This window comes from Capra hircus, chromosome 8 (genome assembly GCF_001704415.2).
Source record: "Capra hircus breed San Clemente chromosome 8, ASM170441v1, whole genome shotgun sequence".
NCBI lineage: Eukaryota > Metazoa > Chordata > Mammalia > Artiodactyla > Bovidae > Capra > Capra hircus.
In genome coordinates, this window is record NC_030815.1 from 67,206,144 (window position 1) to 67,278,232 (window position 72,089).

The window sequence follows — 72,089 nt, forward strand, 5'->3', positions numbered from 1 at the left end:
TTTATTTACAGGGCAGCAATGGAGAAACAGACATAGAGAATAGACTTATGGACATGGGGAGAGGGGACTAGAGGTGAGATATATGGAAAGAGTAACATGGAAACTTACATTCAGTTCAGTTCAGTTCAGTCACTCAGTTGTGTCCGACTCTTTGAGACCCCGTGAATCACAGCACGCCAGGCCTCCCTGTCCATTACCAACTCCTGGAATTCACTCAGACTCATGTCCATCGAGTCAATGATGCCATCCAGTCATCTCATCCTCTGTCGTCCCCTTCTCCTCCTGCCTCCAATCCCTCCCAGCATCAGAGTCTTTTCCAATGAGTCAACTCTTCGCATGAGGTGGCCAAAGTACTGGAGTTTCAGCTTTAGCATCATTCCTTCCAAAGAACACCCAGGACTGATCTTCTTTAGAATGGACTGGTTGGATCTCCTTGCAGTCCAAGGAACTCGCAAGAGTCTTCTCCAACACCACAGTTCAAAAGCATCAATTCTCTGGTGCTCAGCCTTCTTCATAGTCCAACTCTCACAGCCATACATGACCACAGGAAAAACCATAGCCTTAACTAGACGGACTTTTGTTGGCAAAATAATGTCTCTGCTTTTCAGTATGCCCTCTAGGTTGGTCATAACTTTCCTTCCAAAGAGTAAGCATCTTTTAATTTCATGGCTGCAATCACCATCTGCAGTGATTTTGGAGCCCCCCAAAATAAAGTCTGACACTGTTTCCACTGTTTCCCCACCTATTTGCCATGAAGTGATGGGACCAGATACCATGATCTTTGTTCTCTGAATGTTGAGCTTTAAGCCAACTTTTTCACTCTCCTCTTTCACTTTCATCAAGAGGCTTTTTAGTTCCTCTTCACTTTCTGCCATAAGGGTGGTGTCATCTGCATATATGAGGTTATTGATATTTCTCCTGGCAATCTTGATTCCAGCTTATGCTTCTTCCAGCCCAGCGTTTCTCATGATGTACTCTGCATATAAGTTAAATAAGCAGAGTGACAATATACAGTCTTGATGTACTCCTTTTGAAGCTTATATTACCATATGTAAAATAGATAGCCAACGGGAATTTGCTGTATGGCTCAGGAAACTCAGACAGGGGCTCTGTATCAACCTAGAGGGGTGGAATGGGGAGGGAAGTGGGGAAGAGGTTCAAAAGGGAGGAGATAAATGTATATCTATGGCTGATTCATGTTGAGGTTTGACAGAAAATAACAAAATTCTGTAAAGCAATTATCCTTCAATAAAAAACAAAACAATCACATTGCTTGTCATGAGCTGAAGGCCAAGAAAGTACCCATGGCCTGGAGACTGCCCCTTCATTAATATCCCAGATGGTCTCATTTTACCTGGAGAGCAGGGTCTAACACATCTTTTGTGCTGGTTTAGTTGTTTCATGGGAAAGAAACAGGGAATGATAAGATATGACACAAACCACCTCAAAAACAAAGCACCAAAGTCAACAGCTTACTCAGAGGATAAGCAATTGAGAAAAGGTTCAGCCAGATGAAGTGACTTGCCTGAGGTTCTCCAGTCCACTGGAAGAGGCAGGATTTAATCCCAGGGGGTCAGTGCTCTTTCCATCCTCCTCTCTGTCTTGGGCTCCAATCCCAGGCCTTCTAGAACTCAGTTCCATCCTACTCAGACATTCTCATTTTCTAAAACTCTCCAAGTCTCCTTTGAAATCTTTTTGCCTTTTCTTGGTCTTCTTTTCTTTTCTGGAATGCCTGTTTCAGCTCTTCTCACCTGTCTGCATCCTTCAAAACCCAAGTCAATTTTTTCTTTGGTATGAACCCCCTCTCAGGGAACGACTGTCCTTATTGACCTGTGGCCTCAGTCAGGAGGACCAACTGACCAACAACACCTCCCTGTCCCTGGATGATGTCAGGTATTTTAGGTCTGCCCACCTCTTTGTGTCCCTCAGTCCTACAGGCCTTCACACAAGTTTGGGAACCTGGTAGACTGAATTTCAAGATGATGGGACCCCAGGACATCGGAGTTGAGATTGGCTAAAATCTCAACACTTAAGGTCTTTGATTTGCATGCCAGGAAGGAATTGGTTGAGAGAAGCCTAAGGGTTTCAGGGAAGACTGGAGAACTGCACAGTTTCAAATTCCTAGTGAAATTCAACCAGTAATTATGTAAAAATTTACTGTTACTGCTATTAAATTTGCTGCTGTGGTGCTGTGAAGACCACCCTGAGATTTGCTCCATCCTGGTTTACACAGGGTCCATTCCTAGGACTCTCATAGAACAAGGAAGTCTTGGGACCAGAAGGTCAGGAACCACATTAGCCACTGTGATCATCCTTGGGGAATCAAGGAATTACAGGTCTCAACGGATGCTCATAGCAGTCTCCTTTAGCATCCGCTTAGCACCATGACGTTGGAAGTACTGCCATGGTAATGGCATCCTATCCATGGGAAGTTAAGGGGCCCTGAGCTTACCTATTGAGAAAACCAAGACTAGAATTTAGATCTCCTGAGCTTGGGTTGATGCCATTGTCATAAAAGAAAGGAGCAGACTGTGGGAAAAAGTGTTTCTCAGTTTCTACCTAGTCTACCCAGGGCATCTCTCCAGCCCGAGATTAATTCTCTGCTTCTGAGCCCTGGGACAGCTTTGGTCTGGCTGACAGCCTGGTTGAAGGAAAATCCTGGAAAGGCACGGCGCCTGGGGCCAGCAACTCTCTCTTCACTCTCTCTGTGCTCCCCAGCTGGGGTCCCCAACTACACGGTCTTTAAAGCACAATAATACTCCCAAATGTGCACTTCTCTCACAACTGGTGAATTATCGGTATAATTATGTCACTGAAGTTGAGTAGAGGAAACGATTAGGCTTTTACTAGATTTTCCCAGAGAAAAAGAAAGAAAAGAAATGGGATAGATGGAATAAAGATAGTTCTTTGCCATCAGTTAAGCCTTGTTGAACGTGAGTCTTTCTGATCATCTGGCAGCAGGTACTCTCTCTCTGGACCTCTGCCCCGCAGGTCACCTGCCCCCTACTGTGTACTACATCCTTCCTTCAAACAGCCCTGGCATGCTCCACGTAGGCTGCAGCTTTCAAGTCTTCCCCTTTTCAACTCTGCTGAGGCCTGAACAGCTTCCCTAATCCTGGGAGCTCTGCGTTCTTCCCTTTCTTTGAAAGTTCTCCCTCCCTGTTCCCCCCACTCCCCAACCCCCAACAGTCTTACCTGGTTTTCCCTCACCCCGAGTCCCAGTCTGGCCTTTCTGTCATCCCACCCCCACTGTTTACCATTATGATCTTCCCCTGTGTCCTCCAGGGCTGCTGCTTACACTGCATAAACATTCTTGTCCTGGTTATCTCTTTGAATCTCTCACAATGGCTTTCCCCATTCTCCAGCAAGAGTTGAAGGAAAGAAAATATAGTTACATGAACTGTAAGGCAGGGGAATGGGAGAGAAAGGGTTTTGAAATAGAATGAAGAAGATTTGGATTTTAGTCCCAATTCCTCTAACAAAGAAGCCATTCATTTATTTATTCCCACATTCGTTTACATATTTATTTAATCATCAAACATTTAATTGTGGGTTCTATGCCAGGCATCCAGCTAGGGGCTAGAGGTTGCAGAGGTGAATAAGAGATAGTTTAGCATTGCTGTTGTTCAGTCACTAAGTCACGTCTGACTCTTTGTGACGCTGTGGACTGTAGCATGCCAGGCTTTCCTGTCCGTCACTATCTCCGGGAGTTTGCTCCAGCTCATGTCCATTGAGTCTGTGATGCCATCTAACCATCTCATCCTCTGTTGCCCCCTTTTCCTCCTGCCCTCTATCTTTCCCAGCATCAGGGTCTTTTCCAATGAGTCAACTGTTCACTTCAGGTAAATACTGGAGCTTCAGCTTCAGCATGAGTCCTTCCAATGAATATTCAGGGTTGATTTCCTTTAGGACTGACTGGTTTGATCTCCTTGCAGTCCAAGGGATTCTCAAGAGTCTTCTCCAGCTCCACAATTCAATAGAAAGTACAAAATGTCTCTGGGGAGATAGACACATGAACAAGCAAATATAAGGCAACAAGGTCATGTAGTAACTGAGACAGATGGAAGGTGAAGGAGGCATGGAGGACAGTTCCCTTTCCAGCCTCTGAGGCTAAAGGAAACTTCCCAAGGAGGGACCACTGGTTTGACTCAAACTGAGGGGAAAGAAGGAGGCAGGGCATACCAGGTTGGGAAGGCCACTAAGCAAAGGTAAGGGGCTTGAAAGTGTGTGGCAGGAAGGTGGTGGCTGGGTGAGTGGAGATCAGCACACATGTGGGTTTATTGCTGCTTTGCCTGGGTGGGAAGTGCCCAGCAATATTTAGGACAAATAGAAAACCTTAAGAGGCCATGGCAGGAAGGTTGGAATTTATCTTATACATGAAGTAGAGCCATTTAAAAATTTCAAACAGAGGAGGCGCATGTTCTATTTTGTATTTTTTTTCCAGCAGGAATTTGGGAGATGGATTTGAGGGATGCCAAGAGATGGATTTGCCGGTGGCTCAGTGGTAGAGAATCTTCCAGCAATGCAGGGGAGATGAAGATTCGACCCCTGAGTCGGGAAGATCCCCTGAAAGAGGGCATGGCAATCCACTCCAGTATTCTTGCCTGGAGAATTCCATGAACAGAGGAACCTGACAGGCTACAGCCCATAGGGTCGCAAAGAGTCAGACACGACTGAAGTGACTGAGCATGCATGCATGCATGCAAGAGAGAGATTTGGAGGCTGTAGTAGGAGTGCCCAGGGAGGGGAGAAAAGGGGGACACATTTGAGGGATGCTTAGGAAGTAAAAGCAGCAGCAGGATTTGTCAATTGGTTCCATGGAAGTGAAGAAGAGGGAGGGGACAACAGCTGAGACCGACACTCTGGGGGGACCCAGGGAGGGCCATGTTTGAGGGTGAAGGGAGGGAGGGATGGGGCAGAGTCGGTGGTCATTTAGTTTGGGAAGGTTGAGTCAGGGATTTGGGGACTTCCAGGTGACAATGTCCAGCAGGCAGTTGTGTGTAGATGAGTCTGATGGAAGAGTCATGATAGAGATTTGAATCTCTTATGCTTAGAGCAGAATGCCTAAGCTCACCCAGGGAGGATGTATCCACAGGGCTGTGGACACCAGCAGAGGGAAAGAAGCCCCACCAAGAAGCTGAAGAGTCTCTTGGTACCAGGATATGGAGCCAAGGCCTGGAAACTGTTAGTCGTTCAGTCATGTTTGACTCTTTGTGAGCCCAGGACTACCAGAAGCCTGCCAGGCTCCTCTGTTCATGGAATTTTCCAGACAAGAATACTGGAGTGGGTTGCCATGCCCTCCTTCCTCTAGGGGATCTTTGTGGCCCAGGGATGGAACATGGGCTTCCCGAATTGCAGGCAGATTTTTTACCACCTGAGTCACCAGGGAAGCCCCGAAAGGAAAGAATCAAATAATAGAAGGTAGGTTGGTGGTGACCGGGAATTCATTATGGAGAGCTCTCTTCAGGGGACAGTCGGGGGTAAAAGTTTGGTTTTGGTGAATTAGGTGTGGATACGATGTGTAGGAATATAGACTATGAAGATGGATTATTATTTTTTTTTTTATGAACTTTTGGCTGAGAAAGGGAGGAAGGAGTTTTGCCAGTAGCTCCAGTGGAATCAAAGAATCTATGACATCTCCATGAGACATTCAACCAGGGCCAGGGTGCTGGATCTAATTTAAAACTCAAATCCAAGACTTCTCTGGTGGTCCTGTGGTTAAGAATACACCTGCCTGTGCAGGGGATATGGGTTTGATCCCTGGTCTGGGAAGACTCCACATGACCCCGAGCAACTAAGCCTGTGCGCGACAACTACTGAGCCCACGCTGTACAGCCCACGCTCTGCAATAAAAGGAGCCTCTGCAATGAGAAGCCCATGCACCACAGCTGGAGAGCAGCCCATGCTCGCCACAGCTGGAGAAAGCTGACACGCAGCAAGGAAGGCCCCGTGCAGCCAAAACTAAGTACCCAAATAAATAGAATAAAAAAAAAAAACAAAACAAGAAATGGTGAGTTCAAAAAATACTCAAATACAGAGACTTGGTATGAAGAGCATTTCTGGAGCCTCGCATCTTCACTGCTGAAGAGCTGACCTAATATTATATTCAGTTTCACACCCATGTGACTCCACTGATACATTCTATTTAGAACTCAATGTTGGGAAATATTTGTTTCCTCCGAATAAGTCAACTCTCTTTCTTTCATCTGACAGCAAGATCTTGGGATGTATTATGTTTTCTTCTTTACTTTGCCTGCCAGGAAGCCCAGAGGCAAATTAAAGTCTAGTTATAGTGAAGAGTTTATTTCTGGCTCTTGGCACAAAATCTCCTCCTTTGCCTACATGGCTTTTGATTTCTCTTATACTCTATTTTATATTCACATGCATATGAGTAGTTGAATGTTTTTTAAATGTTCAATATAAGTTTATTGAGCAAATAAAACCTGAAAATGATGATTTTCTTCATAAATTGAAGTACTTAAATTGTCATAACATGTTTTCAGCACGTAGTTTTTGACCAAATGTGGAAATGTTTCTACAGTTAAACTTCAAATGCTAGTAATTATGTAAATATGGTTTTATTTTAAGCCACTGAAAATCCTTTCTGAACAGAGGGAGGGTATAAATTACAAAAAAATGGAAAGAGGTTTAACCTTTTTGGATCTCAGGCTCCCCATCTGTGAAATGGTGATAATAGTTCCTATCAGCCTGCTTCAGGAAATAAAGGATATAAAAACAATTTGAAAGAGGTAAGACAGTCTACAAAGTCATATAAATAATAATATGATTTTTTTTCTTTTGAATTCCTCATAATGCATAGCCCAAGTCCTTCACTGATTTATTGAAAATGGTGGTAGGTATTGGGAGAAGGGGGTCTTAATGACTTCTGACCTTTCTGATGCTAAGGATCTAAGGGTCCACAAGTCAGACTTATTTTTAGAGGATGATAAGATGATGACAATTTGCTTTATAGTCAGGCAAATTGTTCAGCTATGTCATTTCCCAGGTGTTTGAGGTGAATAAGAGTATGGTAGTGTATTAGTCAGAATTCTCCAGAGAAATGGAACCAACAGGATATATATATGTGCGTGTGTGTGCTTCTGTGTGTGTTGGCCGCTCAGAGTCGTGTCTGACTCTTTGCCACCCCATGGACTGTTGCCCACCAAGCTCCTCTGTCCATGGAATTCTCCAGGCAAGAATACTAGAATAGGTTGCTATTCCCTCCTCCAGGGGATCTTCCTGACTCAGGGATTGAACCCAGGTCTCCCCCATTGCAGGCGGTTTCTTTACCATCTGAGCCACCTGGAAAGCCCAAGAATACTGGAGTGGGCAGTCTATCCCTTCACCAGAGAATCTTCCTGACCCAGGAAGTGAACTGGGATCTCCTGCATTGCAGACGAATTCTTATTTGCTGTTGTTCAGTCGCCAAGTCACATCCGACACTTTGAGACCCCATGAACTGCAGCATGCCAGGCCTCCCTGTCCCTCACTATCTCCTGGAGTTTGCCCAAGTTCATGTCCGTTGAATTGGTGATGCCATCCAACCATCTCATCCTCTGTTGCCCTCTTCTGCCTTCAATCTTTCCCAGTGTTAGGATTTTTTGCAATAAGCCAGCTGTTCGCATCAGGTGGCCAAAGTATTGGAGCTTCAGCTTTAGCATCAGTCATTCCTATATATATAGATCTATAGAAAGAGATTTATTTTAAGGATTGGCTCAAGTGGTGATGGAGGCTGAGAAGTCCCACTCTCTGCCATCTGCAAGCCTGAGGCCCAGGACAGCTGGTTGTGAGTACCAGTCTGAGTCCAAATATCTGAGAACTGGGAGCGTTGATGTCTGAGGGCAGGAGAAGATAATGTCCCAGCTCAAGCACAGAATAAGTTCATCTTTCTTCCAGCTTTTTTGTTCTAATCAAACCCTCCAAGGATTGGCTGATGCTCTCCTGCACGGTAAGGGTGATTTTTGTTTTATTTTTTACTGGAATGTAGTTGCTTCACAATGTAGTGTTAGTTTCTGCGGTACAGCAAAGTGAATCAGCCACATGAATACATATATTACCTTCTTGGATTTCCTTTTCATTTAGGTCAGAGGGTGATCTTCTGTCTATTGATCCAAATGCTAATATGAAAACAGCCCCACAGACACACCCAGAAGTTATGTTTTACTAGAGATCCAGGCATCCTTTAGCCCAGTCAAGTTGGGCTTGAAAAATAAAATTAAGCTTTACAGGCAGGGAACAGGTGGTTGCTGCCTGTCATTCTTGTTACCCCCTGGTGACTGACCTGTCTCAATGGGGATTTTTTTCAGCAGGTTTTGTGAGCATCTTCGGACCCTGGAAACTACAAGGGTGGGTGATGCATGGGGGAGATACAGTGCTGAGGTTGATGAAGAGCAGCTGCCTGTCTGCTGATCTGGAAGGAGCTGTTCCTGCCTTGCTGGGAGGTCTGCAGGGTTATGGAGGGAGAAAGGATGATGGATAGAAGTGGGGCTCCCTCCCTGCCATGGCCTGCTAGCCGGACCATCATTCACAACCCCTGATAGACTGCCTCCTCCCCACAGGCACAGCTTTGGGGTGGGTTATGAATGAGCTACTGCAAAGACTGTATTTTCTAATTACATTTTTGAGCTTGGGACATGGCTGTCCATGGGAGGTGGAAGGTGCCTGATTCTGGAGAGGTAGAGAAATAAAGATAGGGGAGCATGTGGGAAACTTTTGCTATGTAGATGACTCTATGCAATCAGCTAAGAAAGATCAGGTTTTAGGAAAGGCTGTGGATGAAACTATGACTGGCCTTTGATGAGCCTTTCCATATTCACTCACATATTCATTCATCAAACACTCTGAATGACCGCAATGTGCATGACACTGTACACAAGGTGTTCTCTAGACAGAGCTTGTCACACTTGTGCACACACAGCACCTGGGGATCTGGTTAAAACTAGAAGCTGGTTCAGTGGGTCTGGGGTGAGGCCTGAGGTTCTGCTTTCCTGCTGTCAGGGCTGCCTCTGTTGCTGATCCAGAAACACATGGATGATGTATGGCTCTTACCTTGGAGGAGCTCTCAGTCCAACGAGGAAACAGGTATGTAAACAACTTGCTGCAATTAAAATAAAAGTCCAGCTTTATGATAGAAAGGCCAGAACAATGCAGGAGCAGGAGAAAAGAGCCGTTAATTTTGACTTGAAGGATCAGGGAAAGCTTCAGACATAGATGCTGTTTAAATTGTGCCTTGAGGGCACACTGAATTTTAATAAGGGAGGAAAGTAGGAGAGAGAGAGAGGGTAGAAGGGTTGTAGTGAGGATGCTTTCCAAGGCTGATGGAAGAACATTGTTGCGAACCAAATATCTGTGTCCTCCCAACATTCAATACTTCATTGGAAATGACCCTGATGCTGGGAAATATTGAAGGCAAAAGAAGGGGGCGGCCAAGGATGAGATGGTAGATAGTATCATCAACTCAATGGACATGAATTTGAGCAAACTCCCAGAGACAGTGTAGGACAGGAAGCCTGGAGTGCTGTAGTCCATGGGGCACAAAGAGTCACATGACTTAGTGACTGAACAAAAACCCAACATTCATATGGTGAAACCTAATCCTCAATATGATGGTATGTGAAAGTGGGGCCAAAGTGGGGCCCTTATGAATGGCCCTTATAAATGCCCTCTCATAAAAGAGACCTCCATAGGGCTCCCTCACCCCTTCTGCCATGTGAGGTCACAGAGAGAAGACTGCTGTCTATGAACCAGGAAGCAGGTCATCACCAGACCCTGAATCTGCCAGCACCTTGATCTTGGACTCCAGTCTCCAGAGCTGTGAGAGATCAAAGCCTGTTGTTTAAGTGCCCTGGCATGTAGTATTTTGAGACATCCATGAACAGAGGCAGGCTCAAGGTTAGATTAGTTCCCAGTGATGGTAGGCTTGCTAGACAATTTAAGTTGGATCTTTTTCTCCAATAAAAATCTTTGTTGGGATGGGAGTGATGAGATGGAACCTATATCAAATGCACTGCCTTGAGCTTTAAAGGGATGGGGTGGGCAGACCGGAGGTCATCTGGAAGGCTCTCAGTCTCTGTGGGAAGAGGAGAGATGGGACTCCTGATGGGATGGAGAGAGGGGCTCTAAAGCCACAATGATCTGTCTCTGCAGCTTTTATTGTTCATCCAGGAGGCAGTGAGCTCTATCTTTCCAATTTTTCCATGAAAGTATGTCCCATTGTTGTACGTTGAATATGGGCTTTGGGAGTTAGGGAGACTCTCTTGCACCTGGCAAAGGACCTTGTACTCAGCAGGTGCTCATTAAATATTGGCTAATGACAAGCATGTAAGGAAAGTGATGAAGACAAACTAACACACTGTGCCATTAGTGATTCCACCCAATGGCCTATGGTTTCCACCCTGCAGTTTGTTGCATCTCTGTGTTTGACTTGAACATCTCTGAGAAACAAGATTGAAAGGAAGTTATCCCACCAGACATTAAAATATCCTTTAATGGGTGATGAAGTCATTGCATGACTTTCCCAGGTGTGAATAGTGAATATGTGCTCATTCGTGTCTGACTCTTGGCAACATGAACTATAGCCTGCCAGACTCCTCTTCCATGGAATTTCCCAGGTAAGAATACTGGAGTAGGTTACCTTTCCCTTCTCCAGGGGATCTTCCCAACCCAGGGACTCATTCCAAAACTCCTACATCTTCTGCATTGGCAGGTGAATTCTTTACCTCTGGCACCACCTGGGAAACCTCAAGAGCACTTGCTTTTGGAAAGCAGAGGCCTGAAGAGATCCCTTGAGGCTTGCTTACCTCCCTGCCCCCAGTCTTAGCCTGATGATGGATGGAAGAGTTGGCAGGTGCCACAGAGACATGCTAGACTCCTGGTGAGGGAGGAGATCTGGAGCATCTTAAGGGCTTCCCAAGGCTGTGCCGCTGGTTAGGGGCACACACTTCAAACATGTTGCTTGTCCTGGAGCAGGCTGGCATTGCTGGCATTGCAGACCTCACAGACAGACTGCAGGACATCCTTCGTGTTCTGGGCTGGTAGACACTGAATATTGCGTTTACACTAGCCTTGTTCGCAGCATCTAAGCCACCTCCTAAGAGGGAGATAAATGAAGAGGACTGATGCTCAGAAATTAGGTGCAATAAACTCCAACAAGCCTCAGTCCTTGGAAGTGAACCTTATTAGTTAGCCTTGAGGAAGATCACTGAGACTCAGAGAGGTAAAGTCATAGGCCTGGGATGCAGTGAGGATGGGATGAGCTGATCTGAGCCCAGAGCAACTTCACTGAAAGCACCTCCCTGTGCTCTGCCCTGTTTTACCTGATGATAAATGCAGACAGCTAGGGGGACACATGTCTTGGGAAGAAGGTTAGAGTTAGGCTTTAACATGTGGCCTTTATGAAGGAGACAATGTTTTATAAGCACAGCAGCTCTTGCGGGAAACTGGTGAGGGTGGTGACCAGGGCGATGTTATTCTCTCTCTCTCCTAAACCCACCAGCAGCATCCTGCAAACTGTGCCAGCACCTGTCTCCCTAATTCAGAGTGCCTGCCGATCAACATCCTCCAGCCACACCATATCAAGGGAAGAAGGAGAAAATACTCAGGTCCAGATCTCAGCACTAGCATGAAGTACGGATGAAGTGAGTAATTGTGGAACAAATGGTTGGATCCAGAGAGCTAGCACTCAGAATCCCAGCAGGTGACAGGACTGAAAGAACATGGACCTGGAGTCAGAATTATTTGGGATTAAATTCTGTCTCTTCTTTGTATTTGCTGTGTGATGTTGGGTGAGCTCCTATCCTCTCTGAACTGGTTTATTCATCTGCAAACAGAAGGAAGGTAATGACTCCCACTTTACGTGTTTGTGAAAAAAGCACGAAAAGAGAAACGATGAGGAAGTTTCCTTCTTTTCTCAGCCCTGGATTCTACTCTTACTTTATTCTTGTTAATCACGTGCCTTTGGGGAAGTAACAGTTTGCACAGTTGTGAAATGAGGAGCGATGTCACCCTGCTTAACTCCTCGTCTTTTGTGACGATGTGTATGTTGCACGTGTTCTCAGTCGTGTCTGACTCTTGGGACCCCATGGACTGTAGCCCACCAGGCTCCTCTGTTCATGGAATTTTCCATGCAAGAATATGGAAGTGGGTAGCCATGCCCTTCTCCAGGGGATCTTCCTGACCCAGTGATGGAACCCATGTTTCTTGCATCCTCTCCACTGGCAGGCAGATTCTTTGCAGCTAGAACCACCTGGCCTCCCAGGTGTCAGGCTGGGTAATGACAAACCAGTGCTGTTAGTAATGACAATGGGGGCAGCAGCATGGCTGCTCTGTACTGACTACAGGCAGCACTTTCTGAGCGTGTTCTGGGATTAAACAAGGCATCATATGGTCAGAACTATACCTGGCACAGAAGGAGTGCTCAGGGCTGTTTGTACCGTCACTATTTTGGCCCCAGAGTGGAATGGTGGGGGAGATAAGCTGATGCCAAATCAGGGGTCAAAACTTAGGATCAAGAATGCCCAGGCAGGAGCCCCAACGGGGACCTGTTGTCTGAATGCTTCTTCCTTTCCTTCCGGACCAGCAAGGTTGTGTAACTTGCCAGGGTCTCAGCCCAGAGTGAAGGTCCTGACTCCTATCGCTGTGCTGGCCCCCCAAAACTATAGGGTGGTCCTTTCAGTGAAGGGGCATACTGGAATGGTTCTGGCATTCAGCCATCTCTCTTCCGGATTTCAGTTAACACCTTGGTTTCTCAGCCCTGCTCTGCCCTCCAGCCTATCGTCTTTTCTTCTCTGCAGCCTTCCCAACTGGCAAACCCAGTCATGGCACTCCACAGCTGAAAAATTGCCCAACTCTTAAATCTGAACTCCTTAGAACAGCTCAACCCTCACCCCAGCCATAATGCATGCTCTGAACATGCAATCCCTAATGCCCTGTGTTGCCTTGTGGCCCCAAGCTTTTGCCAGTGCAGGTCCCTCTGCCTCCCACACTTTCCCATGTCCATCAGTTTATCCTTTAATTCAGCAAATTATATTGAGCTCCTGTTATATGCCAGATGTGGTACAGGATGCCGATGTCAGAGCAGTTAGTGAGACACTCTGCCTTGGAATTTACAGTGAAGTGGTGAGAGACACAGCATAGAAAGAGAACAAAAAAATCAAAATATGTACATATTTTGAATTTATGTATTTGTTTGCACATGTATGTGTTTATGGGGCTTCCCAAGTGGTTCAGTAGGTAAATAACCTGCCTGCCATCGCAGGAGACTTAAGAGACGCAGTTCGATCCCTGGGTCAGAAAGATTCCCTGGAGGAGGGCATGGCAATCGACTCTAGAATTCTTTTATTTTTATTTTTTTACTGGTTTCATTCACTTTATTATTCTCTTTATAAAATTATATGGTGGCTACAGCTGGGGCCTGTGTCCTCTGCACGGAGACTCTGATGTGGTTCTTCACAAGATGACCAGTGAATTCCTGATATGGAGACTTGGTGAACACCGTCTCTTTCCTGAGGTCAGGGGTGAGATAACTGTAGGTCTTGGAAATGGCATCAAAAGTGGCCTTGGCGAAGTTGCCCAGGTAACTGTCTCCCTAGGGTAACTAGCCTTTCCGCTAGGGTAAAGTCCGACTCTCACTGTCTTCCCAGGGTAACTGTGCAGCCCCTGGCAGAAGTATAGCAGTCGTCAATGCTGGACATCATCAACAGCTTCTTGGGCACAGGGGCGGAGAGATGCTAGTGCCTCTGGGGGCAGGGATGAGGGGCACCAGCACGGAGCCACAGCAGCCATTCACCTTGCAAGGAACCATGTGGGCCTTGCCCATCTTGTTCCCCTAGCAGCCTCTTTGCACGGGGACTATGGACAGCTTGGCCAGGATGATGGCCCCATGGATGGCAGTGGCTACTGCCTTAGAGCACTTGACATCCAGACTGACATGTCTGTTGTAATCCCCAGTGGCCACAAATGCCTTGAACCTGGTCCACTGGCCAGAAAGGGTATGCTTTTGCACGGGCATAATCTTCAAAACCTCATCCTTGAGGAAAAAATCAATAATCCCAGACTCCGCGATGGGCAGAGAGAAAAGGTGGATCTCCTGCAGGGACTTGATCTTCATGTCCTTGACCAGGGGGCCCAGCTTGGTAACGGGGAGCCACTCCTCGTTTTTGGCCTTGCCTCCGCGAGCTCCGCGGCTTCTGCCCCGGCCCCGGCCCCGTCCCAGGCCGCGACCCGCAGCCCCGGACGCCACTTCCACTACCAAAGCCTCTGCGGAAGCCACCGCGGCCTCCCCTTCCAGGGCCCCTGGGCTGGGTCTTCCCAGCCCTTCCGCAGCACCGGCGTCATCCACCATTTGGTTTTTTCACGAAGAAGCAGCCACTCCAGTATTCTTGCTTGGAGAATTCCATGGACAGAGGAGTCTGGCGGGCCACAGTCCACAGTGTTGCACAAAGTCAGATACGACTGAAGTGACTTAGCACGCAGCGCACACGTATGTATTTATAGGTGGGAAATGCTACAAGGGAAAGTAAACAGCATAATATAATGATCTCTGGGGTGAAAGGCTGGTGGGTTTGGATTACTAACACATCAAACTAATGTTTATTTATCTACACACTAATCAGGGGCACCTCCTTCAGGAAGCCTTCCTGGATCAGAACATCTTTTGCTTCTGTTCCCAGAGCAGCCTGCCCTGCCTTGCCCATGCCATGTCTGGGCACTTAACACACCAAACATCTTACAGTTTTAGTGTCTGTCTCTGGAGGTTCTGGGTTCCCTGTGGGCAGTGGCTGTCCTCTCTCAGGGCAGTACCTGGCCCTGAGAGAGGACTGCTGATGGCTGTGAGTGAATACACAGGCCAGATAGTCAAGGGACTGGGCTAGGGGAGGGAGATATCAAGTAGGAGAGCTTGGTTGGCTCTTTTCAGAAGAGTGCAGTTGAAAATAAAATTGTGGAAGTCACTTGGGTATTTGTTTATAAATGACAAAGGCGGTCAGGAGCTTTTGATGAGCTCCTCATTCATCCTGCCCCCATCACCTTCCTGTCATTTTTCCAGTTATTTAGAACCAACCGGCCAGATAGCCCTTAACCAAGCAATATACATGTTAATGTGGAGAGCAGAGGCTGAGATTGAAGTAGCAGGCAAAGCACATTATTCAAAGGGAAGACGAGAAGGAAAAGAAATGAATGGACTGGAGGCTGGGGGCAGATGTTGCCTTCATTGAAAGTCACCACCAGCCTTGTCTCCCTAGGGCCTGACACCCTGCTGTGCCCTCCACCCCTCTCCTCGCCGCCCAGCCTCTCCCCTCCAACACTCTTTTCCCAACAGAACGCCCTCAGTTTATTTTTAGTCCTTTCCAGAAGGCCCTTGGCAGTCTCACTTTAATTAGAATTGTACCCGAGTACTCCAGAGCTATTGATGGAATGATTTTGTCTCATCTTGCTGGCATTGTGTAGGGGGCAGCCAAAACTGCTTTCAGAGAAGTGGAAAATTTATCATTTATTTATTTCTCTTGGCCAATTAGCATCAGTCCAAGGAGGCATGTGAGAAAGAACACTGAGGCTGGCAGGAGGAGGGTGCGTGAGCTGACACCTTTACCTATGGGCTGAGCCATTTCCTTCGCTCATGTAATGGGGTCCTCATGCCTGCCAGCCTTCCTCCTGGGTTACTGTGAGGAGCAAATGAGTCCAGGAGAAACACTGATATTGTGAAATGAGGTGCGGTGGAAGCACTGCGTGTCAATTACTGAAGCATGTGCAGAGAGGGGGAGGAAGGGGAGGAGAAGGAAGAAAAGGAGTCCGATTCCTAGGTTCTTGAGCGCTGCTGCTCCCACCCTTCTCTCTTGGGTGGTGAGGGTGACATCATACGGGCCTTTGCAGCCACCTCTTCTGGTTGGAGTTTTTAGGATGGATACAGATGATTGGAAAATTTTGTGTGTGTTTTGTGTATATGTGTGCATGTCTTTTGTTTTGTTTTGTTTTCAGACGAGTGACTCAGGAGACCCTCCAGTGTACTCTGGAGGATCAGGGACCCTTTTGGTTCCAGGCTGCAACTCTGTAAGCCATGGACACAGCATTGGAGGTACCTGACGGGTGGGCTCTGGTGGGCTTCCCAGAGTCTTCCTAGGCTCAGCCAAGGTGTCAAGGTGTGTGGTAAGGGCACCACAACCCCCCTGGCAGCATACCCAGACAGACACTTGCTCCCAGAAGTGAGCACACACAACTACTCTGATGTAACTCTGCACACACCTCCATGGGCACACACTCACCCATGCATGCTAAAAATGTACAGAGCTTTGACACAGGAACCATGTTAGTCATAGCAGGTTGGGCTATAATGCCTGTATTCTGTATGAGTCATTACAGGTTAGGTTACCCTGCCAAACCAAGGAACCCCAACTACCTCAGTGACTTAAAACAACCAGAGTCTGCATCTCTCTTTTGTGAATTTATTGTGGATCTGGGTGATTCTCCAGGGCGGCTTCCCTCCAGACGTTGGCTCGATCGTGCATATTTCCTTACCTTGCAGCACCTCTGCGTCAGCACGTGATTGCCACGGCAAGACTGGAGGTGAGAAACAGCCATTAAATGCTTTGGCACCAAAGGGACACATTATGATTTCTGAAGGCAGGAGAGCCAGGACTGATGATCATCAGCCACATTTTCTGCTTTCACTTGCCCCAGTCCTCAGGTTCCTTCTCTGTCTTTATTTCCTCCTTCCAGTGAGGAAGATAAGCCGGATGACTTCCTGCTCAGATGTTCTGTTGTAAAATGTGCCCAACAGTCTTGTATTTCCGTTTAGCTTGCTGCCTTAGTGCTCAAGTGGATTAAGTCCCTGTTTTGATATTTTCAAAGTCACCCTACTTTATGAGAAATACCTGAGTGGTGTCCCTGAGCATCTCTCTTGTAGAGCTGGTTTATGCATTTATAAAGAATGAAGTGTATCCACTTCCATTTAGTGTCTGAGGTTTTCTAATTTTAGTCCCAAATTAGTTTTCCTGGGTCGTCTGTTACTTCAACTCCAGTCTAAATTGACAACTTACTGTTCCTTAAATATAACCTTGGCCTTCATCTAACACTACTTTTCTACTTCTCTTTTCTTCTCTAGCCACATTGGTCTTAAATTGTTTTCTCTAACATGCCGAGCTTGCTCTTGCTTCAGGGCCTTTGCACTTACTGTTTACCTTGTCTTGCTTTGCACTTGTCTTGCACTTGCTCTTTACCTTGTCTCAGTCTTTTTCACTTTTATCTGGAGTATGTCCCTTCCAGTTATCCTAACATATTGTCTTCATGTACTTATCACTGTCAGAAATCATTTTGTGTTAACATTTATGTTGATTCTCTACCTATCCCAATTAAAATGTAAGGTCCCTGATGTAGTCACCTTGTCTATCTTCTTCTCTCCCGTGATATGAGAATAGTGGTCGGCACATATTGTTGTTCAGTCGCTCAGTCATGTCCGACTCTTTGAGACCTCATGAACTGCAGCACACCAGGCTTCCCTGTCCTTCACCACCTCCCAGAGTTTGCTCAGACTCATGTCCATTAAGTCGGTGATGCCATCCAACCATTTCATCCTCTGTCATCCCCTTCTCCTCCTGCCTTCAATCTTTCTGAATGTCAGGGTCTTTCCTAATAGCATATGCCTATACAGGAACAACATAAAGATGGCTTTATTTTACATCTTATTTGACAGTGCTTCTCTTAATTGAATATGTCAAATAAGCCTAATTATTTTAATATTGCTGTTTCATAAGGAGAGAGACCAAACATTTTGAGATATCTCAGGACACTCTGGAAAAATCCCAAAGTTAGTTAGAGGTCAAAAAGACTTCATTAAAAATTTTATTTGAACCCAGAAGGATGGTATGGGGAGGGAGGTGGGAGAGGGGTTTCAGGATGGGGAACACGTGTACACCCGTGGTGGATTCATGTTGATGTATGGTAAAACCAATACAGTATTGTAAACTAATTAGCCTCCAGTTAAAATAAATAAATTTATATTAAAAAATTTTATTTGAGGAAGTGTAAGCCAGGCTTCAACAATACATGAACTGTGTACTTCCTGATGTTCAAGCTGGATTTAGAAAAGGCAGAGGAACCAGAGATCAAATTGCCAACATCCGCTGGATCATGGAAAAAGCAAGAGAGTTCCAGAAAAACATCTATTTCTGCTTTATTGACTATGCCAAAGCCTTTGACTGTGTGGGTCACAATAAACTGTGGAAAATTCTGAAAAAGATGGGAATACCAGACCACCTGACCTGCCTCTTGAGAAATCTGTATGCAGGTCAGGAAGCAACAGTTAGAACTGGACATGGAACAACAGACTGGTTCCAAATAGGAAAAGGAGTATGGCAAGGCTGTATATTGTCACCCTGTTTATTTAACTTATATGCAGAGTACATCATGAGAAATGCTGGACTGAAAGAAGCACAAACTGGAATCAAGATTGCCGGGAGAAATATCAATAACCTCAGATATGCAATGACACCACCCTTATGGCAGAAAGTGGAGAAGAACTAAAGAGCCTCTTGATGAAAGTGAAAGAGGAGAGCGAACAAGTTGGCTTAAAGCTCAACATTCAGAAAATGAAGATCATGGCATCTGGTCCCATCACTTCATGGGAAATAGATGGGCAAACAGTGGAAACAGTGTCAGACTTTATTTTGGGGGGCTCCAAAATCACTGCAGATGGTGACTGCAGCCATGAAATTAAAAGACGCTTACTCCTTGGAAGAAAAGTTATGCAACCTAGATAGCATATTGAAAAGCAGAGACATTGCTTTGCCAACAAAGGTCCGTCTAGTCCAGGCTATGGTTTTTCCAGTGGTCATGTATGGATGTGAGAGTTGGACTGTGAAGAAGGCTGAGCGCTGAAGAATTGATGCTTTTGAACTGTGGTGTTGGAGAAGACTCTTGAGAGTCCCTTGGACTGCAAGGAGATCCAATCAGTCCATTCTGAAGGAGATCAGCCCTGGGATTTCTTTGGAAGGAATGATGCTCAAGCTGAAACTCCAGTCCTTTGGCCACCTCATGTGAAGAGTTGACTCATTGGAAAAGACTCTGATGCTGGGAGGGATTGGGGGCAGGAGGAGAAGGGGATGACAGAGGATGAGATGGCTGGATGGCATCACTGACTTGTTGGACGTGAGTCTGAGTGAACTCTAGGAGTTGGTGATGGACAGGGAGGCCTGGTGTGCTGCCATTCATGGGGTCTCAAAGAGTCGGACACGACTGAGCAACTGAACTGAAGTGGACCAAAAAATATCAAAAGTTATGGACATTTGAATAAAAGGATCACAGATCATTATGAAATACTGCTCAATTATCCATTGAACCAAAGAAACAATTTTAAAACAAATACAGGTTACTTCACTGTTTTTAATATTGAAAAGAAGACTGTTTTCTTAAGTTATTAAAGGACTGATTAAGACAACATTGTAACACAGGAAATTATGTTGATAAAACACAAAATCTTTGCTTTCTGGGCAGATTATTTACAAGGTAAAAAAGAAAGATTTCACAATCTGTTATCAAAAGCAGATCAAGAGCCTAATAAAACTTGGTCCTTTCATAGAGATAGCCAATTCTAATTTTACACCTGTGTACTTTTGATATTAAAACTCATTTTTAAACTTAAATTTATCACAATCTTAGCCAGCTTGATCGTGCATAAAATTTCTTCCCAAGATTACTGGAGTTGGTTGCCATTTCCTTCTTCAGGGGATCTTCCCGACCTGGGGATCAAACCCAGGTCTCCCGCATTACAGGCAGACACTTTACCCTCTGAGCCATCAGGGAAGCCCTTTTTTTCCACAAAACTGCTAAAATATTTGTCCTATTTTCCCCCTCTTCTTCTTTAGAACAATTAATCACTCTATTTTCCTTATCTGCTTTTCAAACACAGTTGTTTCCTTTCATCTTTATTATTATTACATAGCTTTAAAAATTAAAATTCTTAGCCCTTCAAATTCTTAATTAAAATTCTCAACCCTTAGAACCCTTAATTCCTAGTAAGGAATTACCTACGAGGTAAGCAATAGTGGACTGTCTTTTATACTAGAATTCTGTATATTGACAGGCTTATAAATATATTTCATAATTTCTGGAAGTACATTATTCCTCATCATAAATTTTTAAATGTGGCACCAAACATGTTTACTAATAGACCCAAATACCTAAAATTTCTCAGTGGTAAGAAGCTATGTATGAGACTATGTTCACTAATTAAAGTTTCAGTATTTTATCTGTAAATGATCTAGATATTCAATGGCTATCAGTTATTTGATTAAGCTTAGCAAAACTCTAAGATTTCAAGTTACCAAAAAGATTTGGGGAAACAAATTAAATAGACATGCCCTAGACCAGAATTATTGCTGCAAGTTCACCTAGAAATGTTTATACCACTTACATATATTTAATTCACTTGTTCTCAACAATTATATTTGCATTCCTCATGCAAATTTTGTCATACCAAGTTATTGTTCTAGTTGACAAATTTCATCTAACAGAGATAACACAAACTTGTTTGACTAGTAAACCAAGCAGAATAAAACTGCATTTCTGCATTATTTTAAATGCTGACCACCCTGAAGATATAACTATTTTAATTAAACTAGAGAAGTTAAACTAACTTTAATGCTGAACATTTTCTCAGATCATGTGATCTCGAAAAGCATTTGGGTTAATTTTTATTGTATTTCTTAGATCTTTAGGAATACTTAATTTAAACAAGTGCTTGCTGTTTTTAAGCTAATTAAATAATGTTCTTTTACAAATTAATTTTAATAATACCATACAGAGGTAGAAAAAATCTCACATTTACTATCTCTCTCTCTATCTAGACACATGTAACATACAGACAAATGCAGAGATCATATAGGATTTGTTTTAAAACTTTAGGCATGAGATGAGTATGATCGTGAAAGACTCACTGGTTTATAAAGACACAGTTGGGTCAAATCATGTTTGTTGAAGATGGAATGAATTTCAGGGTTACCTTTTCAGATGGCCAAAGCTTTTTATTAATATTTGTGGAGAAAACACATGATTGTTCATTCACTTAAATCCCCAATGATCACTTTTTTCTTTTCTTTTTTCTGTTAAGAATTGCCTCCCTGAGGTTTGCATTTCAAAGTGATGGCCTAGATAAGAGTTCCTGGCACTTGGAAAGAGTGCAGATACCACCAAAAAGGAATTTTGACTACTGGGGTCAGAATTTTTATAATATTTACAAGCTCTTTGAAATAAATAGGTGATATTTTAGGCTTGATAAAAAGGATAGGTGAGCTTTGAATTGTTTCTGGAGCTGCATTTTCTGTTATTGTAAAGATACAATTCGTAAGAAAATTTCTCAAAGAATTGGTTGCAATCTGAATGGTCAGGTCATGGGCTGAAACAATCATCCAACTACATTATCCTTAATTTGCTTCTTCAACCAAGATGGAAATAAAAACATTTTTATGTTCTAGACTTAGAGTTGTATGCATTTGGGATGTTTAGTAAACTCTTCCACAAAGTCTTCAGTAGGTTTTTCTTTTCTGGTGGGTACATTTAGCTTAGGGGACAAGGTCTGATAATAGAGTTTCATATTGGCCCTTGAATATCACCTTCCAAACTGGCCAAATTCTGACCCTAGAGCTACTTTAAAAATCCTTTAAAATATCACAACAAGTTTCAGCCAAAACAATCAGTAAGTATTCCTGGCAGTATTAGACAACCTCATGGACCAAAGAAGCATCCCCAAAGAAGGTGCAAAAGATGTTACCTTCCCAAGATTCAGAGTCATCCCCAAAGATACCCCAAAGAAAGAACTGAGGCAATTCCCCTGAGCTCTGGAAACAGTTTGATAGGGTCCCAGATGCAAATAGAGTTCAACTCATATTTATGTGCAGTCTTCAGTTCAGTTCAGTTCAGTTGCTCAATCGTGTCCGACTCTTTGCGACCCCATGAATCACAGCACACCAGGCCTCCCTATCCGTCACCAACTCCTGGAGTTCACCCAGACTCACATCCATCAAGTTGGTGATGCCATCCAGCCATCTCATCCTTGGTCGTCCCCTTCTCCTCCTGCCCCCAATCCCTCCCAGCATCAGAGTCTTTTCCAATGAGTCAACTCTTCGCATGAGGTGGCCAAAGTTCTGGAGTTTCAGCTTTAGCATCATTCCCTCCAAAGAAATCCCAGGGCTGATCTCCTTCAGAATGGACTGGTTGGATCTCCTTGCAGTCCAAGGGACTCTCAAGAGTCTTCTCCAACACCACAGTCCAAAAGCATCAATTCTTCAGCGCTCAGCTTTCTTCATAATCCAACTCTCACATCCATACATGACAGTAGAAAAACCATAGCCTTGGCTACCCACAAATGGAATGCAACCCACTTTTCTCTTTTGCTATATTTTTGAGGGTAGCTCTGGTTGTTTTTCTCCAGTTGCTAAGTCATGTCTGATTCTTTGTGACCCCATGGACTGTAGCATGCCACACTCCTCTGTCCTTTACCATCTCCTGGAGTTTGCTCAAATTCATGTCCGTTGAGTCAGTGATGCTATCTAACCATTTCTTTCTCTGTCACTCTCTTCTCCTTTTGCCTCCAATCTTTTCCAGGATCAGGGTGTTTTCCAATGAGTCAGCTCTTCACAACAATCTTTAGCATTAGTCCTGCCAATGAATATTCAGGGTTGATTTCCTTTAGGATTGACTGGTTTGATCTCCTTGCTGTCCAAGGGACTCTTAAGAGTCTTCTCCAGAACCACAATTCAAAAGCATAAATTCTTCAGTGTTTAGTCTTCTTTGTGGTCCAACTCTTGGAGAAGGAAATGGCAACTTGCTCCAGTATTCTTTCCTGGGATATCCTATGCACAGAGGAGCCTGCTGGGCTACAGTCCATGGGGTCACAAAATTGTTGGACCCAACTTAGTGAAAGAAATAACAAAACAATACCATGATGAAGTGCATCTCATTCCAGAGATGCAAGAAGTGGTCAAATCTGCAAATCAGTCAACATGATACATCACATTAACAAAACAAAGAATAAAAATTGTGTGATTATCTCAATAGATGCAGAAAAAGCTTTTGGCAAAGTCCAATATTCTTTTATGATAACTCTTAAAAAAGTGAGGTAGAGAGAACATAACTCAACATAATACAGGCTGTTAATGACAAAACCACAGCTAACATCATGCTGAATGTTGAGAAGCTGAAAGCATTTTCTCTAAGATCAAGAACAAGACTAAGATATCCACTCTTGCCACTTGTATTTAACATTGTACTAGAAGTTCAGCCAAAGCAATCAGATAAGAAAAATTAAGTCATCCAAATTTGAAAGGAAGAAGTAAAATGTCACTGCTTGCAGATGAGATGTTACTATATAAAGAAGACTCTAAAGACTCAGATACTCTAATATTCAAACTAATGCTCTAATACTAAGACTCAGATTCTAATACTCAAAAAAGTATTAGAACTAATACATGAATTCAGTAAGATTCTAAGATACAGAATTAATATATAGGAATCTATAGAGTTTCTATACAGTAGTAACAATATTTTACAAAGAGAAACTGAGAAAACAATTCTATTTACAATTGCATCAAAAAATTAAAAAACCTAGGATTAAATTTAATGAAGCAGGTGAGAAACCTTACTGCTCAAAATGTAAGATATTGATGAAAGATATTGGAGATGGAATAAATGGAAAGATATACTGTGTTCAGGGACCAGAAGAATTAACAGTGTTAAAATAAGCATACTACCCAAAGCAAATTACAGATTCAATGCAATCCCCATCAAAATATCAATATCATTTTTCAAAGAACTAGAACAAATAATTCTAAATTTTGTATGGAACTACAAGAAACCCCAGATAGCCAAAACAATCTCAAGAAAGAAGAACAAAGTTGGAAATATCAAGTTTCCTGATTCCAAGGTATACTACAAAGATTTACTAATCAACACAATACAGTACTGGCACCCCAAATATATACATATAGATCAATGGAACACAATATAGAGAAATAAACTGACACTTATATTGTCAAGTATTCTCTGATAAATGAGGCAAAAATGTACAATGAGAAAAAACATTCTCTTCAAAAAATGAGGTTGGGAAAATTAAACAACTACATGCAAAAGAATGAAACTGAACCATATTCTAATATACAAAAATAAATTAAAAATAGATTAAATGGAAGACCTAAAACCATAAAACTCTTAGAAGGAAACATAGGCTGTGTGCTCTTTAAAGTTGATCTCAGCTATATATTTTTTGCTCTGTCTCCTCAGGCAAAGGCAACAAAAACAGAAATAAGCAAGTATGACTATATGAAACTAAAAAGCTTTTGCACAAGAGAGAAAACTATCAACAAATGAACAGGCAGCCTAAGGAATGAGAGAAGATATTTGCAAATGATATGTCTAATAAGAAGTTAATATCCAAATTATATAAATAAATTATGTACTGTGTGCTGTGCTTAGTTGCTCAGTCGTGTCTGACTCTGTAACACTATGGACTGTAGCCCACCAGGCTCCTCTGTCCATGGGAATTCTTTAGGCAAGAATATTGATAGTGGGTTGCCATGCCCTTCTCCAGGGGATCTTCCCAACCCAGGTGTTGATCTAGGTTTCCCACATTGCAAGGGGATTCTCTACCAGCTGAGCCACCAGAGAAGCCCTTACAACTCAATATATTAAAAAATTCTGATTAAAAAATGGACACGTGATCTGAATGGACATTGTTCCGAAGAAGACCATACAGATTGCCAACATACATATGAAAAGATGCTCAGTATCGCTTATCATCAAGGAAATGAAAATCAAAACCACATTGAGATATCACTTGGAAAAATGGCTATTATAAAAAACAACAACAAATAACAACAAATAAATGGTGGAGAACAAGAATGTGGAGAAAATGAAAACCTCATGCACTGTTGGTGGAAATGTAAATTGGTGTAGCCACCATGGAAAACAGTATGAAATGTCCTCAAAAAATTAAAAAAAAAAAAGAACTACCAGGTGATTCAGAAATTCTGCTCCTGGATATTTAGCTGAAGAATACAAAAACACTTATTAGAAAAGATATATGCATTCCTATGTTCATTGCAGCATTATTTCCAATGACCAACATACAGAAACAATGTACACGCCCATCATTATATGAATAAATAAGGAAGCTATGTATATGTAGATATAGATATATGTATAATAGATATATGTAAAGATATTACTCAGCCTAAAAAATAATGAACTCTTGCCATTTGCAATTACATCTATAGACCTTGAAGGTTTTATGCTAAGTGAAATAAGTCAGACAGATAAAGACAGATATCATATGATTTCAATTATTCATGTAATCTAAGAAGCAAAACAAAACAGAAACAGTCTCACAGATGTAGAGAACAAACTGAGGGTTACTGTGGGTTGTACTGGGTAAAATAGGTGAAGGAGATTAAGAGGTCCAAACTGCCAGTTATATATAATATATATGCTAGAATGTAACACCAGAGAAGGCAATGGCATCCCATTCCAGTACTCTTGCCTGGAAAAATCCCATGGACGGAGGAGCCTGGTAGGCTGCAGTCCATGGGGTTGCTAAGAGTCGGACACGACTGAGTGACTTCACTTTTACTTTTCACTTCCATGCACTGGAGAAGGAAATGGCAACCCACTCCAGTGTTCTTGCCTGGAGAACCCCAGGGACGGGGGAGCCTGGTGGGCTGCCGTCTATGGGGTCGCACAGAGTCGGACACGATTAAAGCGACTTAGCAGCAGCAGAATGTGATACACTGCATAAGGAATATAGTTAATACTGTGATAATTTTGTATGGTGACAATGGTTACAGACATCGTGGTGATTATTTTGTAATCACCATGATGTCAGTAATCACCATAAAACACTCAGTCAGTAATCACCATTAAACACTCAATGTATATAAACATTGAGTCACTATGTTGTACACCTGAAACTGACATAATATTATCCATCCAAAAAAATCTAGTTTTTATAACTGCAAAGAAAGAGAAGTATCTGTAGGTATCATGCTCAAAAGACTACAATATTTTTCAGATTCATTTTGCTTCTTCATCTCACAAAAACCTGTGATAAATTCTTCACAGGTGAAGGAGCTCAGAGAAGTCCTACTTCTCGTGAGAAATCCTGTCATGCCTGGCAGTCATGTGCCCTGCTTTTGTGTCTTCTTCCACATCACAGTGATGTTCATTCTCCTCCAGCCTGTTGGTTATACACAAATCAAATAGTCTGCAGTCCCTGTTCCATTGGTAAGCACAAACCCCTGGGCCTGCTTCTCTCTTTCCCAGTCTTGAGTCTCAGAGGAAACTGTGCTGAGCACCACTGGACTCTTGTGGAGGCAGCACCTGAGGATCACAGGCCAGTGGGAAGGGGGCCTGCAGGGACTTCCCAAGGGAGGTGCTTTATGAGTCTATTCTCAAAGGAGGAGACTCAAACAGGCGAACAGGAGAAAAGATGGGTATTCTGAGCCAAGACAGTTCAAGGAACAAAACAGCGGAAAGGAGATTCTCTGGGCCCAGCCCCTCTAATTTGCTTTCTGGAGGCCATTTAAAGTCAGGAGACCCTCTGACTTGACTCTGGAGCCTGGAGAAGAAGTACAGTCTGCTGTTACTGAAAGGAGGAGCATTCCACTCCTCCCAAGGCTGACCAGGATGTTTGGGGTCTAGGGAAGAGTGAAGAGAAAACCAGCTGGGAAAGAGAAATGGGGAAAAGGAGGATAAGAAAAGACCATCAAAGGAGGGGCATTCTCAGGCTGAAGCTGGCTTGCAACCATGGACAGCTAAAGCCAGAGAGCAGGCAGTCCAAAGTCTGCACCGGCTTTAACCTGTTCTGTAATACATTATTATTCCTCTGACTTTAAAGAGCTTTAAGAGAGGTCTTGAGTTTGAGTCCATGATTTAATAGATAAGAAACCATTGGTAAGTTATGTGGTGTCTTTGAACCTCAGTGTTGTCATTCAGAAAATGCAGGTAATATTGACAGTCTCATAAAATTATGAAGATTGAATGAAAAAAGTTCCAGTTAATTTGATGCTGGGGACCATACATCTGCTTAATAAATGTATTTCCTTTAGTCTCTGCTTGTCATGGGACAGGGGACTGCTCTTCTTCCCTCAAAAGATGAAGGAACTCAGTCCCCTGATGGGGACTCAAGGTCTTTTGGCTGAGAGCAGGGTTATCATTGTATTGGGGGATTATCAACCTGTCCTGTTTCTCCAGCAGCTTATACTAGCCCCCAACTCCCACCACAAAACCCATAGTTTACAGTGAGATTCGACTGTGGCCATTCCTCCAGCAGGAGAACAATTACTCTTACCCTCATTGTGCAAGGAGGCGAGACACAGGCAGAAAGAGAGCTGAAATGCTTTCCCCAGAAACCCTGCAAGCAGGGAGAGCTGGAGCTGGAATTCCCAAGGCTTGACTCTCTCATTCCCTGCTTTCATTCTTTAAGACATGCTCCCGTTCCCCCATAGCTCAATTAAAGACAAAACAAAACAAAGAGTAATGTTGCTTGAAACAGAAAAGCACAAAGCTAGTTAGGGCAAGAGTCTGGCAATTAGCTGTTGCTGGAATGTCTTTTTTTTTCCCCCTCATATGATTCAGAAGCCTTCACAAACAATTTTTAAAATAGACTGGGAAATTAGATAACAACGGTGTTTCTCAGTAACATTGATTTAAAAAAAAAAAGAAAGACTATGGTTTTCCCCTATGTGTGGCCTGCAGCTTTCTTGGGAAGAAATGTGGGGGAAGGTAGTGTCTCTGGGCTGGAGCCTAGTTGGGTGGCCCTGCAGCAGGTGGAAGGCTGTCCCCCTTGCCTCTCATGTTTATCCTTTTTGGAGGGTACTATAAGGCCTGAGTCTTTAGAAGGAAGATATTGGAGCTGACTGAGAGCTGGCTGGAGGAAATGCCCCCAAAGAATTCCAACAAAAATGGATGACCATCCCACTCCCATGATTGTCTCCCAGAGACTGCCTTTCGGATTGTCCTGGCTGTGTACCAGCGAGCCTGTGTCTCTCCTGGGTGAGAAGCCTTAGTGACACATGGCTGAGTTCTCCTCAGTGAGTGGATGGTGGGTTGGCTGCTGCAGTGGCTCAGAAGGCCCTGGGCCCCATCCTTACTCGGCAGTGAGTGTAGTGTGACAACATGACCAGTGGTTTTAGTTATCAGACTAACTCCCCTTCTTGAGCTTTCACTAAATTGTTGGTTTGCTGAAAAAATTACAAAGTGTTAGGTGAACAACTTTTAAAGCATTTCTGGGCCTAAGAACATGTGATTTTTGAGAGGCTGGGTGGCTGGCCTGGGGCTGGGTGAAGCAGGAGAGGCACTGTGGCACATAGTCAAGGGAGGCTTTGTTCTCAGGGATGTACAGGCACAAGGTTGGCCTCAAAAAGGGGTGACTCCTTAAACTTGGCATCCTGAGTGCCTCTCTAGCCTCAGTCCAGTTCCAGCTCTGGAGGGTGAGCAAATATTCTTCCCTCTTAGTTCCTGGAGGGCCACGTGGTTGTCTGAGGTCACCTGGACTAGCCAGGAAAGACAGCCACCCAGCAAATGGGAAGGGTGATGAGCTCTTGTCTGAGCCAATGAAAGCTCAACACTTTGGAGAAGGGAGAAGGCAGGCATAATAGGGGCCAGGAATTCCTTTCCAGCACATCAGGGTAATGATGGGGGAAGAAGGGGATCTGTAAGGTCAGAGGGAGGTATCTGGATTTGCACCCTAGAACTGTGATCCTGGACAAGTCATGTCAGCTCTCTGAGCCAGTTTTCTCATCCATTAACAACACTATAATACCCTCCTCAAAATGTTGTTGAGAAGGTGAGAAGGGGATAAGGGCTACAGGAATGATGGTCTTTGGGATATAAAAAGCATTCATGAAATGTAGATTTCTTACTCCTTCCAAATAGTACGGGGGGAAGAAAACTCCAGAAAACCTTAAACTTATCCACTGACCCCATCACTCTCAAGTGAAGATGGGGAGAATTGTCATCACAATTTGCTAGCATCCTTTTCTGCTCCCTGCCTGACTTGGATATCCTTGGTCTTTGAGAGTGGGGGGCTAGAAAGAAGAAAAAGTGGGATAGCTATCATATCAGAAATGATGGAGGCTCAGACACTCCTGAGAGAGGGAAGTGGGCATGAGAGGTTAGAGGAAGAGAGATGCAGCCCTCATTGCCCTGGGCTCTGTGCTGGGGGTGTTTGCGTGCTTGGAGGCTGGCATTCAAATCAGATGAACTGACCCAATATCTGGGCTCTTTCTTCTGCACCTCTTGATTCACATAAGTAGGCAGGGGTCTCTGCTTCAGAAAGCTCAACCCCTGGCCTTATTTAAATAGTGATGAAAACTGTACCTGTATCAGTGGAAGTTGTGGGACCATAACTTAAATCCATTCCTCTGGTTCAAAGTTTGCGATCTGGCACTGTTGCCACACCACTCCCTTAGGTTGATGTCCCTGACTTATTGACCCAGTCGTAGGGCTTTTCCATGAGTCTGTATGGGTTAAGGTAACACTTCTTCCAAAAACAAAGCTCAAAATTTCAACCTGTAGGTTTGCCCTTGCAGCACTTGGCTTCCAGGGCTGTAGTCCTCACCTGCCATTACAGACAGAAAGAGCAGGGAGTGTCATGCCCAGGAGGCTTCACAAACCACTTCACTTCCACTCTCATCCTGCTGGTTGGAGCTCATCTGCATGACCACACACAAGGGAGCCTGGGGAGCCGCTGGTCGTCTTTGGAGACAAAGGCCTTCTGCATCAGCTGACAGTGGCTCTGGTGAGCTTATTGAGGAGCAAGAGGCCCTTAGGGGTCACCTCTCTGGCTGTCTGCTGCCCATTGCTTGATTCTGACCCTGGCCTGTTCTGGAGTCCTACTTCATATGACTCACCCAGTGCTGGAGTCCTATTTCATATGATTCCATTGGAGACCCATAGAGGTCCTGACAATCTCTAATAGCCCAGCTAAGGAATGGGTCCTGGATGATTGAATTGCTTTCACAGAAGAAGAGTATATTGGCTGTGAGGGGAGTTTGCTTGTTATGTCCTGTGGCAAGGTTTGTTTAGAGAGGGGAAGCTGGCTTTAGAATTCCATGGAATGGATATAACTGAATCACTCTGCTGTGTACCTGTAACTAACATATCATTGTTAATCAACTATGCTCCAGTATAAAATAAAAGTTGAAAAAAGGAAAGATTAAAAAAAAAATGCCTATGTGCTGTCATTTCAGTCATGTCCAACTCTTTGTGACCCCATGGACTGTAGCTCACTAGGCTCCTCTGTCCATGGGATTCTCCAGGCAAGAATACTGGAGTGGGTTGCCATTTCCTTCCCAAGGTGATCTTCCCGACCCAGGGATTGAACCCGCATCTCTGGTAGCTCCTGAATTGCACACAGATTCTTTACCACTGAGCCACTGGGCAGCCTATACAGAAAATAGATCTAGACTAAAACCCCCCAAACAAAAAAGCCGACAAACAGACCAACAAAAAGAAGTCCATGGAAGTATGTTTCAAAGAAAGAGGGAATTGGGGGATAGCAGAAGGGGCTTGGAGGCAGAAGACCCAAGTTCTGATTCCGACTTCATCTTTCACTGGCTGTGGGCAAGCTACTCAGCCTCTCTGAGCCTCAGCTGTGTGTGTGTGATAAGGCAGATCTCCTCCTCCAAGGGCTGCCATGAGGACTGGACACGATGAAGGTGTTGAAAGTGTTTGGCATATACTCTGCCCTCGCTACATGTTAATATCAGTCCTACTGGGAAGGAAGGAAATTAAGTCCGCTTCCTTTTCTTAATCACCATCAATGTCTCGTCCCTGCTGTGCCTTCTTTTCACCAGCAGAGCATTCTCAAAAGTTGTGTATCAATTGAGTCTTTTTTTTTTTTTTTCTAAATTGAATCTCATTTCCAATGCACCGAGGGAGCCGGAGATTTAAAAGAATTCTCTAGTTTGTCTTTTTGTAAAGCTAATAACCACCTCTTGATGTCCTTGGTAAAAATCAGTTTTTTCATTTATTGGCTTTGTTGAAAGTGGGGTTGCATGTATTTATTAAGAAACCCCTATATTCAGACTTGAGTGCTGGCTCAGAGATTGAACAAGTCAGTTTAACAGACCTGGTGCCTCCTGTCGTTGGGGATGCAGATGAAGAGGATTTGAAAGATGTCAGGGAGAGAAGAACCACGGAAACTGCTTGGGGAGGCCAACTCCTCTCTCTCCATCGGCACTTGTGAATTGAGGCTGCTATCTGCCAGGCTTCCCTGGTGGCTCAAAGGTTAAAGCATCTGCCTGGAATGCGAGAGACCTGGGTTCAATCCCTGGGTAGGGAAGATCCCCTGGAGAAGGAAATGGCAACCCAATCCAGTACTCTTGCCTGGAGAATCCCATGGAGGGAGGAGCCTGGTAGGTAGTACAGTCCATGGGGTCGCAAAGAGTCGGACACGACTGAGCGACTTCACTCACTCACTCACCTGCTGGATAGTGGGGAGCAGCAAAGGAGGAGGACATTTTCATTTTAGATCTGTGGTTGTTCTTCCAAGAGAGAGTCCCACTGTGCCCAGGTGAATTCTTGATGCTGCATTTCTGTCCTGTTATTGAAATGTATTCCTCTTCTCTCACTCCCCCCACTCCCACCCCATAAACTGTTTCCTGATGAATGAAGCAGTCTTCTGTTCCTCAGATCCCTAGACGCGTGTCCTGAGGTCCCAGGACTGACTTCAGCATAGACACAGATTCATCCATCTTGTCTTTAAATCTCATTTGGTTTGTCTGTTTTCCCTAATAAGAAGAATAGAATTAGTTATCTTGCTACTCAGCAGGGCTCCAGTATGGAATTTACGTAAATTATCTCCTTAATAAAATTACTAAATATAGAATCAACATGGTTGCAAAGGGGGAAAAACAAAGTAATGCTCTCAGATTGTGTCTTTAAAAAACGAAGCAATGTTCCACCGCCAAGGGAAATGAAATTTAGCTTCTGAACCAGTAGGTACAATATAAGGGAAGGGGAAGTGGGAAGCTCAGGGAGAGTGGGGGACAAGATGGGGAGAGAGAAAGGGAGATGTCTCTAAGCCAGACATAGAGATAACCATTTAATTAATTGCTCTCCATGGATTTGCTGGGTGTTTGGAATCAGGTCAAGAATATAAACAGTTCTTGCCTTCCTGAAAAGATATTCTGATTACCTTCTCTTGTGTCAAAGAGATTGATTCAGTAAAATAAAAATATTAGATATGTGACAATAGGTCAGGGTAGGGTGTGTGTGTGTGGGTGGGGGGGGGGCGCGCGTGCAGGAGAGCAGGCCAACACTGGGAGTAGGGGCTAGATAGAAAGCATAATGTTAGAACCTGGGGGCAGAAACTGAAACTTTGTTTCAGAGGCACATTTTTGTGCTAGCTACAGGAGAAACACAGAAAAGACCCATGATGTTCTGCATCCTCCCTCAGTTCTTACATATAAGGCGTCCTCTGTATTCTACCTCCCAAGTCTCTTGTCTTCAAGGGTCTCCAACACTCCCTTTATTCAGTTCCTTCTTTGTTTCAACACTTTCCATAATACTCTCCTGTGATCTAACCTCTCATATTCCATCTCCATAGGGCTGTCAGAGGCATCTTCTTAAAGTATGCTTAGATCATGCATTGTGTTGAAAAAGCCTGTGGTCTCTGATATTCTCGGTCCATCATCCTCAGCCTCATGTTCAGGGGCTCCTACCTCACACCTGAACCCCTCTCTTCCCGCCCAGCCTCCTCCATAAGATCCTGCCCTGCCTCCCACTCCAGCGATGCCAGAAGGACGCTCCTCAGATGCATTCTCTGTAGCCTGGCACACCTCACCAGCTCTCCGCACATAGTCCACACAAATGATGCCCAGATCCAGCTCACACCCAAACCCTCCATAAGGTATTTCTCTCTTCTCTGACTTACTTCACTCAGTGTGACCATCTCTAGGTCCAACCATGTTGCTGCAGATGGCATTATTTCATTCTGTTTAATGGCTGAGCTATATTCCATTGTATATATGTTCCATATCTTCTTTATCTGTTACTCTGTCGATGGACACTTAGGTTGCCAAGGGGAAGGATGGGGGAAGGGATAGTTAGGAAGTTTGGGATAGACATGTATACCCTCCTATATTTAAAATGGATAACCATCAAGGACCTACCATATAGCACATAGAACTTTGCTTAATGTTATGTGGCAACCTGGATAGGAGAGGAGTCTGGGGGAGAATGGATAAATGTATATGTATGGCTGGGTCACTTTGCTGTTCAACTGAAACTATCACAATATTGTTAATGGGCTATACCCCAATACAAAATTTAAAAATTGAAAAAAATTATAAAAGACAAAAAAATAAGTAGTTTACTATGGTGCCAAATTTAAGAGATGAATGAAATACCTACAATAAATTTTCCCTACCATCCCTGTTTCTAAGCTACCAATTGTTCTCCCCGGAGGCAACAGTTTATTGTGTACCTTCCCAGGGATATTTTATGCATCTTCAAGCAAACATATATAGCTATTCTTTTTCTTCTTGTTACATATGTAATAGCTTGCCATACAACTGCTCTGTACTTTGCGTGTGTGTATCAGGGTGTGTGTGTGGGAGGTGGGCACTTAGAGACCTATCTTGGTGCAGGGATTTTAAAGGTATGTCCAGAGATTCTTCAGTACTAGCCTCCTCAAGGGGTTGGAGGTAAACTCCCCTGTCCTTGGCTGTGGGCTGGAATTAGTGACTTGCTTCCAGTGAATAGAACACAGCTGAAGGGATAGGGTGTCACCTCCAAGACTAGCTTATTATTAACAAACTGCCTCTTTTGTCTTGGGGGCTCTCTCATCCTTTCTCTCTTGAGTCACTTATCTGGAGGAACCAGCTTTCTTATCCTGAGGACACCCAAGCAGCCCTAGAAGAGGCTCTCAAGCTGAGGGACTGAGTCCTGCCCAGCGAGCGTAGGAGCGGATTTTCTGAGACCAGCCAACAGTGACAAGACTAGATTAGGAAGCAGATATAGAATCCTTTCCAGTCAAACTGTGAGGTGAGTCCAGTCTGAGCCCATAGCTTGACTCCAACCTCATAGAATCAAGAAGACCCCAGCTAAGCCATTTCCAAATTCCTGCCCACGGAAACTGTGAGATAGTAAATGCTGCTTTATTTTATTATTTTATTTTTATAAATTTTTCAGCTGTGCCACATGGCATGTGGGATCTTAGTTCCCTGACCAGGGATCAAACCCATGCCCCCTCATTGAAAGTGCAGGGTCTTGACCACTGGACCACCAGGGAAGTCCAATACATGTTGCTTTAAACCAGCAAATTTGTTAGCAGCAATAGATAATATACTTGGAGGTCTTTCCACAAGAGAACTTAGGGGGTGTGTCTGCTCCTTTATACAGCTATTTTGTATCTCACTGTCTGGACACAGCATCATTTATTTTAACCAGTCATTGGTTTGTGGGCATTTTGGCTACTTCCAAGCTGAATTCTTTAAACAATGCTGCATAAAAAGTTTGATAAACATAGCATTTTACATGTGTGTTAATGTATCTGTAGCATAAATTCCTAGAAATGGAAAAGTCATGTCTGAGTGTTTCTTTTATTTTGATGCTGCTGCTGCTGAGTCGTATCAGTTGTGTCCAACTCTTTATGACCCTATAGACTGTATCCTGCCAGGCTCTTCTGTCCGTGGGATACTCCAGGCAAGAATACTGGAGTGGGTTGCCATTCCCTTCTCCAGATCTTCCCTACCCAGGGATCGAACTCGTGTCTCTAACATCTCCTACATTGGCAAGCAGGTTCTTTACTAGTGCCACCTGGGAAGCCCTCTTATTTTGATAAATTCTACCAAATTACCTTGTGCAGTGTGTGTGAAGTCGCTCAGTCGTGTCCGACTCCTTGCGACTCTGTGGACTGTAGCCCGCCAGGCCTCTCTGTCCATGGGATTCTCCAGGCAAGAATACTGGAGTGGGTTGCCATTTCCTTCTCCCGGGGATCTTCCCAACCCAGGGATCGAACCTGGGTCTCCTGCTTTGCAGGCAGACGCTTTATCCTCTGAGCCACCAGGGAAGCCTACCTTGCGTAGAGGCTGCACCAATTCACACCCCTTATGAGCCATAGATGAGAGGACTGGTTTGCCTATATCTTCAGCATCTTCTGTTACCCCTCTGGAACAAAACACATAGGATGGACTTAATACATCTGGTGATAGAATATCTTCTGCATCTGAATAGGAAATGAATTGAAATCCCATTAATTTGTTTAGAATCCTGGAGGTTCTCTGGCCTCACCCAATGAATTCTGTCTCGCAGTGAATAGGATCAGTAGTAAAAGCTATGCTGGACAGCAGCCTAGTATGCTGGGGATTAACAACAACAACAAAAAAAAAACAAACAAAAAAACACCAAGACCAAGCTTGGTCTATTCCCATTCCTGCTCCTCGGAAGAAAGGAGACACCCAGGGGTCTTAAAATATGTGCTGTGGAGATGCAGAGGGAGATCTGTAGTTAGCAGGTATCTAGTGACCTTCAAGAGAGCTGCTGGCCGCCTCTGAACCTGGCCGGGCAGCTGGGCCTTCAAACACTTCTGCCCTCCGAGCATGACTGCCTGGGGCCCACACAGTGGGAAGTGCTGTAGCTTGACTGCGGGAGGGCGCTTGTGAAGCAGGCTCTGAGCTGACTGAAGCAGGCAGGGGCTGGCTTTCAGCTGCAAGCGCCCACATCTTCTGGCTCTTGGCCATTTGGTGTGGTAGTCTTCTCCCAGCAGTAGGCAGTCTTCCCTTTCCTTGATCTAGGAGGGCGAGAGAGGAAAGAGAAGGTAAGCAGCCCCCCAGAATTCTGAGGAAAAGAAAATTTCCTGGGTGCCTGGTTTTCTGGAAAGCAGGGATGCTCTTCCTGCTTCCCTATATCCAACTGGAAGTGAATGGCTTCCTGTAAGAGGCTCTTTTGTGCACTCACTCAATCAACCAATATTTCCTGAGCACCTGCTATGTGCAGTGAACTGGCTAGATGTGAATCTCCAGTTCCTTCGGGAGTGAATCCTACCCAGAGCCTGGGATCTGTGTCCATTGCTAAATGTCAAGTGTAATACTGTGTGCATGTGTAATACTGCTAAGTCACTTCAGTCATGTGCAACTCTTTGGGACCCCATGGACTGCCTTCCAATGCAGGAGATGTGGGTTTGATCCCTGGCTGGGGAACTAAGATCCCACAAGCTGTGGGGCAACTAAGCCCACGTGCCACAACTGCTGAGACTGTGAGCTCTGGAGCCCACCCACCATGGCAAGAGAAGCCTGGGCACAGCAACAAAGATCCTGCATGCTGCAACTAAGACTCGTTGCAATCAAAACAAGTTAATTCATTTTAAAAATTTTAAAAAAGGAGAGACTTGGAGACAAAGACACACAGTGGGAAGATAATGAGGTGAAGATGATAAGAGATTGGAGCGTGTCGAGTACAAATTGTCGCTTACCAAGGGCATTTGGCCGAAGAAGGCAATGGCACCCCACTCCAGTACTCTTGCCTGGAAAATCCCATGGATGGAGGAGCCTGGAAGGCTGGGATCTCGAAGAGTCGGACACGACTGAGCGACTTCCCTTTCACTTTTCACTTTCATGCACTAGAGAAGGAAATGGCAACCCACTCCAGTGTTCTTGCCTGGAGAATCCCAGGGCCGGGGGAGCCTGGTGGGCTCCCGCCTATGGGGTTGCACAGAGCCGGACACGACTGAAGCGACTTAGCAGCAGCAGCAGCAAGGGCATTTGGCAGTGACTGAACAACAACAAGGGCATTTGCCATCTGCCTCTGAGCTGCTGCAGTTTTTGACCTTTGACACTCCCTGAAAGGAGTTCAGGGTGGGAAGTGAGGCACTCTGTGCTCCAGGGAAATTGATGGAACAGGTCTTTAGATAGTTAGATACTTTCGGGAACTGGTTTCATGATCTCAATCCTTGCATCTCCTCATATCTAGAAAAGCACTAAATCCCCTCATGGTAATATCAGTCCCTTGTGATTAGAAAAAAACCATTTGTAAATTGAGTGCTTGATTACATTGAACTCACCCTTCGCCAAGATCATACATAGTGACCTCCCCTCACTGTCTCTTTGGAGCAGTGTCTCAGAGCTATCTGTGATGCTATCTCCTAGGTGGCAGTCCTCATTTCGTCCCAGATAGAACTTAACTCGAAGCTCTCATGTTGTGTATCTTTTTTAGTTTACGACAAATGTAGCTACAAACCAGTGAGTGGCCAGGGCTGCTGGGAGCCAGCACAGCTGGGAAGAGGTGAGGACGGATTCCTTTTCTAGGAGACTGACTATAAGAAAGATTTACCTCTAGAGTCTTCAGAGGGAGTGGGGTCCTGACAATACCCTGATTTTAGACTTCTAGGCTCCATGACTACGAGAGAAAAATTTTTGTTAAGTTAAGCCACCCAGCTTATTCTGCTTTGTCAGAGCAGACACAGAAAACTCACAGAGAGCCCCAGGCCCTGGAGGGTTCCTGGTCTACCACATTGCTGGGTTGAATGAATGAATGCCCTGTTGACTGAAAAAGAAGGCACCATGTGAGAATTGTGAGTTAAGTTTTATTAGGGGCAACGTGATGACTATAGCTCATGAGAAAGAAAGAAAGTGAAGTCGCTCAGTCGTGTCCGATTCTTTGCGACCCCATGGACTGTAGCCCACCAGGCTCCTCCGTCCATGGGATTCTCCAGGCAGGAACACTGGAGTGGGATGCCATTTCCTTCTCCAGGGGATCTTCCCAACCCAGGGATCGAACCCGGGTCTCCTGCATTGCAGGCAGACGCTTTAACCTCTGAACTCTCTGAGAAACTGTCCCAGAGATGTAGGGGGAAGTCAGCGTTTATCTGATTTTAGGGAAGAGGGATGCATGCAGTCAAACGGACGTTTTGGCAGAGGCTTGCTGTTAGTCATGAGGAGCAGAAGTGTGTCAGTTGCTCAGTGTGTCCGACTCCTTGGCGACCCCATGGACTGCAGCCCATCACGCTCCTCCGTCCATGGGATTCGCCAGGTAAGAACACTGGCGTGGGTTGCCATTTCCTTCTCCAGGGGATCTTTCCTACCCAGAGATCAGACCTGGGTCTCCTGTGTTGCATGTGGATTCTTTACCATCAGAGCCACCAGGGAGACAGATATCACCATTTAATGATTTTTAGTGCTTTTCTAGATTTGAGGAGAGGAAAAAATTGAGCTCATAGAAATGTCCCCCAAATACCTAAGTATCTGAAGACCTGCTCTGCCAGTTTTCCCCAGAGCACTGAGTGCCTCATTCCTGATCTCCACCCTGAACTCCTCAGTGGGTGTTGAAGGTCAGTGGCTGCAGGAGCTTATAATTTAATTTTCTAGAGGTAGATGGCAAGCGCCAGTTTGTAGTTAGCAGCCCTAAACTGCTGTTAGCTCCTGGTGTTCGGTGTGACCTGTGAGTGCCCTGTGTTCAGCTGGGGGCCCTTACAGAGTATGTGTTGCTGAGCAGGAAGAAGGCCTCACTCACGCCTGTCTTGTGTTTTCATGTGGGAATTGCTTTTTTGCATATCTTGGGGAGGTTTGTGTTTTTGAATCCTGAATCCTGAGAAAAATGAGTTGAGAAATCAGAAAAAGAGTGAAAAGTATTACAGCTAAGTCCCCTACATGCAAGCAAATTCCATTTGTTCCGTTCTGAGAGTGTGACTGTAAGTCCAACAAAATTAGCTAGAAACCCAACTAACACAATCATACAGTACTGAGATGGTAACAGGCAGGAAGGGCAGGGGTCTCAATAGGCGGCAAGTATCAGACATTCTTTATCTCTCTCTTATGTGGCAGGAGGAAACAAAATTCAAGTGTCAGATTTTTTTTTTCCTTCTCCATACAAAATTAAAAGGAGGTTTCTCTATGAAAATGTTTTTCTTGAGCTATGTTAATGAAGCAATGTACTTGCTTTGGAATTTGCCTTTCTTCAAAATGGTTCCACCTAAGACTAACTTTTTCCCTTTTCTCAAAACTTAGGCTGATAATAGCTCAACAAACCAGTATTCATATTAATTGTTTTATGGCTGGGGGATAACACACCTTGCCATCCTATCTCAAAAATGCATATTGTGGGAGAGGGGCCTGGTGAAACTGTCAGCCTGGAGGTATCTTTCTTATTTGATTAATAGCTTTCTAACAGACATAAAACATCTTCTGATGTCTATGTCAGAGGGTTTCTCTGTCCCTTTTCTTACTTAAATAAAACTCTGCTACACAAGAACTCGAGTGGTCCTGAAGCTAAATCTTCTTCTTCAGAGAGCACGAATCTGACATCATTCACCATAAGCCATCAGTACTGTACTATAATAGTTTTATAATACTTTTCACACAAATAATACATAAAAAACAAACACAAAAAATAGAGAACATTTTTAATCTCACAGGGCTGTGCTGTGCTTAGTCGCATAGTTGTGTCTGACTCTTTGGGACCCCATGGACTGTAGCCCACCAGGCTCCTTTGTCATGGGGATTCTCCAGGCAAGAATATTGGAATAGGTTACCATGTCCTCCTCCAGGAGATCTTCCCAACCCAGTATAGCACCTTGAAAAGTACAGTACAACAGTTGGCATATAAGGACTGGCATTGAGTGAACAGGCAAGAAGAGTTCCTGGTTGGAGGAGGGAGAGGAGGAGGGAAATGGTAGAGTCGAATGATCATCAGCAATAGGAGTCAGAGGGCAAGCTGTGATCTCACTCACACCTGACTCTGATGGACTGCATGTTCACATCTTTGAAAGCTTGCAACTTGAAGTTTCGTTATGTACTGCTTGAGTCTCTTGTGAGAATTAAGGCTTGCAATCAACATAAAGACCTCACAGCTTTGAAGGAAACCGCTGAGATCAAGTCTATAGCAAGATTGGGAAATATTAACCTGTAAAATTGAAGGTTAAGGTGGACATTCCCGGGACCTAGGGCCAGAGCAGGTAGAAGAGGTGGTGTCACGAGTTGAGATCTGATCAGTATTCATTGCCGAGTTGAAGCATGTGTTTATTGCTCTGCCTGCTGCTAACAGTTACCTGTGTAAATAAAATAAATGTCACTAATTTATGTGCATAGTATCCTGTTACAGATACTTTAAATGATGTTCTTAAAAATGACAACTTGTGGAAGCAAAATAAATCCTTAAATTGGCAAGTTGGCACACCATTCTGTGTGATGCTCCCTACTGGCTCAGATGGTAAAGAATCTGCCTGCAATATGGGAGACTGGGGTTCTATCCTTGGGTTGGGAAGATCCCCTTGAGAAGGGAATGGCTACCCATTCCAGTATTCTTGCCTGAAGAATCCCATGGACAGAGGTGTCTGGTGGACTACAGTCCATGGGGTAACACAGCCGGACGACTAATACTTTCGACTTGGTGTGTGATGCAGTTAACCTGGCTGGGAGACATAGATATTGCATTATTCAAATTCCACCTCAAAGGTGCCCTGGTGTTTTAAATGTTCACTGTAGACTGTAGTATTTTTTGTAAATACTACTAAACTAAATTTTTCTTATTTATTAAATAACTGTCTCAAGAAATATATTCATAATAATAAAAAGTATACAATATGTTGGAGAAGGCAATGGCAACACACTCCAGCACTCTTGCCTGGAAAATCCCATGGACAGAGGAGCCTGGTAGGCTGTAGTCCATGCGGTTGCAAAGAGTCGGACACTACTGAGTGACTTCACTTTCAATTTTCACTTTCATGCCTTGGTCAACTCCATTGACCCACCAACTCAATGGACATGAGTTTGGGTAAACTCCAGGAGTTGATGGACAGGGAGGCCTGGCGAGCTGCGGTTCACGGGGTCACAAAAGAGTCGGACACGACTGAGCGACTGAACTGAAACTGAAACTGACTCTGGGTACATCCCTCCTGTATTTTACTTTGCTTCATCTCGGAAGCTTAACCCTGTTTTACTAATGATCAAGCTAAGTTTCAGAGAGGTCATGAATTGTGCCCGAGGTCACACAGCTGGTAAGTGGTGGGTCAAGGAAAAGGGAGTATGGGTAAACCTGTGAAGTGACCTCTGGGCACACGTGGAAACAGGCTCCATTGAGAGCCCTTCTCGTCCTCTTTGCTTTTTTTTGCATTTTGTCTCCCCACAGAGGGAGTCTCCTGTGGAGGGCTTCATAGACCAGAGCGACATTTACATCCTGTGGGAGTTGCTGGCTATTCCAACACTACCCAAACCTTGGTTTCAGTGCAGAAGAGAGAAGAAAAAGCTGGTTCAGATCAAAGTACAGGTCAGGATACAGACTGCTGTGTTCTTTTCCTCCTCCATAGATGCTTAGGGAGAGGCCTCTGTGTGCCCAGCATACTCGGGCCTGGGGTACAGAGGTGGATCAAGTTCATTGCCCAGACAGGGTCTGTGGTGTGATGGGATGCAGGTGAGGATACAGTTCCCTGGCAGGGCTGGGTGTGGCAGGAGGACTGATGGGGCCAACGGAATCACTTCTCCCACTCTTGTGCCTTAGTGTCCCCTTCTGTAAAATGGTACATGGAAAATGGGTATGTAGCTCCTTCTTGATTTATACTTCCTAGATGTATGATAGAAATAAAGCTGTCTTTATGCTCCCACTTTTAACGAGTTCTTAACGCCATACATTTTAAGATCTCAAACAAATGGCCATGATATTTACACTACAAATGGATTCTTCACCTGCCTGGAGGACCCATGTAGGTGTCTTTGAGGGAGAACGCTTCCTTCTATTATGAACTGAATTCTGTAATCCCCACGCCCTGGCCACAATTCGTATGTTGAAGCCCTAAACCCCCAATGTGGCTGCATTTAGAGACAGGATTTTGGGAGATAACTGAGGTTGTGTTGTGTTTAGTCACCTCAGTCACGTCCAGCTCTTTGCAACCCCATGGGCTGTAGCCAGCCAGGCTTCTCTCTCCGTGGGGATTCTCCAGGAAAGAACACTGTAGTGGGTTGACATGCCATCCTCCAGGGGATCTTCCCAACCCAGGGATCAAGCCCTGATCTCCACATTGCAGGTGAATTCTTTACTGTCTGACCCCCCAGGGAAGCCCTAATTAAGGTAAAATGAAGTTCAAAAGGCAGTGCGGGAGGGAGACAGTGGGATGAATTGAGAGAGTAGCATGAAAACATATACATTCAGTTCATTTCAGCTGCCCAGTCATGTCCGACTCTTTGTGGCACCATGGACTGCTTCCAGCTTCCTTGTTCATCACCAACTCCTGGAGCTTATTCAAACTCATGTCTCTCGCCTTAGTGATGCCATCCAACCATCTCATCTTCTGTCATTTCCTTCTCCTCCCACCTTCAATCTCTCCCAGCATCAGAGTCTTTTCCAATGAGTCTGTTCTTTGGATCAGGTGGCCAAAGCATTGGAGTTTCAGCTTTGGCATCATTCCTTCCAATGAATATTCAGGACTGATTTCCTTTAGGATGGACTGGTTGGATCTCCTTGTAGTCCAAGGACTCTCAAGAGTCTTCTCCAACACCACAGTTCAAAAGCATCTTATTCTTCAGTGCTCAACTTTCTTTATAGTCCAACTCTCACATCCATACATGACAACTGGAAAAACCATAGCTTTGACTAGACAGACCTTTGTTGGCAAAGTAATGTCTCTGCTTTTTAATATGCTGTCTAGGTTGGTCATAACTTTCTTTCCAAGGAGTAAGTGTCTTTTAATTTCATGGCTGCAGTCATCATCTGTAGTGATTTTGGAGCCTAAAACAATAAAGCATCTCACTGTTTCCATTGTTTCCCCTATTTGCCATGAAGTGATGGGATCGGATGCCATGATCTTAGTTTTCTGGGTGTTGAGTTTTAAGCCAACTTTTTCACTCTCCTCTTTCACTTTCATCAAGAGGCTCTTTAGTTCTTCTTCACTTTCTGCCATAAGGGTGGTGTCATCTGCATATCTGAGATTATTGATATTTCTCCTGGCAATCTTGATTCCAGCTTGTGCTTCATCCAGCCCAGCATTTCACATGATGTACTCTGCATATAAGTTCAATAAGCAGGATGACAATATGCAGCCTTAACGTACTCCTTTTCCTATTGGGAACCAGTCTGTTGTTCCATGTCCAGTTCTAACTGTTGCTTCTGGACCTGCACACAGATTTTTCTAGAGGTATGTTAGGTAGTTTGGTATTCCCATCTCTTGAAGAATTTTTCAGAGTCTGTTGTGATCCACACAGTCAAAGGCTTTGGCACAGTCAATAAAGCGGAAGTAGATGTTTTTCAAGAACTCTTGCTTTTTCAATGATCCAACAGATGTTGGCAATTTGATCTCTGGTTCCTCTGCCTTTCTAAATCCAGCTTGAACATCTGGAAGTTCATGGTTCATATACTGTTGAAGCTTGGCCTGGAGAATTTTAAGCATTACTTTGCTAATGTGTGAGATGAGTGTAATTGTGCAGTAGTTTGAACATCTTTGGTACTGCCTCTCTTTGAGATTGGAATGAAAACTGACCTTTTCCAGTCCTATGGCCACTGCTGTGTTTTCCAAATTTGCTGGCATATTCGGTCCAGCACATATACATTACCATATGTAAAATAGATAGCCAATGGAAATTTGGTGTGGGACACAGGGTGCTCAGCCCAGTGCTCTGCAATAACCTAGAGGCATGGAATGGGGTGGGAGATGGGAGGGAGGTTCAAGAGGAAGGGGACATATATACACCTGTGGTCGATTCATGTTGATGTATGATAGAAAACAATACAATATTGTAAGGCAATTATCTTCCAATAAAAAGTTTTTTTAAAAAAAGATGGGACTGTAATCTTATAGGATTGGTGGTCTTATAAGAAGAGAGAGAAATCTCTCTCTTTCTACATCCACATGCCAAGAAAAGGCTATGTGAGGGACAGCAAGAAGGCGGCCCTCTGCAGCCCAAGGGGAGAGCTCTCACCAGATACCAACACTGCTGTACCTCTGGATCTTGGACTTCTAGCTTCCCCACCATTAGAAAGTAAATTTCAGTATTGAAGCCCCATAGCTGGGCAGTCTAAGCTGACTGTCTTAGTCCACTTGGATGGCTATGACAAAATATCATAGCCTGGGTGTGCTTATTAACAACAGACACTTATTTCTTGCAGTTATGGAGTCCAAGATCAGGGCAACAGCACTGTCAGGAGAAGGTCCACCTCTGGTTTCGTAGCTCATGTCCTCTCCTGGTAAAGGGGGCTAGGGAGCTCCCTGAATCCTCTTTGGTGAGTGCAGGCTAGGTTGCTTCAGTTGTGTCTGACTCTTTGTGAACCCATAGATTGTAGCCCTCCAGGTGCCTCTGTCCATGGGATTTCCCAGGCAAGAATACTGGAGTGGGTTTACATGCCCTCCCCCAGTGGATCTTTCCAACTCACAGATTGAATCTGGGTCTTCTGCATTGCAGGTGGATTCTTTACCATCAGCCCGAGTCCTCTTTTACCAGAGCATTAATCTCATTCGTTATTAGATGACCTAATCACTTCCAATTTCAACATATGAATTTTGAGGGACATAGATATTCAGATAATTGTGTCCACCCTCCTTGTCCCAGTGGCATGCAAATATGCTTTGACTTCGCAATTATTAGCATGAAAAAAAGATGTGTGTGGAGGGATATGGGTGGGGTATGGATATGTGTGTGTGTGTCAGGGTGTATGTACATTCTGTTATTTTGAACAAGCATTCTGAGAAACACAGTCATAAAACGAATGAGAAGCTCCCTCCATGGGAGTGAGAGGCCCCTTTCTGTGCCCAGCAAGCACCTCAACACAGAGGAGCCCCCTTCTGAGACCCTGAATGGGCAATGAATGGGTCCGGCTTTATCTCCGTCTCCTAGCAACCGTGCTTGGAAGGTGGAAAGTGCATGGCATGGTGAGGTCTGCAGACCAGGCTGGGTCAGGAGGGCAGGCGGGAGACCTGGGCGCTGCTCCAGGAAGCCCCCGAATCTTCAGGGCTATAGACAGATGCTTTCTCATCAGTGTCACTAGCGGTGGGGTGGGCGGTGGTCATTATTTAACTGTATAATTTGTGTTGACAAGATGGATAAGAATGTTTCATCAAGCAATTACACCAAGGAGTCTGACTTGTTCCAACACACAAAAGGCGACAGCCAGCAAAAATTTATGTGCACGTGTGCTGGTGCATTAAGTGTCTGCCACTAGCTGGGAGGAGGGGGACACTCCCTTCTGGCAAAGTGAGTGCAATTCAAGCAAGAAACATCTCTGCACTCAGCCACTCATTCCAGTCAGTGTTCTCTGGGGCCCTGGCCTGTCCCTCATGCCTGGGAGACTTCATCTATCTCTAGTAGAGTGGGGCTCAGACAGTAGTACTCTGCCTTCCTCTGCCTTTGATGTTCATCTTCTTAACTCTAGGTCACGTGGATGAAGATCAAAGGTCCTTGGAGGAAAAATAATGTCACAAAAAACTGCTTGCCTCTGAGGATGGGAGTGTGGGGCTTGGAGAGAGGCTGTGTTCTTGCCTGCTTTGCCTAAGTCCTAAGAAGAGAGCTTCTAGCTTTCTTTTCTGTTTTTCTCTCTTTCCTTTGGTGTCCTTCCCCCTCTTTCCCCTGCCTTCCCTTCTCCCTCTCTTCTCTTTATTGAAGGAAGGTGTGGGGAGGGAGGTTTTCTGAGCACACGCAGGTTCATGAATATTAGCAGCTACAAATGGGAGAGGCAGTCTTACAGGGTGAAAAGAACTAGATTAGAAATCCAGAGGCCAGAGCTTCTATTTCTGGCCTTGCCCCTGGATCGCTGTGTGACTCTGGGCAATTGAGCCTCAGCTGGTCACTTCTAAAGCATACGGGTTACAGCAGATGGTGTTCAGAGCCCCTTGCTGTTCTAACTTCCCAGGACTCCTCCCTAGCCATTTGGCACTTTGGGCATCTGTGAGAGACTGCTTGCCATCATCACAGCAACATGAATGGGCAGGGGGAGGGCAGAGCTGACATGCTGCTGACTTTACCGTCTGATTGTCAGAAAATGCTGAGCAGGGCCATACTGGATACAGGACTTACTCTTCTGTACATTTTTCCCAACTGAAAATATATTTATTGGTAGTATTATTTTTGGACATTTGGACATTGGACTACCTTGGTGGCTCAGATGGTAAAGAATCCATCTGCAATGCAGGAGACCTGGGTTCAATCCCTGGTTTGGGAAGACTCCCTGGAGAAGGAAACAGCTACCCACTCCAGTATTCTTGCCTGGAGAATTCCATGGGCAGAGGAGCCTGGTGGGCTAAAATCCATGGGGTCACAAAGAGTCAGACACGACTGAGCGACTTCACTTTCACTTTCACTTACCCTAGTGGCTCAGAAGATGAAGAATCTGCATGCAATGCAGGAGACCCAGGTTCCATCCCTGGGTCGGGAAGATCCTCTGGAGAAGGAAATGGCAAACCACTGCAGGATTCTTGCCTGAAGAATTTCATGGACAGAGGCGCCTGGTGGGCTACAGTCCATGGGTTGGACACAACTAAGCAACTTTCACTTTGCCTGGATGATTAAAGTCTATACAGTTCAGTCCAGTCCAGTCGCTCAGTTGTGTCTGTTTCGACCCCATGAATCGCAGCACACTAGGCCTCCCTGTCCATCACCAACTCCCTGAGTTCACTCAGACTCATGTCCGTCGAGTCAGTGATGCCATCCAGCTAGTGATGCCATCCAGCCATCTCATCCTCTGTCGTCCCCTTCTCCTCCTGCCCCCAATCCCTTCCAGTATCAGAGTCTTTTCCAATGAGTCAACTCTTCGCATAAGGTGGCCAAAGTACTGGAGTTTCAGCTTTATCATTCCTTCCAAAGAACACCCAGGGCTGATCTCCTTTAGAATGGACTCGTTGGATCTCCTTGCAGTCCAAGGGACTCCTATACACATGGTGTAAAAAGAAATTCAGTTAAAGACATATTTCAAATGAAATCCTCCTTGCCCCCCACCACCACCTACAGTCAGATTCATCCCTGATGTATATGTTACCAGAGTTTATGAAACATAGCCTTATGTGATATGGGTCTTCCCTGATGGCTGCAATCCACCTACAATGCAGGAGACTCAAGAGGCATGGGTTCAATCTCTGGGTCAGAAAGATCCCCTGGAGAAGGAAATGGCAACTCATTCCAATATTTTTGCCTGAAAAATTCCATAGAGAGTAGACTGGCAGGCTATCATCCATAGGGTCACAAAGAGTCGGACACAGCTGAGGAACTGATTAGTGGAATTTTGATTATTGCTTTGATTTTATGGTTCGTGGACTGTTGACAAGGTGACCACCAGGACTGTCACAGCAAAAGGAGAGAAACAAGCAGCATCTTCTGAGGGGAGGCAGAGAGACAAGCTAGGTCCTGTCTTCTGGGCAACAGGAGTCTCCACATTCTCTCTGAATGCAGAAGTTTGAGCCTAAATGATGTTTACAGCTCATGATGGTTAACTGTACATGTCAACTTGGCTGGGCTAAAGTATGCCCAGATAACTGGGTTAAGCATCATTTTGGGGTATGTCTGTTAAGAATATCTCTGGATGAAATTAGCTTTTGAATCAATAGACTGAGTAAAGAAGATTGCTCTCACCAAGGAGGGTGGACTTCAATCAATATGTTGAGGGCCTGAATAAAACCAAAAACTGGAGGAAGGAGGAACAGACTCTCTGCTTCAGCTGAGACAGCTGTCGTCTCCTGCTCTTGGAGATCAATGCTCCCATATCTCAGTCCCTTGGACTTGCGCTGAATTACACCACTGCCTTTCCTGATTTTCTAGCTTGTAGACAATAGACGGTGGGGTTTCTTAGACTCCATAATCATGTGAAACAATGTTTGTAATAAATCTCTTCTTATGTATATCCTATTGGTCCTGTTCTCTGGAGAGCCCTAGCACAGACCTGTTGATACATTCCCACAAAAGCACAAGTGAGAAGCTTCTTAACCTTCTCAAAGCAAATGTGAAACCACTTTGTTGCTAATAAATACAGTGGCAGAATCTCCAGGGATTGCTATTTATTTCTCTCTCTTTAAAACACTTAAACATTTTAAAACAAATGCCTTTTATTGTGAAGAAATTAGAAAAGAGAGAAGTGTATAGAAAAAAACATCACAGCGTGCCTTTAAAAATTATGAAGTGTTTTTATCAAAGAATAAATAAACTTTTTGCACACATAAATTTGAGTAGCCTTTCCTGTGGCTTGTTCTTTGCCATTTGGAGACAGTTTGAGGTCATATGTCACCTTTTATGCCCCCTGGGACCTAGATATGAAAGCCACATTTATTCAGGCAGGCCCTTGGAACATGAGATGAATATAGACCGGGTTCTTGTTCTGAAATTTCTCACAGTATGTTAGGAGAATTGTCTCCCCTTCCTACCCCTGATCTCTAAGTTACAGTATGGTGCGTGCTAACATTTAAAAATAAACTGAGCATCATGAGAGTGGAGAGGAAGAAGTTGTTAATTGAAGAGATGTGAATCTGGTAAAAGGCCATTGAGGTAATTTAGAACATCTTTCCGTTCAGACATTCATCCTAGATACAAGCTATTTACTCTCATTTTGAGGGAGCTTTAAGGATGCCTTGTGGGTGGATTCATAGACAGGGGGCTCTAACTTTTACCTTCAGCTGTTTGAGGCAGAGAGGTGGGTGGTAACATTTTCTTTTCTGTCTGCAGAAACCCTGCTTTGCCTGCCCTCCACCACTTAAGTCTGCAGTCTTCCATATGGGTGGGTGGGTGAATGTGTGTCTTTGAGTCTAGGGCAACAATACCAGCTTCATTTTTAGTATGTGCCAGACTCCAGGCCCTGTGAGTCTACCAAGCTAGAATAGACTGGTTATACACGGACTTCTTATCTTCAATTCCTTAGAAATCTGTTTGAGACCCTACGTCAACTCTTACTCATTCTGGAGGAAAAGTATGGGATAGGTGAGGGCATTCTAAGGCGGTTCCAGGAAAGTGCAATGATGTAAGTTCTAATCCAGGAAGAGACATATACTGACTTAGGTTGAATTAGTTGGACACAGATCTTGAGACTTAGAATTGCATATGTAAGATTTCTTGTAGATTGCTCTTAGGAGATATACTCTAAGAGACTGAGGAGGACTGGACTGGGCATTGGGAGGAATGGATGGATCAGCAACTCTCTTGCAACTGAGGCTTCAGTTGATCTCACAAAGAGTTTTGGGGCCAAGATAGAGTTCAGAGTTACCTAAACTGAGCCAAGAGTGCAGTAGCTATGTGCTGATATCAGCCAGTCACTGGCTATACCCTCTCTTCTGAAAGGAGGAGTCACTTCAGATTCCTGTAGCCAAGGGCATTTCCCGGTGAGGGACGCAGCTATGAGCTGTCAGCAGTGATATTCCCAGAAGTGGAGGGATGGGTGTCAGGAAAAATGGGAACCTAGGGTGACAACAACGGTATCCATTACAATCCACATTCTGTGCCACCGAGATCTACTTCTTCATAATGTTATGCTCACACAGTCCTTTTACTAGGGCCTCATGGCAGACCATGGGTTTTGTGTTACAAGTCGAATGTCTGTTACAGGTGGCATGGTCTTGCTCTAAAATACCAAGGGTCACGTTGTGATACTTACTGGGTTGTGCCATCAACTTTACTTGATGTCTTTTCCAAATGCAGAAGCCTCTAATACAAAAAGGTTTGCCAACTTGGATGGTCAGATGACAGGACTGTCGGTGCCACAGCTTGGACCTGCTACAGAGCCCTCTCTAGGCCTCACTTAAAGCTGGCAGCTTTTGGTACCACCTGTTAAATGGGTCAGAATAGTTTTCCAAGTGTAGAACATACTGCCTTTAGAACCCAAAGAATCCTACCAAGCATTGTGCTTCTTTCTTAGTGGTGTGTGTGTGTGTGTGTGTGTGTGCTCAGTCTCTCAGTTGTGTCAGACTCTTTGAGACTCCATGGACTGCAGCCAGCCAGGCTCCTCTGTCCATAGAATTTTCAGGCCAGAATACTGGAGTGGGTTGCCATTCTCTTCTCCAGGGGATCTTCCTGATTCGGGGATCCAACCTGCATCTCTTATGACTCTGGCATTGGCAGGCAGATTCTTTATCACTCTGCCACCTGGCAAGCCCCCGTACTACACTTGATCTTAGCCAAGTGACAAGCTGGGAGTTGTGAAATGCAATAATGAGTCATTTATTTGGAAGACTATATTCTATGCCCCACATCACTGGATGTTGAAACTTCACTTCTAGGGCAAGACACTGAAACTTCATAGAGTTCTCCAATACCCTCTAGAATACATGTCCTTTACCAAGGTCTCTGACATATCTGCCTCTTCTTGCTTACGTGGTGGAATTAGCATGATGCCACCAAATAGAGGAATAATTTGATAATTGGTGGAATGGATGGATGGTTCATGTTTCCTCGGTAGAAAGAAGGTGAATTAACAGAGCTCTGTGATTTGTGAATCCATCCTGCTTTCCATCTTTCTTAGGAAATGAAACAGAGGCATTTGCCAGAGTAATGTTGGTATATCACTTGCTGGCCTCTGTTAATCTTCCTAAATCAAGGTATCACATCTGGCACAGTAGCTACAGTTGAGGCTGCTCTTTGGTTAAGTGGGCAGTAGTCTACCATCGCCTACCATGATCTGTCTGGTTTTGGGGTTCCTAGCGTTCCCATTGTGATCAGTATGTCCAGTTCTGTAACAGCATCTCCCTTTGCCAGCTCCAGCTATTAATACAAGGGCACAGACACTACTGGGGATCTTACTGATGCTGTGTCCTGCTACCGGCACGTTCCTTGTCACTTCAGTAAATGGAACGTCCTCTTAACCTCCCGAGGAACATAGTAAGCTGGTAGGTTTTCTACCTATATCCGCTCTCTCAAATCCACTTTTCTGAGCCCTTTGAGCCCTCTTCCATCATCTGGCAAGGAAGTTCTGGTATATCTATATAGTGTGGACCATTGTTTTTTTCAAGCTTCCAAGATTCAACCTGGCAGTTTGTTAGCACCTTCTCCTAGGATTCTTGCCAGGGTGTTGAATTCTGTATCATGAGGGAATTTTAGTACACTTGCATGCTGAGACACTCTTATTTATCCAACTTTGTTCCACCCCCTTGAGCCATCACCATCACGCTCCAGTCTGATACATACCCTCCTACCTTCTTCTTTACTTATTAGCCAGATTCTGCATTCCTTTGCTCTACAGCCCCTCTCTTTTCTTTTAACTGACTTGTTGGCTGTGTCATAATTTGACCATGATTTGATCATGGTGTGATTAAAAGAAAGAGAGTGGGGTAGGGATCCTGAGGGGAACTGGCAAGGTCTAAAAGGCACCTGATTTATTTGAGGCCTTGTGTGACACTCAGGCAAGGGAGGGTGTGCTCACTGTTTTCTGTCACAGAGGATAGGCCATCTCTGCAGGTTCTGCAGGTTTAGGGGAAGTTAGGAGTTCAAAACTCTCAGCTACATCAACCCCAATAATCACATCCCAAGTCTCAGAGTCCCACTCGTTTTGTGTATGGCCTTGACTTTGGTGTAGGAGACCTGTGAGCTGAGAATTCAACCTCCTCTGAGGCTCTGCTGTTCCCATTTGATTAAACCCTGAACCTGATCCTTTGTGCTGACAGCCTTCTGCTGCAAGAGTTTCAAGTTTTCCTAAATGCTGCAAAGGAAATCCTGCTTTTATATTTTGCCTTGAACTATCAGCTAATTGCCGTATGTCCAATTCATCTGTCTTTGGTGAGTGAATCAGTGACACTCTGAACGAGCCACCCATCCCATGGTGTTCTGGTTACTCTTTCTCTTCATGCCTCTCCTGGGCCAGAGATATTACTCCAGTGTGTCAGCTTCCACTGGTGTTCTAACATGGTTACCTTTGGTTGACATTTTGCAATTGAGCCGCTATAGCCCACCAGAGATTCCCCATACTACCCCAACCGCTGGCGATAGAAGCCGCATGCCAGCTGGCCAGGGAGTGTGCTCAGTCGCTTGAGTGTCTGACTCTTTGTGACTCCATGGGCTGTAGCCCACTAGGCTCCTCTGTCCATAGGATTCTCCAGGTAAGAATACTGGAGTGGGTTGCCATGCCCTCCTCCAGGGGATCTTCCCAACCCAGGGATTACTCACCTCCAAATTCCCATTTTATAGTCTGTTTTCTAGGATCACTCCTGGCTTAGAAAGGGATCCCTGGAAACAGACTACCAAATGGAGAATTCCATCCAGGGTTTATTAGGGAGTTGTGTTGGGTAGAAACAGCTGTTCAATTAAAAAAAAAGAGGGGGGGAAGAAGGCAAAATTGGTGAAGAAGGAGGGGGAAGAAGAGGGGCAGAAAGATAGGGAGGGGGAGAGGAAGATGAGGAGGAGGAAAGGGAGGAAGTGAGTGAGGAAGAGGAGGGAGGAAAAAGTGGAGAAGGAGGAGAGGGAGGAGGGGAAGGACAGGGGAAGGAGGAGGGGAGGAACTGACCTCAAATGCAGTTTCTGCTGAGGATTCCCTTGGCTTCATGGAGAGCTTTGAGCTCAGATGGCTTTTCAGTAATACCCCAGTTGAGGCAAAGGTCCTGAGACTTTTGGATTCCTAGATCAGCTCATCATTGGCCACAGCTTGTCTCCTAAGAGAGGTGTAACCTTCAGTTCAGTTCAGTTCAGTCGCTTAGTCGTGACCGACTCTTTGCGACCCCATGAATCGCAGCATGCCAGGCCTCCCTGTTCATCACCATCTCCCAGAGTCCACTCAGACTCATGTCCATCGAGTCAGTGATGCCATCCAGCCATCTCATCCTCTGTCGTCCCCTTCTCCTACTGCCCCCAATCCCTCCCAGCATCAGAGTCTTTTCCAATGAGTCAACTCTTCTCATGAGGTGGCCAAAGTACTGGAGTTTCAGCTTCAGCATCATTCCTTCCAAAGAAATCCCAGGGCTGATCTCCTTCAGAATGGACTGGTTGGATCTCCTTGCAGTCCAAGGGACTCTCAAGAGTCTTCTCCAACACCACAGTTCAAAAACATCAATTCTTCGGCGCTCAGTTTTCTTCAGAGTCCAACTCTTACATCCATACATGACCACAGGGAAAACCATAGCCTTGACTAGACGGACCTTAGTCGGCAAAGTAATGTCCGTGCTTTTGAATATGCTATCTAGGTTGGTCATAACTTTCCTTCCAAGGAGTAAGCGTCTTTCTATTTCATGGCTGCAGTCACCATCTGCGGTGATTTTGGAGCCCAATAAAATAAAGTCTGACACTGTTTCCCGTTTCCCCATCTATTTCCCATGAAGTGATGGGACCAGATGCCATGATCTTCATTTTCTGAATGTTGAGCTTTGAGCCAACTTTTTCACTCTCCTCTTTCAGTTTCATCAAGAGGCTTTTTAGCTCCTCTTCACTTTCTACCATAAGGGTGGTGTCATTGCATATCTGAGGTTATTGATATTTCTCCCAGCAATCTTGATTACAGCTTGTGTTTCTTCCAGTCCAGTGTTTCTCATGATGTACTCTGCATATGAGTTAAAGAAGCAGGGTGACAATATACAGCCTTGACGTACACCTTTGCCTATTTGGAACCAGTCTGTTGTTCCATGTCCAGTTCTAACTGTTGCTTCCTGACCTGCATACAGATTTCTCAGGAGGCAGGTTAAGTGGTCTGGTATTCCCAGCTCTTTCAGAATTTTCCACAGCTTATTGTGATCCACACAGTCAAAGGCTTTGGCATAGTCAATAAAGCAGAAATAGATGTTTTTCTGGAACTCTCTTGCTTTTTCCATGATCCAGCGGATGTTGGCAATTTGATCTCTGGTTCCTCTGCCTTTTCTAAATCCAGCTTGAACATCAGGAAGTTCACGGTTCACATATTGCTGAAGCCTGGCTTGGAGAATTTTGAGCATTACTTTACTAGCATGTGAGATGAGTACAATTGTGCGGTAGTTTGAGCATTCTTTGGCGCTGCCTTTGTTTTGGATTGGAATGAAAACTGACCTTTTCCAGTCCTGTGGCCACTGCTGAGTTTTCCAAACTTGCTGGCATATTGAGTGCAACACTTTCACAGCATCATCTTTCAGGATCTGAAATAGCTCAACTGGCATTCCATCACCTCCACTAGCTTTGTTCATAGTAATGCTTTCTAAGGCCCACTTGACTTCACATTCCAGGATGTCTGGCTCTAGATGAGTGATCACATCATCATGATTATCTGGGTCGTGAAGATCTTTTTTGTACAGTTCTTCCGTGTATTCTTGCCACCTCTTCTTAATATCTTCTGCTTCTGTTAGGTCCATACCATTTCTGTCCTTTATCGAGCCCATCTTTGCATGAAATATTCCCTTGGTGTCTCTAATTTTCTTCAAGAGATCTCTAGTCTTTCCCATTCTGTTGTTTTCCTTGATTTCTTTGCATTGATCACTGAAGAAGGCTTTCTTATCTCTTCTTGCTATTCTTTGGAACTCTGCATTCAGATGCTTATATCTTTCCTTAGGAAGGCAATTCCTTGTGCTCAGAGGCAACTCCCAGTGAGGGACGCACCTATGAAGTGACTGTAACCAATGTTCTCAGCAGCTGGGGGCTCGATGAATCAGACCTGGTGAGGGGATCTGAGGAGAACACCCAAGAGTCAGCTACAGGTACTCTGTGATCATTCTTCCTGCTTGAGCAACCAGGAAAGAACTGGATTTAGGCAGAGTAGGGGAGCAAAAATAATATATTGGTAGTGGTAACATCAATTTCACACCTGCCTAGGAATATAAAAACATTATTCTGTTTGATCTTGAACAAGTTTTTCAGCCTTTTTGTGCCTGAGTTTTTTTCAACTATAGAATGAAATGACTAATTAGTAAAGACCTGAGAGAGTGCCTAGCATATCGCAAAAAAAAAAAAAAAAAAAAAAAAGAAAAAGAAAAAGAAAAAGAAAAAAAAGTCCTTACTGTTGTTCTTGGTTTTGCTTTTATCATTGCTACTTTTCAACAATCCAAACTCATTTTTGAGCTACATTTTTCTTCCCATAACCCTCAAATCTGGCTCCTCACTGGTTTTGTCCTTAAATAAAACTTCCACTTCTAATTTGTAGATTTCTTCCTTCTTATTCCTGAGAGATGCCATGCAGTGTTCTTATGCCATTTCTCTTCTTAGACTCTGCCTTCACTGGCCTCCTGTGAAGCTACCTAAATCCATCCCATCCTTTGAAGGAGTGGAAGGAGCATGCACACTTATTCAAGATCCTCCACTTGCTTAAGTTGTGTGACCTTGGGTAAGCCACTGATCATGCCTGAGGATTGATATTCTCACATTTAAATTGAGGATTATAGCCACTGCTCCATTAGCTTGTCATAGGGTTAAATGTGATGACTCTGTTAAACTCCCAGTATGATGTCAGACACACATTAGTTGCTCAGTAAACAGTAGCTATTGAACCCAGTGCTGCTGAGCTTAGTCGTTCTGTCATGGCTCACTCTTTGTGACCTCATAGACTGTAGCTGGCCAGGCTCCTCTCTCCATGGGGATTTTCCAGGGAAGAATACTGGAGTGGGTTGCCATGCCCTCCTCCAGGGGATCTTTCCAATCCAGGCATCAAACCCAGGTCTCTCACACTGCAGCTGGATTCTTTACCATCTGAGCCACCAGGGAAGCCATTGAACCCAGTAGCGATCCTAATATTATCTAACTGTAGAGTCATTCCACGTAGAGTTTTTCATAGCTCATCATGTGCAGGTACCTGTAGGGGATGCATAGATGCAGGAACTACTATAACGAAGAGAGCACCCTGAAACTTTCCCCATCCTTTGTGTGCACATCTCCCCTGTCTCAACTTCTCCTTCCTTACAACACCCACAGCCTGGATCCATTCTGCATCTGAATATTAATTTTCTTGGAGTTGCACTTTACATTTTCCTGTACGCTGGTTATAGCTCTCCAAATAGAGATGCTTGTTAGCAGCTTGAGGGGCGAAACTGCTGTATTCTTCTTTATCCCCCACACAACCCCTAACATAGAAGTGGGCAGTGCCTTATGCTAAGTGTTTGTTCAATAAATTATGATAATGATGACAATGAATGAGTATGATTCTTAATAATGGCTTCCCAGGAGGCTGAGTGGTAAAGAATTGCCTGCCAATGGAGAAGGCAATGGGACCCCACTCCAGTACTCTTTCCTGGAAAATCCCATGGATGGAGGAGTCTGGAGGAGCTCCAGTCCATGGGGTCGCTAAGAATCGGGCATGACTGAACGACTTCACTTTCCCTTTTCACTTTCATGCTTTGGAGAAAAAAATGGCAACCCACTCCAGTATTCTTGCCTGGAGAATCCCAGGGACAGAGGAGCCTAGTGGGCTGCTGTCTATGGGGTCGCACAGAGTTGGACACAACTGAAGTGACTTAGCAGCAGCAGCAGCAGCAGAAGAAGAAATGGGTTTGATCCCTGCATTGGGAAGATCCCCTGGAAAAGGAAATGGCAACACCTCTACTATTCTTATCTGGAGAATCCCATGGACAGAGGAACCTAGAGGGCTACAGTCCATGGGGTTGCAAAAGAGTTAAACACGACATAGCAACTGAACAACAATGCTTCTTAACAACATAAAGAAGTTTCCACTTTGCAGGTGGAGACCTTTTAGAGTCATAACATCAGTTTTGTATACTGCGATATAAAAATGCGCCCGACATGTGTAAGTAGTATTTGGTAAAACTTCTGTTTCAGTTTTGAGTATGTGTTATGGTCTGAACTGTGGTATAAAAATAGATTTCTTACTGAGAATTATGGCTTAAAAAAAAAAAGTGAGAAAAACACTGGCAGAATGTGTATCACAGGACTTCCCTGGTGGTCCAGTGGTTAAGAAACTGCCTGCCAATGCAGAGGACATGGGTTCGATCCCTGGTCCAGGAAGATCTTACATGATTTGGGGCAACTAAGTCCATGTGCTACAGCTACTGAGCCCTCAAGTTACAACTACTGAAGCCCGCAAACCTAGAGTCTGTGCTCTGTGACAAGAGAAGCCACTGCAACGAGAAGCCCAAGCACTGCAACCAGAGAGAGTAGACCCCACTCAGCGCAACAAGAGAAGCCCGAGCACAGCAACAAAGACCCAGCACAGCCAAAAATAAAGAAATAAATGAATTTTTATTCATGCATGCTACAGGGTACCTGGTATTGATGCTGACAACCTCATGGACAGAACTGAAGAGGGAAGTGGGCACCAGAACCTCTGAGCAGATGAGGCAGAGACTGGATTCAGAAAGGTTCTGCAAAGGTTGGTGGGGATTAGAGAAGACAGTAGTCAAGGGAGAGGAAAGCTCCAGGGCCCTCACACAGTCACTCAAACTCCTTATTGTCTGCACAACAAACTGGGACCATGGGTGCACCTGAAAGCCTCAAGTGCCTTTCCCTCTGGGAGACAGAAAGCATTTGTGCCTGCATGTGTGTCTGCTAAGTGCGTTTAGTCGTGTCCGACTCTTTGCGACCCTATGGGCTGTAGCCCACCAGGCTCCTCTGTCCATGGGATTCTCCAGGCAGGAATACTGGAGTGGGTTGTCATTTCCTTCTCCAGGGGATCTTCTGGACCCAGGGATCAAACCCACATCTCTTTTGTTTCCTAAGTTGGCAGGCCAGTTCTTTACCACTAGCATCACAAAGTATTTAATACCCTGCAATTGCTCCAGATTTTCCTCGGTGCTCCCTTGTTTTCTCCAGAGCTTAAAGATTGTAATAGAAACACGATTGCCTCTATTCTCTCTCCACTTATTACCCTGAAAAAGTAGCCCCGGATCATTAACCTCTGGAGACTCGGTGATAATATCTTGATGTAAAATTTGTACACACAGCTTGACAATTATTGAGGGGACCACAGGATAACCTCCTAATTGAAATTATTCTGGGAATTCTAGGACAGATGTTCTCCCCATCTATAGGAACTTGGAGATTCAATTCAGAGTGTCCTTGGCCCAGGTGTCCTCAAGAGTAGGAAGAATTGTGCCCATGGGAACATGCAACCTTGCACCTTCCTGAGTCTGCAGTGATGGAGCTCAAGTTATCTGCTTTATTCTGCACAAATTCTTCCCACCTTGCTTTCAGGAGTCCTGCCTAATGCCTGGCTGTCTGCTATTTGTACTCTGAAAAGTGCTTTAATTGAGAAGGTAAAATACAATATCAAATGCCTTTTTTTGTGCCTTGTGAAAGGCCTCTAAAGCTTAGCTTAACTCAAAAAGCTTAAATCAATAGAACTGGCCCATTTTCTAATCACAGAGAATTTAATAATGATCAGGAAAAGCCATTGTCAATCTGATGTGTCGGACTGTTAGGACTTTTACTCTTGGAAAACTGCTTCCTGTCAAACTTACATGCCGTTATCATATTAAATGCCACTCAGAAGGGTATTAAAATTCTTCTTCAGAGAGAAAGCTTTACAGGGGTTCTATCAAAATTACTCTATATGCTGATGAGCTGGTTGCTGGGGTAGTGAGTTGAGACAAGCCTGGACATGGAAAAAATGGAATTGTTCTCTTACCATAATACACCAAAGTCTACAGGAAGGGGCTTGGTGTTTGTGTCTTTAATTCTGGAAGACATTTGAGATACTTTAGCCCAGAGGCTGAAGTTTACTCTTATCTGGTGAGGCCTGGGAAACCCCTTGGGGATGCATGATGAGGGGAGCAGCTCCTAGCATGTCAACCAGGACACTCCAGAAGCCCTAGAGAAGCCTGGGACCCTGCAGCTCCAGAAACTTAACCCCGTTCATTATCAAAGAGATTCGTGATGACCTTAGGTCCCAGCCACATGCATTTTGGAAGTGCTGCTGAGGTTTCCAGCCCTGACTCCCAGGCAACAGTAGAGCCTTTCATATATTGAACCTGGCACTGTTGTTTTTAGGGATTAAATTTTCAGACAGAACCATTTAACTGGGGGCAGATGGTTGGCCTTTAATGAAACCCTAAAGGAAATGGGAAGGAGTGTGGATAACAGGGGATAAACGTAAATGAGAAGAGGAAGTAATTGAAAAGCTGGAAGAGGATGAGGGCAGCAGAGCACAGCATGGCCACCTGCCTCTCTGCGCATGTGCTTTTTTTTTCTGCAGCTAGGGCTTCCCTGGTGGCTCACATGGTAAAGAATCTGCCTACAGTGCAGGAGACCTGGGTTCGATCCCTGGGTTGGGAAGATCTCCTGGAGAAGGAAATGGCAACCCACTCTAGTATTCTTGCCTGGAGGATTGCATAGACAGAGGTGCCTGGCAGGCTACAGCCTGTGGGGTCACAAAGAGTCAGATATGACTGAGCCACTATCACTTTCGCTTCACTTTCAAACATCTGTAGAGAGAAGGAGAAATTAGTGTGTCTGGGCTCAGCAGAGCTTGTACCTCCTGCTGTGTCCTCACATCAGAGCCCATCTCCCCATCCCTAGCCAGCTCCCAAGGCTGCTGCCTCCAGGAGTCCAGGGTCTTTTCCAAGCCATTGCCACCGAGCCCAGCAAAAGCCCCCAAGAGCCACACAGCCAGCATCCTGAGTCACCAACTCTGGGGACTGCTTGCCCACTCAATGCAAACGGAGATCCCATCGCGTCTTTGCTTGGTTTCAGAGTTAAGTTTTTGTTTGTTTTGTTTTTGGCCGCATCCTGAGGCATGAGGGATCTTAGTTCCCTAACCAGGGATGAAACCCTTTCCCCCTGCAGTGGAAGCAGAGTCTTGACTACTGGATTGCCAGGGAAGTCCTCAGTTAAGACTTTTATAGTCACACATCATAGATTTTTAACCATTTTGAACTCTTTCAGAAGGCATTAGCCTTCTAATAAACTTATAACACATATACAGTAAATGCCACAGCACTCTGATTTCAGATATTTGGAAACTCAGAGATGATAATTGAACCCTGCTGGTAAGTAGCAGCCTGTGGACGAGATGCTGGTCTGGAACCTCCTTGCAGCTTGTGTGATTATCTGTACAACCTACCTGGACTTGTCACTGTAGGGGAGCAAATTTGACTACCCCCAAATGTCTCCTTGGCGTGTGATTATGTTTTAGGAAAAAAAATGGGGCTTGAAAGGATGGTCATATCCCAGATCTCTTGTGAGTCCCTGGGATGGGCTGCAAAGTGAAGGTCGTTGGCTTTGAGTAGGAGAAAATTCAAGAGTGAGTTATAATAAAGTGAAATTTGGTTTACTTAGAGAGATATACACTTTGTAGGGGGCTTCCCTGATGGCTCAGTGATAAAGAATCCGTCTGCCAATTCAGGAGACATGGGTTCAATCCCTGGGTCGGGAAGATCCTCTGGAGAAGGAAATGGCAACGCCCTCCAGTATTCCTCAACCTGGAGAATCCCATGGACGCAGGGGCCTGGTGGGCTATGGTCTATAGAGTCACAAAGAGTAGGACATGACTGAAGGGACTTAGCATGAGGGCCAGGTCCACTGGAAGTAAAATCTTTTGCTATCTTGAGCCTGCTGAATTCTAACTGGATTTTGTGGTATGCTGTTCTTTTTTTTTTTTTTTTTTTAATTTAATTTTTTTTATTTTTTAAATTTTAAAATCTTTAATTCTTACATGCGTTCCCAAACATGAACCCCCCTCCCACCTCCCTCCCCACAACATCTCTCTGGGTCATCCCCATGCACCAGCCCCAAGCAAGCTGCACCCTACGTCAGACATGGACTGGCGATTCAATTCTTACATGACAGTATACATGTTAGAATTCCCATTCTCCCAAATCATCCCACCCTCTCCCTCTCCCTCTGAGTCCAAAAGTCCGTTATACACATCTGTGTCTTTTTTCCTGTCTTGCATACAGGGTCGTCATTGCCATCTTCCTAAATTCCATATATATGTGTTAGTATACTGTATTGGTGTTTTTCTTTCTGGCTTACTTCACTCTGTATAATTGGCTCCAGTTTCATCCATCTCATCAGAACTGATTCAAATGAATTGTTTTTAACGGCTGCGTAATACTCCATTGTGTATATGTACCACAGCTTTCTTATCCATTCATCTGCTGATGGACATCTAGGTTGTTTCCATGTCCTGGCTATTATAAACAGTGCTGCGATGAACATTGGGGTACATGTGTCTCTTTCAATTCTGGTTTCCTCAGTGTGTATGCCCAGCAGTGGGATTGCTGGGTCATAAGGTAGTTCTATTTGCAATTTTTTAAGGAATCTCCACACTGTTCTCCATAGTGGCTGTACTAGTTTGCATTCCCACCAACAGTGTAGGAGGGTTCCATTTTCTCCACACCCTCTCCAGCATTTATTGCTTGCAGATTTTTGGATCGCAGCCATTCTGACTGGTGTGAAGTGATACCTCATTGTGGTTTTGATTTGCATTTCTCTAATAATGAGTAATGTTGAGCATCTTTTCATGTGTTTGTTAGCCATCCGTATGTCTTCTTTGGAGAAATGTCTATTTAGTTCTTTGGCCCATTTTTTGGTCGTTTTTTCGGTCGTTTATTTTTCTGGAATTGAGCTGCAGAAGTTGCTTGTATATTTTTGAGATTAGTTGTTTGTCAGTTGCTTCATTTGCTATTATTTTCTCCCATTCAGAAGGCTGTCTTTTCACCTTGCTTAGAGTTTCCTTTGTTGTACAGAAGCTTTTAATTTTAATTAGATCCCATTTGTTTATTTTTGCTTTTATTTCCAGAATTCTGGGAGGTGGATCATAGAGGATCCTGCTGTGATTTATGTCTGAGAGTGTTTTGCCTATGTTCTCCTCTAGGAGTTTTATAGTTTCTGATCTTACATTTAGATCTTTAATCCATTTTGAGTTTATTTTTGTGTACGGTGTTAGAAAGTGATCTAGTTTCATTCTTTTACAAGTGGTTGACCAGTTTTCCCAGCACCACTTGTTAAAGAGATTGTCTTTACTCCATTGTATATTCTTGCCTCCTTTGTCAAAGATAAGGTGTCCATATGTGTGTGGATTTATCTCTGGGCTTTCTATTTTGTTCCATTGATCTATATGTCTGTCTTTGTGCCAGTACCATACTGTCTTGATGACTGTGGCTTTGTAGTAGAGCCTGAAGTCAGGCAAGTTGATTCCTCCAGTTCCATTCTTCTTTCTCAAGATTGCTTTGGCTATTCGAGGTTTTTTGTATTTCCATACAAATCTTGAAATTATTTGTTCTAGTTCTGTGAAAAATGTGGCTGGTAGCTTGACAGGGATTGCATTGAATTTGTAAATTGCTTTGGGTAGTATACTCATTTTCACTATATTGATTCTTCCGATCCATGAACATGGTATATTTCTCCATCTATTAGTGTCCTCTTTGATTTCTTTCATCAGTGTTTTATAGTTTTCTATATATAGGTCTTTAGTTTCTTTAGGTAGATATATTCCTAAGTATTTTATTCTTTTTGTTGCAATGGTGAATGGAATTGTTTCCTTAATTTCTTTTTCTACTTTCTCATTATTCGTGTATAGGAATGCAAGGGATTTCTGTGTGTTGATTTTATCTCCTGCAACTTTACTATATTCATTGATGAGCTCTAGTAATTTTCTGGTGGAGTCTTTAGGGTTTTCCATGTAGAGAATCATGTCATCTGCAAACAGTGAGAGTTTTACTTCTTCTTTTACAATTTGGATTCCTTTTATTTCTTTTTCTGCTCTGATTGCTGTGGCCAAAACTTCCAGAACTATGTTGAATAGTAGCGGTGAAAGTGGACACCCTTGTCTTGTTCCTGACTTTAGGGGAAATGCTTTCAATTTTTCACCATTGAGGATAATGTTTGCTGTGGGTTTGTCATATATAGCTTTTATTATGTTGAGGTATGTTCCTTCTATTCCTGCTTTCTGGAGAGTTTTTATCATAAATGGATGCTGAATTTTGTCAAAGGCCTTCTCTGCATCTATTGAGATATTCATATGGTTTTTATTTTTCAATTTGTTAATGTGGTGAATTACATTGATTGATTTGCGGATATTGAAGAATCCATTGTGCCCTCCCTCTTCTTTTTTGTCTCAATTATTTTGAGCTAAAAAGTATCAAATGACCCATAAAGAAAGCTCTGACCTTCCCCTTTAGCTGCCTAAAGAATTTAGACAGAAGGAGGCCTGTTCCCCAAACAGAGCTATCTGCAAAAGCTATAGGCTAGACAAGGATATATTGTACAGCACAGGGAAATATAGCTGGTATTTTGAAAAGACTTTAAATGCAGTACAGTCTATAAAAGTATTGAATCAGTATGTTGTACACCTGGAACTACTATAATATTTTAAATCAACTCTACAACTATAGAAAAAAAAAAAAAAGAATATGGGCTAGATGTGATGGGGGAGACTTGGGCAGGCCTAGATACCAGAGTCCACTCTGTTGTTCCATTGTCTCTGCATGGCCCAGCAAACATTTGTTTATCAAACATTTGCTTTTCCATGAGGTGGATGAACCTATGGCCTATTATACAGAGTGAAGTAAGTCAGAGAAGGAAAACCAAATATCATGATTGTTTCCTGATGAAACAATTTGCAGGGCAGCAATGGGGATGCAGACATAGAGAACACACCTGTGGACTCAGTTGAGGGAAGGAGAGGGTGGGGCAAACTGTGAGAGTAACAGTGACATGTATACATTGCTGTATAAAATAGATAGCCAGTGGGAATCTGCTGTATGACTCAGGGAACTCAGATCTGGTGCTTTCTGACAACTTAGAGGGGTGGGATGGGGAGGGAGGTGGGAGAGAGGTTCAAAAGGAAGGGGACATTTGTATACCCATGGCTGATTCATGTCACTATATGGCAGAAACCAACACAGTATCATAAAGAAATTACCCTCCAGTTAAAAATAAATTAAAAAAATTGATTTTCCATTCAATGTGAATTGCCTTCCTTCCCTTCAAATTCTCAGGCTGAAATTATGTAACTCAGATTGGACTTGAACCACAGTCCTCTGAGGTCACATACTTGGTCTCAGGACTTAATGAAGCTCAGGTTCTTGATGTCTCATCACAGAAAGAATTCAGTGAGAGACAAAGTGATAGGCAAGAAGTGGATTTTTTAAGAGACAAACACATTCCACAGATAAGAGTATGGACCATCTCAGAAAGTGAGAGTGGCACCAGGGTACAGGGTTGTCAGTTTTCATAGGTGTGAGTAATTTCATAGGCCAATGAGTGGGAGCTTCCCTGGTTGCTCAAAAGGTAAAGGGTCCACATGCAATGGAGGATAACTTGGTTGGGAAAATACCCTGAAAAAGGGAATGGCAACCCACTCCAGTACTCTTGCCTGGGGAATCTCATGGACAGAGGAGCTTGGCATGCTACAGTTCATAGGGTCGACTGAAGTGACTGAGCATGCATGCAATAAGTACAGGAGTATTTCAGTTATTTGGGGGAAGGGATGGGGATTTTCAGGAATTGAACCACCACCTACTTTGTGACCTTTATGGTCAACCTTGGAACTGTCATGGTGACTGCGGGTGTGTCACATAATTTGCTCATGTGTTATAATGAACATATACCGAGTCTTAAGGTGTAGTGGAAGTCTCATCCACCATCTTGGACCTATAAGGTTCTAATCAGTTTATGTCATGTCTTTGGGCTATGTCATTCTTTTAAAGATTGTGCCCTTTCCCCTTCACTCCTGTTTTAAGAACACTACCCCCAACACCTGATGCAAAGAACCGACTCATTTGAAAGACCCTGATGCTGGGAAAGATTGAAGGCAGGAGGAGAAGGGGATGACAGAGGATGAGATGGTTGGAGGGTGTCACCGACTCAGTGGACATGAGTTTGAGTAAACTCCGGGAGTTGGTGATGGACGGGGAGGTCTTGTGTGCTGCAGTCCATGAGGTTGCAAAGAATCAGACACAACTGAGAGACTAAAATGAACTGAACTGAACCCCCAATACACCTCTTTGTCTTTTGCTGAAGGTGGTATTTAAGGTGATTTTGGCCATTCTGGTGAGTTGCTGAATTTCCTGGCTCTCTTCTAAGTATACATGTTTTGAAACTTTTGTTAGATTTTTTTCCTGTTATCAGTTTCATGTCAATTTAATTCTTAGGGCTACCAGAAGAACTTAGAAGAGCAGAAGAAAATTTCTTTCTCACTGATGTCTCCATGTGCCAAGTGAAGACTCTGGTTCAAGATTTGTCACCTACAAACTGAGTGACCAAAAGAATTGTCATAACCTCTCTGATCCTCCCTCTCTTCTTCTGTAAAATGAGGGTAATAATGTCTAATTTAAGGTGCAAATGTATATAATATTAAACAGTCAGTTGAACTATTGCTAATATGCTTCCAGAAACACTGCAAGGAAAAATAGATCTGGGAAGACAATTGGGAACACAAAGGAACAAGGAAATATGACCCAAGGCTGAATGCTGGATTCTGTTGAAAACTTGGGGTTATCAGGTCTATTTTCATAAGGGCTGGTCACAAGCACAACAATGATATTTGGGTAGAAAGGTCAGTGATTGAGTTACAACACCTATTACATAGACAGAAAGGACCAATCTTAACAAAACCTGAGTTAGACCTTTCAAAGATGGTGGAGGAAGATGGTGGAGTAGAAGGATATGTGCTCATCTTCTCATGTGAGAAATCCAAAATTACAACTTGCTGCTGAACAACTGTCCACAGGAGGATGTTGGATCCCACCAAAAAGACACTGCATGCCCAAGAGCAAAGGAGAAGCCCCAGTAAGACAGTAGGAGGGGCAAAATCAAGTTTAGAATTAAGTCCCATACCTACCAGAGACACTTGGAGGATTCAGACAAATCTTGTACATACCAGGACCCAGAGACCACACAGAGACTGATCCAGAACAGTGTTTGAGTGTCTCCTGCAGATGCATGTGTCAGGAGTGGCTTGCCACAGGGGCAGAGGCTCTGGATGTAGCATACCTGGGTATGGCATAAGCTCTCTTGGAGGAGGTTGCCATTAACCCCACCGTAGAGCTGCCAAAATTTACACAGGATTGGGGAAACAGACTCTTGGAGGGCACAAACAAAACCTTGTGCACACCAGGACCCAGGAGAAAGGAACAGTGATCACAAAAGAGACTGGCCCACTTGCCTGTGGGTGTCCAGGAGTCTCTGGCAGAGGCATGCATTGGCAGTGGCCTGCTGCAGGGTCAGGGCACTGGGTGCAGCAGTGCACGCATGGGACCTTTTGAAGGAGGTCGCCATTATCTTTATTACCTGCCCATAGTTTGGCCTCAGGTCAAACAATAGGGAGGAAACACAGCCCCGCCCATCAACAGAAAATCAGGTTAAAGATTTACTGAGCATGACTCTGCCCATCAGAACAAGACCCAGTTTCGCCCTCAGTCAGTCTCTCCCATCAGGAAGCTTCCATAAGCCTCTTATTCTTATCCATCAGAAGCCCAACAGAATGAAAACCACAATCACAGAAAACTAATCAAGCCAATCACATGGATCACAGGCTTGTCTAACTCAGTAAAAGTATGAACAATTCTGTGTAGGACCACCCAAGACAGACAGGTCATGGTGGAGAGTTCTGACAAAATGTGGCCCACTGGAGAAGGGAATGGCAAACAACTTCAGTATTCTTGCCTTGAGAACCCCATGAACAGTATGAAAAGGCAAAATGATAGGACACTGAAAGATAAACTCCCCAGGTCAGTACGTGCCCAATATGCTACTGGAGATCAGTGGAGAAATAACTCCAGAAAGAATGAAGGGATGGAGCCAAAGCAAAAATAACACCTAGTTGTGAATGTGACTGGTGATAGAAGTAACGTTGATACTGTAAAGAACAATATTGCATAGGAACCTGGAATGCTATGTCCATGAATCAAGGCAAATTGGAAGTGGTCAAACAGGAGATGGCAAGAGTGAACATTGACATTTTAGGAATCAGTGAGCTAAAATGGACTGGAATGGGTGAATTTAACCCAGATGACCATTATATCTACTAATGTGGACAAGAATCTTTTAGAAGAAATGGAGTAGCCATCATGGTCAACAAGAGTCCGAAATGCAGTACTTGGATGCAATCTCAAAAATGACAGAATGATCTTTGTTTCCAAGGCAACCATTCAATATCACAGTAATCCAAGTCTATGCCCTTATCAGTTATGCTGAAGAAGCTGAAGTTGAATGGTTCTATGAAGATCTACAAGACCTTCCAGAACTAACACTCAAAGAAGATATCCTTTTCATTATAGGGGACTGGAATGCAAAAGTAGGAAGTCAAGAGATAACTGGAGTAACAGACAAATTTGGCCTTGGAGCACAAAATGAAGCAGGGCAAAGGCTAACAGAATTTTTCCAAGAGAATGCACTGGCCATAGCAAACACCCTCTTCCAACAACACAAGAGAAGACTCTACACATGGCCATCACCAGATGATCAATACCAAAATCAGATTGATTATATTCTTTGCAGCCAAAGATGGAAGCTCTGTACAATCAGCAAAAACAAGACCAGGAGCTGACTGTGGCTCTGATCTTGAATTCCCTATTGCCAAATTCAAACTTAAATTGAAGAAAGCAGGGAAAATCACTTGACCATTCAGATATGACCTAAATCAAATTCCTTACAATTATACAGTGGAAGTGACAAATAGATTCAAGGTACTAGATCTGATAGATAAACTGCTTGATGAACTATGGATGGAGGTTCATGACATTGTACAGGAGACAGTGATCAAGACCATCCCCAAGAAAAAGAAATGCAAAGAGGCAAAATGGTTGTCTGAGGAGGCCTTACAAATTGCTGAGAAAAGAAGAGAAGCTAAAGACAAAGAAGAAAAGGAAAGATATACCCATTTGAATGCAGTGTTTCAAAGAATAGCAAGGAGAGATAAGAAAGCCTTCCTCAGTGATCAGTGAAAAGAAATAGAGGAAAACAATAGAATTGGAAAGACTAGCGATCTCGTCAAGAAAATTAGAGATAGCAAGGGAACATTTCATGCAAAGATGGGCTCATTAAAGGACAAAAATGGTATGGACCTAACAGAAGCAGAAGATATTAAGAAGAGGTGGCAAGAAGAACTATAGAAAAAAGATCTTCACGACCCAGATAACCATGATGGTGTGGTCACTCACCTAGAGCCAGACATCCTGGAATGCAAAATCAAGTGGGCCTTAGGACACATCACTACGAACAAAACTAGTGAAGGTGATGGAATGCCAATTGAGCTATTTCAAATCCTGAACGATGATGCTGTGAAAGTGCTGCACTCAATATGCCAGCAAATCTGGAAAACTCAGTGGTGGCCATAGGACTGGAAAAGGTCTGTTTTTATTCCAATCCCAAGGAAAGGCAATGCCAAAGAATGCTCAAACTACCTCACAATTGCACTCATCTCACACACTAGCAAAGTAATGCTCAAAATTCTCCAAGCCAGGCTTCAACAGTATGTGAATCATGAACTTCCACATGTTCAAGCTGGATTTAGAAAAGGCAGAGGAACCGGAGATCAAATTGCCAGCATCTGGCGGATCATCCGAAAAGCACGCAAATCCCAGAAGAATATCTATTTCTGCTTTATTGACTGTGCCAAAACCTTTGGCTGTGTAGATCACAACAAACTATGGAAAATCCTTAAAGAGGTGGGAACACCAGACCATCTGATCTGCCTCCTGAGTATGCAGGTCAAGAAGCAACAGTTAGAACTGGACATGGAACAACAGACCATTTCCAAACTGGGAAAGGAGTACATCAAGGGTGTATATTGTCACCCTTCTTATTAAACTTATACACAGAGTACAGCATGCAAAATGCCAAGCTGGATGAAGCACAAGCTGGAATCAAGATTGCAGGGAGAAATACCAATAACCTCAGATATGCAGATGACAACACCCTTATGGCAGAAAGCAAAGAAGAGCTAAAGAGCCTCTTGCTGAAAGTGAAAGAGGACAGTGAAAAAGTTGGCTTAAAACTCAACATCCAGAAAACTAAGATGATGGCATCTGGTTCCATCACTTCATGGCAAATAAATGGGGAAATATTGGAAACAGTGAAAGACTTTATTGTTTTGGGCTCCAAAGTCACTGCAGATAGTTATGGCAGCTATGAAATTAAAAGATACTTGCTCCTTGAAAGAAAAGTTGTGACCAACCTAGACAGCATATTAGAAAGCAGAGATATTACTTTGCCAACAAAGGTCCATCTAACCAAAGCTATGGTTTTTCCAGTGGTCATGGATTGATGTGAGAGTTGGACTATAAAGAAAGCTGAGTGCAGAAGAATAGATGCTTTTGAATCGTGGTGTTGGAAATGACTCTTGAGAGTCCCTTGGACTGTAAGGAGATCTAACCAGTCCATCCTAAAGGAAATCAGGCCTGAACATTCTTTGGAAGGACTGATGCTGAAGTTGAAACTCCAATACTTTGGCCACCTGAAGTGAAGAATGGACTCATTTGAAAAAGACCCTGATGCTGGGAGAGATTGAAGGCAGGAGGAGAAGGGTATGACAGAGGATGAGATGATTGGATGGCATCACCAACTCAATGCGCATGAGTTTCATTAAACTCTGGGAGTTGGTGATGGACAGGGAGGCCTGCTGTGCTGTAGTCCATGATGTTACAAAGAGTCGGACACAGCTGAGCGACTGAAATGAACTGAACTGAACTGAATGAGTAAGTGGTTTCCCTGACAGAAAGTGGTCCACTGGAGAAGGGAATGGCAAGCCACTTCAGTATTCTTGCCTTGAGAACCCCATGAAGAGTACGAAAAGGCAAAATGATAGGATACCAAAAGAGGAATTCCCCAGGTCAGTAGGTGCCCAATATGCTACTGAAGATCAGTGGAGAAATAACTCCAGAAAGAATGAAGGGATGGAGCCAAAGCAAAAACAATACCCAGCTGCGGATGTGACTGGTGATAGAAGCAAGATTTGATGCTGTAAAGAGCAATATTGCATAGGAACCTGGAATGTCAGGTCCATGAATCAAGGCAAATTGGAAGTGGTCAAACAAGAGATGGCAAGGGTGAACGTCGACATTCTAGGAATCAGCGAACTAAAATGGACTGGAATGGGTGAATTTAACTCAGATGACCATTACATCTACTACTGCAGGCAGGAATCCCTCAGAAGAAATGGAGTAGCCATCATGGTCAACAGAAGAGTCTGAAATGCAGTACCTGGATGCAATCTCAAAAAAGACAGAACGATCTCTGTTCCTCTCCAAAGCAAATCATTCAATATCACAGTAATCCAAGTCTATGCCCCAGCTAGTAACACTGAAGAAATTGAAGTTGAACGGTTTTATGAAGACCTACAAGATCTTTTAGAACTAACACCCAAAAAAGATGTCCTTTTCATTACAGGGGACTGGAATGCAAAAGTAGGAAGTCAAGAAACACCTGGAGTAACAGGCAAATTTGGCCTTGGAATGCGGAATGAAGCAGGGCCAAGACTAATAGAGTTTGGCCAAGAAAATGCACTGGTCATAGCAAACACCCTCTTCCAACAGCACAAGAGAAGACTCTACACATGGACATCACCAGATGGTCAACACTGAAATCAGATTGATTATATTCTTTCCAGCCAAAGATGGAGAAGCTCTATACAGTCAACAAAAATAAGACCGGGAGCTGACTGTGGCTCAGATCATGAACTCCTTATTGCCAAATTAAGACTTAAATTGAAGAAAGTAGGGAAAACTGCTAGACCATTCAGGTATGACCTAAATAAAATCCCTTATGATTATACAGGGGAAGTGAAAAATAGATTTAACGGTCTAGATCTGATAGATAGAGTGCCTGATGAACTATGGAATGAGGTTTGTAACATTGTACAGGAGACAGGGATCAAGACCATCCCCATGGAAAAGAAATGTAAAAAAGCAAAATGGCTGTCTGGGGAGGCCTTACAAATGGCTGTGAAAAGAAGAGAGGTGAAAAGCAAAGGGGATAAGGAAAGATATAAGCATCTGAATGCAGAGTTCCAAAGAATAGCAAGAAGAGATAAGAAAGCCTTCTTCAGCGATCAATGCAAAGAAATAGAGGAAAACAACAGAATGGGAAAGACTAGAGATCTCTTGAAGAAAATTAGAGATACCAAGGGAACATTTCATGCAAAGATGGGCTCGATAAAGGACAGAAATGGTATGGACCTAACAGAAGCAGAAGATATTAAGAAGAGGTGGCAAGAATACATGGAAGAACTGTGCAAAAAAGATCTTCATGACCCAGATAATCATGATGATGTGATCACTAATCTAGAGCCAGACATCTTGGAAAGTGAAGTCAAGTGGGCCTTAGAAAGCATCACTATGAACAAAGCTAGTGGAGGTGATGGAATTCCAGTTGAGCTGTTTCAAATCCTGAAAGATGATGCTGTGAAAGTGCTGCACTCAATGTGCCAGCAAATTTGGAAAACTCAGCAGTGGCCACAGGACTGGAAAAGGTCAGTTTTCATTCCAATCCCAAACAAAGGCAATGCCAAAGAGTGCTCAAACTACCACACAATTGCACTCATCTCACATGCTAGTAAAGTAATGCTCAAAATTCTCCAAGCCAGGCTTCAGCAATATGTGAACCGTGAACTCCCTGATGTTCAAGCTGGATTTAGAAAAGGCAGAGGAACCAGAGATCAAATTGCCAACATCCGCTGGATCATGGAAAAAGCAAGAGAGTTCCAGAAAAACATCTATTTCTGCTTTATTGACTATGCCAAAGCCTTTGACTGTGTGGATCACAATAAGCTGTGGAAAATTCTGAAAGAGCTGGGAATACCAGACCACCTAACCTGCCTCTTGAGGAATCTGTATGCAGGTCAGGAAGCAGCAGTTAGAACTGGACATGGAACAACAGACTGGTTCCAAATAGGAAAAGGAGTACATCAAGGCTGTATATTGTCACCCTGCTTATTTAACTTCTATACAGAGTACATCATGAGAAACGCTGGGCTGGAAGAAACACAAGCTGGAATCAAGATTGCTGGGAGAAATATCAATAACCTCAGATATGCAGATGACACCACCCTTATGGCAGAAAGTGAAGAGGAGCTAAAAAGCCTCTTGATGAAAGTGAAAGAGGAGAGCGAAAAAGTTGGCTTGAAGCTCAACATTCAGAAAACAAAGATCATGGCATCTGGTCCTATCACTTCATGGGAAATAGATGGGGAAACAGTGGAAACAGTGTCGGACTTTATTTTTTGGGGCTCCAAAATCACTGCAGATGGTGACTGCAGCCATGAAATTAAAAGACACTTACTCCTTGGAAGAAAAGTTATGACCAACCTAGATAGTATATTCAAAAGCAGAGACATTACTTTACCGACTAAGTTCCATCTATCCAAGGCTATGGTTTTTCCTGTGGTCATGTATG

At 44.0% G+C, this 72,089-nt stretch overlaps 1 non-coding gene and 1 pseudogene across 1 annotated transcript; both read right to left on the reverse strand.

Moving 5' to 3' along the window:
* Nucleotides 13,386-14,341, reverse strand: LOC102178074 (annotated as a pseudogene).
* On the reverse strand, nt 34,982-35,053 carry TRNAC-GCA. The gene has a single exon. It is a non-coding gene; the product is annotated as a tRNA-Cys (tRNA).